The 71,565-nt window shown below is 43.9% G+C and overlaps 2 protein-coding genes across 5 annotated transcripts; both read left to right on the top strand.

Annotated features, from left to right (window-relative positions):
* Positions 1–29,405: 29,405 nt before the first annotated feature.
* Positions 29,406–50,853, top strand: BNIP2 (BCL2 interacting protein 2). Of its 4 annotated transcripts, none has more exons than XM_066635244.1 (11): positions 29,406–29,567; positions 34,545–34,675; positions 36,331–36,395; positions 37,250–37,414; positions 39,626–39,802; positions 39,892–39,994; positions 42,069–42,200; positions 43,887–43,973; positions 44,058–44,156; positions 45,501–45,536; positions 49,285–50,853. In XM_066635244.1, the coding sequence occupies exons 2-11, from the start codon at positions 34,626–34,628 to the stop codon at positions 49,331–49,333; spliced, it is 963 nt and encodes a 320-aa protein (XP_066491341.1). In that variant the 5' UTR covers positions 29,406–29,567; positions 34,545–34,625; the 3' UTR covers positions 49,334–50,853. The 4 variants fall into 4 exon arrangements, with proteins under 4 accessions (XP_066491341.1, XP_066491342.1, XP_066491343.1 ...); XM_066635245.1 differs by having other exon boundaries at positions 29,406–29,571; XM_066635246.1 differs by lacking the exon at positions 45,501–45,536 and having other exon boundaries at positions 49,282–50,853.
* Positions 50,854–56,716: 5,863 nt separating this feature from the next.
* GTF2A2 (general transcription factor IIA subunit 2) lies at positions 56,717–64,041 on the top strand. Its single transcript, XM_066636117.1, has 5 exons — positions 56,717–56,845; positions 59,708–59,862; positions 60,438–60,542; positions 62,006–62,132; positions 63,726–64,041. The coding sequence occupies exons 2-5, from the start codon at positions 59,791–59,793 to the stop codon at positions 63,749–63,751; spliced, it is 330 nt and encodes a 109-aa protein (XP_066492214.1). The 5' UTR covers positions 56,717–56,845; positions 59,708–59,790; the 3' UTR covers positions 63,752–64,041.
* The last annotated feature ends 7,524 nt before the right edge of the window (positions 64,042–71,565 follow it).

Genomic DNA, 71,565 nt, shown 5'->3' with positions numbered 1-71,565 from the left:
TATCACTGTCCTAATGAATGAATGGCCCTCCTTGAGGGCATCCATTGAGCTGTTTTTGGTTGCCTTCCTTGACTTGATTTGATGGCCTGCCTTGGGCACTATGGACTAGAAACATCACCACTGCCCAAGTGCAATTGTTGCTGAAGAACTCCATACCTTGAAACGGGGCTTTCCTACACGAGTTCCTTGAAGTGAACGGATGTATGCAGCAGCAGGATCACCTCATGCATTGTCCCCCAGATCACTATGGCAAAAATATAACAGACATACTTATTGCTTCAGCTTTGCATATTGAACTTTTCTATCACCATCAACACAATGGCCACAATCCAACACAGAGTAGGAATATTTAGAGCCCAGTCCTGATGAGTGTGCACTGGCTCACTACTGGCATGCACTGTTGCAAACACACCATAAGGCACGTCTGTGACTATTACCGCCAGCCCAGCACCAGAGGAGGTCCAGCATGAGTCCATGCTGGGGCAACACCAGTTGGAGGCCAGCAGACCACCGCCTTTTGCTCTATGTGAAGCACCGGGCAACAGAGAGGTGAGTGGGGGCAAGTGTGGCTGCCCAGCATGCTCAGGTTAGTTACCCAGCATGCTCAGGATGCCACAGTAGCCATTTTTGGCACTACTGTGGCCTTTCATGCCGGGCAGCTCAGGATTGGGCCCTTAAACTCATTGAAACCACTAGGTTTAAGCATGTCAAAAGGCTATAGTCTTATTTCCCTTACTTGGCAGTAAGTTCCATTCAACTTAGAGCCTGATCCTATCCTCCCCTCCCCTCCCTGCTGATGCAGCCATGCCGAAAAGCTAATAATTAAAAATAATAATTTCTCTTACCTCCCTGTAAACCTCCCAATTGCCAATAGGTCTTCTTGAACTTGTTCCAGCTCTTTAGCTGGTGCAAGTCTGAGGAGATGGGGGGGGCTGGTTGTTAAAAAACAGGATAAAATCTGGTATGCACCATTACGGAAGCACTTAGAAAATGGCTACTCCATCAGCAGTTGTTTTACAACAGCGGAGCTCTGCTCCACTGTCTTAAAAGCTTCCACACAACAGCCCAATCCTGAATAGGACTGGACTGTTTGTGAGACTTTTATTTTGCCCTTCCTTCAACAAGGTCTGAGTGGTATACATTCCTCCCTCCCCCATTTTACTCTCACAGAAACCCTTCAATGGAAGTTAGGGGAGAGAAAATCAGTGGTCTAAGGTCACACAATGAGCTTCATGGCTAAATGAGAATTTGAACCCAGGTTTAAGGTCAACACTCTACATTACATAGGGATGTGTGATAAATTTCTCTTGTAAAAAAAAAAAAGTCTCTTTGTTCAACCAAAAATATCAAAATTTGCCTTGACATGTCACTTGCGGCAACATTCAGTAGCAATAAAAAGAGCATTTTTCATCATTGGTGTCTGAGAACACCACTGCTGGACCTGTTAGCATCCTGGTTATGGCCACCAGATCAGGAAAGTGCAGGCAGGGGAGCCAAGTGAAGGCAGAGCCTCACCTGTCCTGTCGTACTCCAATGCAAATAGCCTTACATGCCTATTACTCTACAGGTGATATACAGGTATACAGTTTCTGAGTGGCTGCACAAGGATGAGCTATCACTGCTGCAAGCTCTATTCTCTCCCTGTATAGTAACAGACCCGTACTTGTTACTATACAGGGTGAGACCAGGACCTAAGCGCTGACAGCTCAGTCTCCAGTGGCGGTCCTGGCCCTGGTGCTGCCTAGGGCCATGACCACAATCTGCCACTGCTGCCCCCCCATGCATTTCCCCTGCTACCTTTCTTCTGGAGGCCTTCAGTGGGCCAAAGAGGCCACACACAGCCATCCCATCTCCGAAGACCTTGTCCGAAGCCATCCCATCTCCGAAGGCTATTGGAGGGCCGAGAAGCATCACTTCCAGTTTCTCACGAGAAACTGAAAGTGACCTTTTTTGCTCTTAGAAAGCCTTCTAAGGGCGAAAAAATACCACTTCCAGTTTCCCTGAGAAACCGCAAGTGTTTTTTGGCCTTCCAAGGCCTTTGGAAGGTTGGGGAGGCTGTGCGTGGCCTCTCCAGCATTGGAACACATGGCAGTGGGTGTAACCAATTGGGGGGCAGCATGGTTGGGGGGTGCCACTGCCCCCATATGTGCTGCCCTGAACCATGAGAGCCCCTGGATCCCCCACTAGGTCACGCCATTGTCAGTCTCCACTGTGATTGTGCAGGCACCATGGCTTCTGGAGAGCCCCCCAAATGCCTTGTGTCTCCCCAGTAATTCACTTTGCTGCTCTTCACTGCAGCAAACCCATTGCCAGACCTGCTGCCACATGTTTGTTGCCACCGAGAGTCTGGCCACCAAACCTGCCACTGGCTGGAAGGCAACCGTTGAACTTGCGGTCATGAGATCTGTCTTTAGGGTGGAAGCCCTAGCAAGTCCCACCTCGCAGAGGACCTCCTGTGCAGGAATGACAGGCACAAGATCTGGGTGGAAAGGAAGTCCTAAGAGAGTTTAAAACCCCAGTCATTACTGATGATGAGCAGGAAGGAGCAGGATGCAAGGCTGAGGGCTCTGAGGGGGTAATTAGGAAGTCAGAGGTCCAAGAGGCTGTCCTGTAGAGGAGGAGGAAAAAGCAGGTGTGGTGTGACTCCCCTCCCTCTGTCTTAGTGCTGAGGAATCTGGGTCTTGACAAATACCTGGAAAAGGGGGCAATCTGCTTTTGTCCAGGCATCACCGGATCCTACAGAGCCCCAGCAGATTAAGCCACCCATAATGATGCAGGTCAAGGAGGGCCCCATTATCTTGGTGGTACTGGCAAACCTCACAATCTGATGGATTCAAAATGAGTTGAGCTCCAATTTCATACAAAGTGGATCGGTTCTCTATATTCCCCATTATGCATTTAATTTAAATGGAATAAAATGTGTTTTCTTGTGATGGCTGATTGCTCTCTCTCTCTCTCTCTCTCTCTCTCTCTCTCTCAGTCACACACACACACACACACACACACACACACACACACACACACACACACACACTCTATTCAGAGCCCCATTGATTACTTTGTTTTATTGCAATTCAACAGCTTTCTTTTTACAGTTTTTTTTAATTGTTTTGTTGCAGATGGATGCATGCACTCGACAACATCTCCAAGAAATACATCTGTTCCATAGCTGTTAAATCTCAATAAACACACTGAAAGTAATCAATGGGAGTTTAATGTGCAATTACTGTCTTATTAAATCTAAACAGAATGCCTCTCATACCTCGGCAGCCCAAGACTGGAGCACTCCAGCCCCACAATAATCCTGCGTATGTTTAGCTGAATTAAACCTGGAAGACAACCCAGCACGTTCTGTTGGCTCCATTTATTTTTCACCTTTTCTCCATGGTATCCAAAAGGTTCCCAAGTGGCCTCCCATCCAGGAGCTGACCCACAGCCAGGATCTGCTTAGTTTCTACAAAACAGGTGCATCACGTACCTTCAGTTCATGTCCAAATTTAAAGACGGTCTTTAAAGATCTCTATATAGACATCACAGCAAGACCAGTGCAAAACCCCTTGCACACAGAACCAACAGATGGAAGTTGGGGGGGGGCAGGGCAGATCTCCATACATACCAGTGCAAAAACAGGGGAAAGGTAAGTCAGCCCCAGTAGAGTCAACGGGGCTCACTCCCAGGGATGTGTGGACAGGAGAGAAGCCTGCCAGTGGCTCCTCTCCAGGTCTACTCACGAGTCAGCCCCAGTAGAGTCAATGGGGCTCACTCCCAGGGATGCGTGGACAGGAGAGAAGCCTGCCAGCGGCTCTTCTCCAGGTCTACTCACGAGTCAGCCCCAGTAGAATCAACAGGGATCACTCCCAGGGATGCGTGGACGGGAGAGAAGCCTGCGATTGACTCATTTTGCCTCGCGATCGACTGGTAGATTGCGATCGACGTATTGAGCATCCCTGCGCTAAAGAATTAGCAGGGTATAATACAACTGTCATTTAAAGGCACTTTTGGATGTTAACACCCCAATCCTATCTAACACCCCTCCCCCCGTCGATGCAGCAACACCAAAATGGAAACTGCTGCATCCTATGGTGGGGGGAGGGCACAGTCCAGGAGGCCTCCTCTGGGTAAGGGAACAACCCATCCCTTACCTGGTGGGGGCGGGGCATAAGAACATAAGAAGAGCCTCGCTGGATCAGGTCAAAGACCTGGCTCAGGTCACTAGTCCAGCTTCCTGTATCTCACAGTGGCTCACCAGCTGCCTCAGAGAGCACACAAGACAACAGGAGACCTGCATCCCAGTACCCTCCTTCACATCTGGGTAAGCTTCCATGGTGGTTCCATTCGGACCGGGACAGCCAAATAGATGTCGCAAGTCTGTGAGCACCCATGCTGCAGGATTGGGTCCAGGGAGGGGGGTTAGGATACTGGTGGCATCAGCGCTCCCTCCCGGGAGCACCTCTTGAGCCCAATATGCCAATTCCCTACCCCCTCCCCACCCTCCCCTGCAACATTTCACCCCCTTCCCCCATTCCGTCCTCCCACTTCATCAGCAATGGTGGTAGAAGCTCTAACGTGGGCAGGAAAAGCAGGCCTTCCCACCAACACTCCCAGCAATCCACAGGACAGAGTGTCTTTTATCTGGCACTGACTACTTTATGGCAGTCAGCACCAATGGAAGATCCTCACTGTGCAGTAATTATAGGACTGGGCCCTTAGTTGCATGACAATAGAAAGAAGGAATCACATAGAGTTGAATTTTCAAACCAAGTTGAATGTTCTTGCACTTGAAATGTCCAGAAGGTCTTGAAGAACCATTCTGGATAGTATTTTACAACCTGGGATTTGGGGGTGGGGATTTTTGGTACATTTATCAAGGCTATCCAAGCTGCATTGATGTGCAGCATTTTATTCTCAGAGTCATCTGCTGATTTCCCAGGACTAAAAGCAGTTAAGTGCCATGTACACCACAGTTGTAGGAATTTTGATCATCCGGGGTTCCTGCTCACAGAGAGTACACAAGTACAGACCTTTCCTCAAGAAAGCTGAATACCCAGCTGCTGGGCATTAGAGGGAAGATACTGTGCAAGTTGAGAGGAGGCCACCCTCCTCTCCCCATGTTCAGTAAACACAGGGAAAATTACATGAGAAGCAGGTTCCCATGTTGACTTAAAATGAGTGCATGTACTGCCATCCTGACATAGACAAGTACACACATACAGACACCTGTACATGCATGCAATGTTCTGCATAAATATACCCTATGGCTAAGAGTTTATCTGAACAGGGAAATGTTAGAGATTCAATCATTTAAAAATTGACAGGTATTTTTATCCCATTGTGTCGAGAAGACTTCGTAACAAAAATAACTACACTACTTTATTTGAACTAAGCGCTCTCTCGCTCTCTCTCGCTCTCACACACACACACACCCCTACCTATTTCTTTGTTTTTATGTTTTCCTCTTTGCCTAGAGCACAAGCAGACTTTCTTTCCTTTGCGTTTTGCTTTATATTGTCAACCAGGCACAGACAAACAGAAGGGTGAAGAATGGATGACAACTCTCTCTCCTTCACCCCCCCCCCCCACCAGACTTTCTGAGAGAGCTCTAGGCCAGAGTTAAGAGCTCCTCTCCTCTGCTCATCCCAATTTGCATATCCAAGGCCTCCCGAGGCAGCAAAGGCATTTGTACTACCATCATCATCACGGGGGAGTGAAGTGAAACAGCACAGTTCCCATACCATGAAATTCAAGGGCCTACTAGTGAATCCTTTCTTGGGGGGGGGCAGTCCTTTCAATACACCTGAACTTGAAATGATTCCCCCTCCCAAACACTCTTGTTACATGAATTAAATAAACTCCATAGTAAGGCTGGCAGTAGAGCCATAGGATAAAGCAATCATAGGTGTTCCAGTCATTAAAAAAAAAATTCATTAAAAAAAAATCAGATGAGAAAATACAACCAAAATTATTTTTCACTCCCATTGTTCTGAATGACAGAGTTGGCAGCTTTCCCACTGGGGATGAAAAGTGATTTTTGGCTCAGTTATGCCTTAAGTCTCAAGTTCAGTCATTTTCAACCTTTTTCTTCTTTTGGCGCACTATGATCTTCTCTATGGTCTTTACCTTCTGTAATATCACTTCTGGCTTCTGGGAGACTCTTCCACATTCTGCAGCTCTGTTTCTAGGGTAACTGTCTGTAGTAACGAATTATCCGTCCTGATTCATTACTGTGGTCAGTTCCTGGACCATCAACCCTGTACATCAACTCTGTTCTCATGTTCCTTCACTGTGTACTCATGTCCTCTTCACTGGTTCATATGCTGCACCCCTAACCCTTATCTGTCTCTCCATTTATGCTTAATCCCAGAACCAATCCAAGACCTCCCAACTTCTGAGACAGCCTGCCAATGCTGCCCCTCTCTTTACCCAGAGCAGGACCATCTGTCACTTCTCTTTCCATTCCCAGGATTCAAAAAAGAAGAGGGGAATAGAATGGAAGACAGGTGTGGAAGACAGGAGAGGGATGGGCTAGAGTGTCAGAAACCACCACTCTCCACTCCTCTACCTCTTCCTGTTCCTTTTCAAGTTAAAGGAGCAGAAAAAGGAGGGGAGTGGAAGTAGACAAACAGAAGGGGTCCTCTGTGAATCTGTTACCTGAGAGGACTGCCTCAGCTGGCCTCATGGACAAGGTGACCAGATACAGTGGTGGACAGAGTGCCTATACCTTTAACCAGCGGTTTTCAAACTCTCAGGGAGAGTTTGAGCCGCTCTAAGTTCTTGAGGGGGTGGGGGGAGGCAGTGGGAGCGGGGCAAGGCAGCGGCACGATCCCCAGGATCACACCGCTCAGGGGGGCTGCGGGGGCTTGAGTCCACTTACCCGAGCCTCCTGCAGCTTCCCGGGGGTACGGGGAGCCCTGCGTGAACTTCTGCAGGGCTCCCCGCAGCTTCAGAAGTGAAAGTGGAGTGATCGCACTCCACTTCTGCTTTAGCGGAGGTGGGGCGCAAATCACTCCACTTTCGCTTTGCTATAACAATGAAATGAACACCAATGAAGTAACAGAACCAGAACGAATGAAGGGGTGGGGGAATGGGAATGAAACAAAACTCAAATGAAAATTCCTGGGCTTTATCGTAATTTTTTTTCTCTCCGCACACTAATGGTGGTACTGCTTTGCTGCCTGCAGCTACTTCTTCTCTTCCTCTTGCCCACAAGCATTCGGGAGTTTCTTGGCCGCTGTGATGGGAAGAAGGGCCCAGTGCAGTTGGAGAAGCAACAGCAGACAAAGATGGCAACCGTGAAACTTTGCCTGCAAGTCATGGCTTGCCCCAAGGAATGCTGGGAATGGTCATTTCGGGTGCAATCCTGAGGCACCCATGGGCTGGCACAAGTCCCTTGTGCAGGCCCGGGAGGGTGGCGAATGTGCAAAGGCACAAGCCTCCACGCTGACAAAAGCCTCCGCGCTGGCTTCCTTGGCGAAGCTTGCGTCAGCACAGCTGGGCCAACACAAGCCTCTGGGGTGGGCGTTGAGGAGGTGGGAGGGAGACGTTCCTGGGTGGCCCCAGGGGTGAGCAGGGGGGAGCAAGAGGCATGGCTGGGATCCACCATTTATGCTAGATCCCAACCCTCGTTTCCGGGGAGTTTGGAGCGCTCTCCTTGGACTTGTGCCACCTCAGGAGGTGGTGCAAGTTCAAGGAGACCCGTTGGGGCAAAGGCAAGGGAAAAGTTTCTCCTTGCCTCTGGCTGAGCCGCCTTGGACCCCTATCCTGTACTGGGTACAGGGCAAGCCTCTTGGCTTGCGTGTTCCAGCGCAGGGTCGGATTGCGCCCTTAGAGAGGGACCTGAGAATTCTCTGGTAGAGGTCTGTAGTTTATTTAATTTATTTATTTATTTATTAGATTTCTAACAGAACGATGCATCCCAGGATTCCCAAGGGGAAACGGAATGACAATGTCAGGTTGTGTCCTTTTTTTTTTACATTCTAGCGCTAGAGAGTTTTGTTTTTTAAGCTTCTAGCACATTAGGGGTATGTTTTCTTTTAAGCTTCTAGCACATTATCCACTCTAGATTTTCTAAAACCAAGCTTGGAGCTATGAAAGATGTTTTCCTCCATGCATAGGCCACTTCTGCCTATTTTCCTCTCTAAAAAGCACAGGATCATGTCAGGTACATGGTGGCTTCCATAGCGTATAGTAACAATATGGCAACCTCCATACAATTGATTTTAATGACGGGACACCATTTTGTTTGTTTTTTTAATGTACTGTATTAGCAGCATGTACCATATGTAATCTACCATATCTAGCAGCTTGCCAGAAATGTCACTTCCTATTTCCTAGCTAAAAAAAAAAAAAAAAGGCTATTTCCTAGTTAGCCTATTTCCTAACTAAAAGAAGAATGCTGCCTCAGTTTGTAGCATGTACCCTAAGAATGTCACCGCGTATTCTGGCCGTATCCCACTGGGAGACATCTTTCTCTTTCATAGGGGCTTTCATAGGAGACTCTCGATGCATAACGGCTTGTAGCGGAAACAAATAGAGTCGAATTGAACCAAGAGCAAGAGAGAACATTCAGTCTGCTGCTTGGCTTTTGCAGGAGTCAGAGATGGAATCGAGCAGAGTGCCAGATGGTAGAGCTCCACAAGTGCCACTCTTGTCTGTGTGCCTTGGAGGTACTGTCACTGAACAGATAATATTTAGAGGCAATTTGGCTCTGTGACAAGCAACCAAGCTCCTGGTAGAAATTAAAAAACAAACGGAACATTTGCAAATGCAGCGACGACATCTCACATATCCGGCCATTTCCTAAAAACAATTCTCTCTCTCTCTCTCTCTCTCTCTCTCTCTCTCTCTCTCTCTCTCTCTCTCTCTCTCCCACCCCTTTTCTCCCTTATGTTGCACATTCAGAGAGACAATTGCAGATAGAAAGCCTCCCAGGTTGCAAGAACTCAGAAGACTAGCCCATGAGCTGAGCATATGTCCAAAGAGCATACAGTGGAATCTTTGGTGCGCTGTTTACGTCTCATTCTGGCAGGTCTTCCAACCAATCCACAGAACAGCATCTGGTGCCTCTTCCAAAGGGATGAGAGCTACCCAACCCCCTTACACTGGCCACGGGCAAAAACCAGTGATTAAAGCAATTAAGAGACCCACCAAATACAGGAAACCTTACAGAAACAATTTTGCAAAGGAGCATGGCCCCGATACTCAAAGAAGGGTTTGGCAGAGCGACCTTGTATTCAACACTAAATTGCACGGCTTCTACAAAAGTCTATGCACTATGTCAGTGTTTCTCAAACTGTGGGTCGGGACCCACTAGGTGGGTCGAGAGCTGATTTCAGGTGGGTTTCAATATTTTATTTTTAATACATTAGACTTGATACTACCATGTGACTGCATCTGTTACAGCACTGTACTTTTAACAAGCTACTATGTATATGCTTTTACCAATGATAGTAAATGGGACTTACTCCTAGGTAGGTGTGGGTAGGATTGCAACCTAGGATTGTTAAAAATTTTCCTCCTTGTTGTTGTCACTTCCAGTTATGACATCACTTCCAGTGGGTCCTGACAGATTCTCATTCTAAAAAGTGGGTCCCGATGCTAAAAGTTTGAGAACCACTGCACTATGCCAAAACTCTTTTCCACCAATGGAAACCCAATCCCACAGACAGAACCAGTTTCACAAACGAAATATAACAGTGGGACCAGGACGGCAGAGTGAGCTAGGAATAATTAAGGAAAGAGAAAGCAAGCAGAGCTGCAGGTAAATATTTCCACTCCTTCAAAGGTCAACAAGGATCCACTTCAGCATTTGGACAGCACTGAGCTAATTCAAAATGGACACCAACCAAATTGAGTCCTTCAAGACGTCATTCCCTTTGCCATCTGTTCTGGTGTCTCTCCCTGAAGGAATGAAACCTGGTTTGGTATCGCCTGGTGCAGGGAGCTCGGCAACCTGGAAGTTTGGTGGTGATATGATGATGTCATCACATCAGCACCAAGCTTCCAGGTTGCCAAGCTTTCATATTTTTTAATGAGAAAAGCCACCATCTGAGAAGGAAAAGGGGGCTATGAAAGGAAAGGGAGATGCTGGGAGGGCCCTTTGCCACTTGGCCCTTCAGTCTACAACTTCCCTCCTTGCTACACCACCTCACTGCCACATATCCTGGGTGGCTGCTGGGCAAGCCAAACCCTACGTTGCCTCACCTCCCTTGCCTGGTGAGTGTAGTGGGCACTGGGCAGAGTGTATTGATCCCCAGTGGCAGCCACAACAGCAGGCACTGTGGCCGCTGCTGTGCTGGTGATGGGCTAGTGGGCTGGAGCTCCTCCCCACTCCGACTTCAGTGCCAGCTGCAATGAGAGTGCAGAGTCACTGCCATATGCTGTTCATTGGTCTCAGATAGCTCTTGGTGCTCTCCAACCCACCCTGGGGCTCTCGTGATCACTTCATGTTCTTGCGAGTTTCATTTGGAGGTGGAGTTATTGGATAGAAGGGTGTTGGATTGACGGACTAATTAGATGGTTAATCAGCAAAATAATTGTTAACAGTTTGACAGTCCCACTTTCAAGCGTTTCCCTCCCCCGTCAGATGGATAAGAACTTGACTAAAGAACCATGGCGATATTCTAATCAGTCTGCCGGAGACACTTTCTGCAGCAGTTTCATTCCTAGTAAAGTCTCATTTCATCTGACGCAGCTGCGTCCCCTGAGCCTACTGCAGCTGAGCATATTCCCCATAAACAAAAACCTAACACACCTGTAAATCTTTTAATTTCCAACTTAATGAATCCATGCGCCTCCCCTCCCTCCAGCGGCTTGCCCTAACAGCGGCCTTGATTTAGACAAGACAGTCTATCCGGAGCACAGTTGCCAAGCTGCATGTAATCAAACTCACCCACTTGTCGGGTTACTTCAAATATTAAAATGTTTAAACATAATAAACAGCCGCGGAAAATTGACTTCTTTTATCCGTGCCTTTGCTAAGCACAATGGGATTACCAGCAGATTGGAGGTAATTAATTATAAGCTTCGAGGGAGAAATGTGGCATAACAGGCTCATTAATAGATGTTTCATTTGGACAGGTTTTTTTTTTTAAAGTTGTGATTGTTGCAAACTTCAACGAGGAGGAAAGTTTGACACTGAATTCTGAAGACTTTATGGCAAATGGTTTCTTAACCCCAGACCGGCGAGGGTGGGAAGGTGTGTTCAGTAGATCTCATGAGTTAAAAATTGGACACTTGTGTTTTAAAAAGTGGCCCACGTTAAACCCAAGTGCAGTCTGATGTCTTCATTGGGTGGTGCGAGGGTAAACAGAATGCCAGATGCAGGGGAGTTGCAGCAAGATGCAAGAATCTTGTGTGCTCCCTGAGGCAACTGGTGGGTTGCTATGAGGTACAGGAAGCTGGACTAGATGGGCCCTGAGCCTGATCCCTGATATGTTCTTATCGAGGGTACCATTTGGGGTGCCAATTCTCCTATATGGCTCAGCAACACGGAGTCTGCTCAAATCAGGCATGAACAAGTTGGAGGTCTTCCAAATGGGATGCTTGAGACAGATCCTGGGTGTCTCTCTTTGTGATTGCCATCATAACAAGAAGGTGCAAACATCAACCATCAGTCGAAGAGCAAATCCGATAACACAGGCTGCAATGATTTGGCCATGTCTGCAGAATGAACACCAGTTAGCTGCTACACAAGCTCCTCTGGTAACCTCCCTACTTGAGTGACCTCCCTACTAGAGGGTTCAACAGGTATCAAACACAAGAAAACGTGAACCAAACACATTGAAGAAGACCTGAGGAACCAGACATTGACCATCAATGAGGTGAAAAGTACTGCCAATAATCATAGAGTGGAAGCATATTATAAATGGCACATGGATTCCAGCAGCACCTACAGAAGCAAATTGGCTGAGAGGACAACTTACTCTCCAAGCACCAGCTAAGGACTGAAGAAGAAAACAGTTCCTGCCAGGCTCTGACCCAGAGTACATCCAGTTTGGCACAGTGGCTTAAGTTAGTTGTTGCATTTCCATTTGATGTCTCATGAGCACAGACACAGACACCATAGACCAGTGATTTCCAACCTTTTTCGTCTCATGGCACACTGACAAGGTATTAAAATTGTCAAGGCACACCATCAGTTTTTGGACATTTGACAAGGCACACTTTGCTGTTGGTGTGGGGGTCTCATATCCTCAATGGTCCTATTAATAAATGACCCTCCACCAAACTCCCGCGGCACACCTAGAGACCATTCACGGCACACCAGTTGCCATAGACTGACTTTTTCCACCTTCCCATTTTGCATGTGGTCCACTCTATATGGCCTTATACCTCTCAGAAAAGGATAGAACAGTAGTACTGACAAGAGACCACACTTCAGTCATACCACTAGCATTCCGTTAGGAATTGATTTTCCCTGCGAACGAATGTGATGATTTGACCATTGGGAAAGCATGGGTGGATAAATCATGAATGACTGAAGTCATGTGAACCACCTGTAAAAACCACATGAACAATGCATGACAATCTCAGACTTAGCACTCCATCTGGAAATATCTGCAGTTAAATATCTGAGTGAGAAATGGATGTGTCTTGTCTCTTGTGCACATGCATGTCAAAAACTGCACATGAAACCACTGCAGCTGCTGAGCCTCACTTTGAACCGTTAGTGATATATTGTAGGACAGTCTAGTTTTTCTGGCACTGTAAATGCCAGACAAGGCACACCAAGGTGTGTAAATGTTGAAAGGCAAGACCAGCTCCTTGTTTTGTGCCCTAGCTACCTGATGGACAGTTCCCCTGCTCTTTCAGCAATCATTTCTTAGATCCTGAGTCCAGTGCTGGAGTCAGTGACTCCAGTGGAGATCTTAATGCCAGTGCTGGAGCTCCCTCCTAACTGGACATCTCAGTAGCAAGAAATCTAGAATACTATACTTAATAATATTTCATACTATTCATAAGTTCATCCTGAAGACCCAACAGCTCCTGATTTCATGGAGATGGGACACCCAGTATGTTGTCTTCCCAACTGTTGAAGCTTTGATTATAAGTTCCCTGGGGCAGAGACATATGTTTTCTCTATAATGCACACAGTTCATTGATGGCCAGTGGGTCAACTTGAAACCGACCCATGACCCTTGAAGTTTATGCCTGATGTAATTGACAGACTCTATCCATAAGCTGTGGCGAGTACTGCAACTGATTTTAAATAACACTCCAATTATGTTTCTAATTCAGCTTTCTCCGTGTTATGATACTCGGGACAAAAAAAAAATGCTTCTCAATTCATTATCAAGACACAAATGCTGTTGAACTTCTTATGAACCTAATACTTAGAGAGTGCTATTGTTGCCTTTAATACACTTAATCCGTGAAGCCATTAATTAAAACTCTCTAAAATACTCACATCCTACAATCTAAACAACCCTGAGAAACATCCAAAGTTGGTTGTTTTGCATAGAAAAGCGATTGCACTCCACTTTAGAAAGAGACTCAGCTCTATTAATTGTAAAGGGATCTAAATTAAGTCAAATTCAAGGTGCATTTGTTCTGAGAACGCAGCCAGGAAAGTGGGCAATTAAACTAACTACAAGGAGGAATGACTTAGCTAATGGCAGGTTTGAGGTTCAACAGAGAGGAATTACACACCTTTTTATCTCAGGTCCATAGTCAATGGTTCATACCCAGCAATGTTGAGAAAGAACAAATTCTTGGTCTCAGTGGGGATCCATCCACTTAGCACAAGTGATGTGGGAAGAGCATTAGTCTTCTGAATTTGGAATCATTTTCAAATGGAAGACTTGAAGCCAAAAATGTCGCAAGTTATTTCAGATCTTGGGGCATGATTTGAAGGTACAAAATGCAGCAACCATGCTGAAGCTCAGTAGGTCTGGGGTTGGTAAACACCTGGGTGCAGAGGAATATCCAGGAACAGCACTGCCTGGGGCGGTGACGCCACGACATCAGGCAACATTGTGATATCACATGATGCCATGATGTCACTTCTCAGTTCAGAGGAGGGTGGCGGTGACAGCTTTGCAATGTGGCTGCTTCCCCCCCATTCCTTCTCCAGCAGCTTCCTGCTGCAGGCCCTTGAGCACTGAGCTGTGCTTGGAGGTTTGCAGTGTCTTGGTGGAGAGCTGGCTGAGACGCTGCCCCTTCAAGTGGCACCCAGAGCATGTGCCCTACCTGCCATACACTTGACATGCCTCTATCTGGGTGGGAGACAAGTCACATGTGCACTGCATTAGTTCCATCTTGGAAGAAGGATGGGATACAAATGTTAAAAAATGGGAAAGCTGCTATATACTGAACCCAGCTCTCCATCCATCTGGGTGAGTATTACCTACAATTACTGGCAGCACCGCTCCAGGATTTCAGAGTATGGTCTTTCCTATCCTTACACAGAGATGCCAGCGATTGAATCAGGGATTGAATCTGGGACCTTCTGCATGCTGCATTAGCTTGGAGCTACAGCCCACTGCTAAAGATGGTAAATGCATAAGTGGAATTCTATGCACAGAAGGTGGTCAGAGTCGTGTTAGCACCAAGAGGGTAACAAAAGTGAAAACATGGAGGCCATGGGTAAGTTCATATGGAGGGAAGAGTGGCAGAGAGATAATGTGGGGAAAGACTATGGACAGCTTTAAAACTAGACTAACAGCACAGCCCTCTGGTTGAGTAACACCAGTTGGTTGGCAACCTTCAGTCTCGAAAGACTATGGTATAAGCCTACAGCACCCAGTATTCCCAGGCGGTCTCCCATCCAAGTACTAACCAGGCCTGACCCTGCTTAGCTTCCAAGATCAGACAAGATCAGGCATCTGCAGGGTAACAGTTGCTGCTATAACACCAGTACTGTAAAGCGCAAAGAGATAGCACAGGAGTGGGGAAGGATGGGGATGGATATAAAAGGGTAGAGGAGGGTGGAGATGGGACAGATCAGGCCAAGGAGGGCAGGACTGGCTGTGCTGGTGCAAGACAAATTCTATCCCCCTTCCTGGGACTGAAAACCTGACAAAGAACAATGTGGAATTGGCCCAGCTATTTAGCAGGTGCAAATCCAAGCTCCCCATTGAGCAGGCTGGGGTTTTGCTCGGGGTAAGGGGGCAAATAACCCCTTGCCTCAGTGAGACCTCCAGCCTGCTCCTTGCCAGCACAGGATATACCATGGACTGTGCAGCCCTGCTGCGCCAGCGCTGATTGGGATTAAGCTGCCCATCACATAGAAGTAAGATTCTCCAGCAAGCAGAGCCTCTCCAGCGCATCAAACGTTGCTTTGCTCCAGTTAAACAGCAATCATTTGCTTTGCTTTGATGGGGCCTCCAAATAACAGAGTCATCATTACACATCTGGTTCCCTTCTAGTAGGCTGGGCCTCCAATGAGGAAAGTGTGTTTATAATTCTAATTTGAAAACGCAGTACATTAATATGCTGATTTCCATCGTGTTTGCCTTAACCTGTTTGGAGAAATTACGACTACAAATATCTTGTACACGGCACCTCTAAACTACCAGCTTGAGCAAACAACATAAGAGTTGATACAGTCTCACACAGCTGATTAGAGCCACTTCAGAGGCGGTCGTGATTAGCGCTTTGGCTTGGAGCCATCTTTTTTTTTAACACATAAACAAAGCATCTGTTTTGGAGTTCTTGTCCCAAGCGAATAGACCCACCTACACTATTACTAATAAGCGCATTCAAGGAGGACAGATGGCCCCATGATAAAAGAGCCCCGGCTTTTCCTGTCCTAGACACGCTGGAGAAACAGATCTGAAAGTTGGCTCCAGATTGTATTTCCTTGGGCTCTGAGAGCCAGTAAGGCTCTCTCAAAAACTGGCTCCACAAAAGAGGAATGTAAATTGGGGAGGGGGGCATCCATTATTTACAATTGGAAGTGCCAAGTCTGCGGATAGCACAGCCAGATGATTCCAACCCCCCCCCTCCACCTCTGCCACGTAGAGGTATGTCAAAAAAAGATGAAAGCCAATAGTGATCATGCAAGACAGGGTATACAGCAAACAGACCACCTTGGTTTAAATTTCTTTTAAAAAATCCTGCCACCCCAGTCTCCCCAACTAGAGTTAGAGGACTGCTCAGATACATGTCCCCTTTGCTGCATCAGAAATGTAGGGAGTGGTTGGGATAGCAGATTTGATTAACAGAATCCTACTTTGCTACTAAATCTGGTGCCGCATTCCTGCAGCCCTCTGCAGTTAATGAATTGGATGCCTGCACCCAGGGCCCATGAGAGAGGGAGGAAGGGAGCCAGATATTTCCCAGGATTTCAGAAAATGTTTGCATATATTTTGTAAAGACTAGCATTCACATTTTGCTTAAGCCTATGTAGTTTTATATACAGGTTGTGCCTCATTATCCACTGCAGTTCTATTCCAAAATCCTCTGTGGATTTAAAAAAAAAAAATCAGTGGATACCAAATCAGTGGAAAAATAGCTTTAAACACTCACTTTCAGGTTTCTTGCACCTTCATTGTCAACCCAGAATGCATTGACGCAGATGCTATACCTTATTCTGCCACTAGATGGGGTGAATAATAGAAGCTAATGGAATGAAATTATAAAATTATTCCATCAGATTCTAGTGTTGACCGCATCTAGTGGCTGAAAGCAGTATAGTGTCTATACGATGCATTCTGGGGTGACAATGGAGGAGCAAGAAACCTGGAAGTGGATCTTTAAAGCTATTTTTAACCCCAAGAACCTTGTGACCAGTGCAGTTTAACAGTGCGAAGGTAGGAAATGGTATTTTGGTACTTTTTCATTGTTACAAGGCATTCAGAGGTGAACCCTGGTATCAGTAGTGAGTCAGATCAGTGGATGCCAAATCCGTGAATAACAAGGCACAACCTGTATTGTAATTCATATGAATTATGATCCAATGGAGAAGGAACCCCAGATAGAATTCCCCTTGACTTAAGAATGGCTCCCTCTCTTGAGACCTTTCGGCAAGGCCTGAAGACCCTTCTGTTTAAACAGGCCTTCTGAGTTCTTGGCCTTTTAACATCTTTTTAACATCTTTTAATATTTTTTACAGGCCTGATTCTTTTATGACTTGCTGCTGCTCTATGCTCTTTTTACCTATTTTGTTTTACTCTGACTGCTGTTTTTAGTATGTGTTAATATGTTTTTATTTGTTTTTAAATTGTTTTTAATATGTTGTAAGCCGCCTTGAGTCCCTTCGGGGAGAAAGGCGGGGTAGAAATAAAGTTGTTGTTGTTATTATTATTATTATTATTATTATTATTATTATTATTATTATTATTATTATTATTATTATTATTATAGGACTCTAACCTGGAAGGACCAGGAGTCTGGCTACAAGGGGATCTTCAGTGAGGCCAAGTGAGGTGGACCCTTCAAAAGCCTGAATTTTGGGTATTTCTATAGAAGGCAGTGTGTCAAACAATGTAAAGGTAAATTCATTTGCCGACAGCGGCATAGCTTAAGGGGGCGGTGCGGTAAGTACAGCAGGTGCCACAATGGACAGTGTAAGAGGCCCCTCTCACTCGCTGTCAGAGCCATTCCAGGCAACAGCAACAACACACATTGCCTTTTTCAGCTGGCACGGATCTCTTTATGGCTATCAGCACCAGCAGAACATGAGTTCCACTGCCACCCGGCCCCAATAGGATTAGGCCTCTAGGCTGTTTAATAATTGTCTGCTGATAACTTCTATTCCTTCCATTGACTTTATTACAGTGACAGTGCAATCCTTTACAGTTTTACTCAGAAGTAAGTCCCATTGTGTTCAGTGTGATTTAATACCAGGAAAGCATGTCCAGGATTTCAACCTTAATAATCTCTATTCCATTGTTCTTACTTTACATAGAACACCGTAACATTCTTCCAGAGAGTCCGAATACTTGGTTCAGTTTGGATTCAGATGAGATTTGTGTCTGCTGTAGTTCAAGCCCGAAAAATTTCAGCAACTAGTTCAGCTCACCCCTGGAACTGGTTTCATTCTGGTTCACAGGGTGGAATAAGCAAATAGGTTTTCTTCTGTTATATTAACTAAGAGTCAGCCATAACCTACAAGTAACTGTGAAGTATGCGTGAAATGAGAATAACTAGAACACTTAATAGCAAATGTACAACATGCTTCTAATTTGTACTATTTAATTAAAGTGGATTATTCCCTAACCTCTTAACACAGCTGATGCTGTCTGCAGCTTCAAAGTCCTTTAAGAGAACGGAAGCCTAGACACAGAGAAAATGCCTGGAAATCCTCCAGACACTAGTATGCTTAATGATTCATTATTGCTTTTATTGATGTATTTGCTGCTTTTATGTACCACCTTTCTGCTTTTCTATACCCCCAGCTTGACACCCTTCAATGCATGGTACATGGGGCTCTGTACCCCCCAGACCCGCCTTAACTATGCTACTGGCTGCGATGTTACATGGACGCAATGATGAACATTTATGGATGAACATGTGGTTGACTGTCACAGGAATACTTACTATTACTAACCACACCATTTTAAAAAATACTGCTATTTATTCTAGCGGGTTCTTGAGGCTTGAACTTCTGGTTTGAACAAATCAAGTTGATTGACTACAAGAGAGATATGCAATGTTTACACCTGCAATTTGTCTTGGCCACCCTTGACAGGATCATTTTGATCTTTTTTGGGAGAGTCTTGCTTGCTAAAGCCAGATTTGCACATCTCTCTCCCACCCTAGAGCACTATTACATCCATCTACCACAATTCCCTTCTCGGCTGATATAGCTGACAAACAAATGTTCTCAGGTGCATTGAAGGTAGTATGAGGAAGCCAGCACTGCCCATGATGAAAACTATCCTGTGCTTTTGTCTCACTTTTGCCAATGGTGAAAATCTGGTTTTTAAGGCTGCAAAAACCTGAAAATATGTCTACCTGAAATAACAGTGGGATGCACACCATGGGAGTGAAAGAAGGTATCATACAACCTTCAACATTCTGGAGGGAAAAAAATTAGACTATCTGGATTTGATCCATGATAGTACATACTCTCCTATCCTGCTAACTGAGCAAAGAGGCATTCTTTTCAGTGGTGCTCCTCTTATCTTTAGCAGCTGAGAGCAACTGTCCCTCTTCACCCCTGAGCAGTGTCATTTCTAGTGGCTATTTGCCGGTGGTGTTCTGCATCTGTTTAAATTGAGCCCTTTTGGGACAGGGAGCCATTTAGCTATTTGATTTTTTCTGTAAACTGCTTTATGAACTTTTTTGTTGAAAAATTGTATATTAGTAGTAGTAGTTTTAGTATCATTAGTGGTAGTATTAGAGTAGCATTATTAATGTGATTAGTAGTATAAAATTATTAATAATATTAATATTAATAATAATATTAATATTGATTATAATGGTGATAATGGATAGGGAAAGCTGGCCCTTCAGTCCACGTTCCCATTTTCCCCCCTAAACTATTACTTGGTTATTACGTTCTTTGCTGTCATTCTTGTACCTTGCATTTAAATCCTGCATCAATGTCATCTCTACAGCTTCAGAAGAATCTGCTTGTTTACATAAAGTGTCCATTTGTCTCACTCCTTAGCATCTGCTCTCACCCTTTCGAATCCTGCCACATGCCCCCACCCACTTACCCACCCACAAGAAAAGAATCTGATTTTAAAAGACTTTTTTTTAACCTAATGCATGCACTGTAATTCAACAATGCTTGTTAAAACACTGCCTGCTATAGAGGAACAGGAACAACAAGCAGGAGCAATCTTCCTCCTTTTGTTTAAAATATTTAAGTTTACATTTTGACTGATGTAAAAAAAAAAAAGCACAGTCTTAAATCATATTTAAGCAAACAGATGCAATTGTGCTAGATCAACCCTTGCAATACGTTTGTTCTCTCTTTTTTTAGAAGATATTAGAGCACCATTTCACTTACAGAATGTGTTTGCAAAAAAAAACCTAAACCAGTCAACAATGTTGTATAGTGAGACCTGCCACCTGACTGACTTTAATCAATGAAGAGTCATTCACTTGATTAGTTAAAAGATGAAACTAATATTCAGGTCCTACCAAAGCACTATTTAAAGTGGCTTTATAACAAAAAACGCTTTCTCACAAAATAGGATCTTAGCTGATTTCTTCACTTCACCTGTGTTCTGAATGGTATAGCTCTAGGGTTGATTTTAAATTTAAATTCACATATATAGTGATTGAAATCAGTCCAATTTAGCTACCTTCCTCTTTGATTCCATTAAAGTTGAATCCAAGAATACATATCCTCAAGAATACATATCCTCTTTCCCTTTCTGCAGTCAAATTCTTTCTGTTCCCTTCTTTGCACCTAACAAGCGTTCAAGTATGAGCAATGATGACACATATGAAATAAACTTGGATGAGATTTTTTTAAAATCTCAGATTCCAAATCTAGCCACTGAAAAGATCATCAGCTGTGAACACTTTAAAAAATGTATTTATTTATTCATTTATGGTCAAAGATTACATCTGTACAATATTTGTACTGATTGATATATACTGTAACTGAGTAATAGCTACAGCTGACACTCTCATTTAACTGCCTGTGAGCCCAATTCTATCCACACTTTCCCAGGAGTAAGCCCAATGACTGTAAGGGGACTTACTTCTGAGTAGACATGCCTAGGATTGGGCTCTGTACCAAGCTAAAAATGAATCATGCTTTTCAAAAGTAGATGGTACAAATGTGAAGTTAACCTAATGCATTACTACAGTTTTTCAAATGTTAGAAATGACACACGGAACACCATAAGGGCACGATTTTTTGGGAGGTTCTCCTGTCCAAGCCCAATTGAAGTGATGGAAAAGATGTGCATACAAGCTGTGTCCTTGGCATTTTTAACAATGTACTTTCGGCCCTACGATTTCACAAGGATACCTGTATAAAGTAAATATTTAAACTGTAGTTTTAGTTGCTTTTTCTATCTAATACTAAGCAACAGCCAAAGGCTATCCAGTTCTTAGCATTTTAATAGTTGAGATTTTTAAGTGCCCTTTTCTGAAATTCTGCATATAATTGCATGAAAATACTGTACATTGAAATTGACATGGATGGTTGAGGATCCCTCCTAAACAAAGTTGAAAATAAATTCCATTAAGAAAGATGCCAGTTAGAAATCAATGCGTTTTGGATGGATGGACCTGTTAGTCTGCTAAGTAAAAAAAAAAATTGTTCTTACCATGGCCCCTCTAAAATATTCAGGGTAGGACAGGCTGAAAATCTGAAACGTATTTTAATTTTTATATTAAAAACCTCTTCCTTGTTGGAAAGGACAACTAAACTATTAAAATAATCATCTGAAAAGTGTAATACACACATCATATATTCAAAATTTCTGAAGGATTTTCAGGGTGAGAGTGGGGGAAATGTAAATTGTATCTCCAATAGTTTTGAATTCACAAATGGAATTGTTTTTAAAAAAATAAAGAAAAGAAAAAACTTTTGGCACCTATATACCAGATTGTAGGCACTATCCTGGAAAAGGGAGCTGTGGCTTATGTCCTACTGAATTGGAGTTGGGCTCTGCATGACTTAAGGCTGCAGTCCTAAATATGCACTTGCTATGGAATAGATTCAGTTGATCTGAATAGGACTTATTTCTAAGCAAATCTGAATGGAACTGCACTGTGTGGCTCTGATCCAAAGCACACTTACCTAGGAATAAGCTTGATGGTAAATACATTGGGACTTACTTTTGAATAAGCATGTATGCGGTTCCCAAATTGTGGGTCGGGATCCACCAGTGGGTTGCAACCCAATTTTTGGTGGGTCACAAAACTGAAGTCAGATTAGACTATGTGCATATAGGGTTAAATACTACTTGGGGGGAGCACTGCTGCCCAATCACCATTATAGCCACACCACTTGGCATTCATCAAATCAGGCATCGGCCGCCTTTAGGGCTGCTTGTGAGTAGGCAAACATGCCTCAGATCTTATCAAAGGCCAGGTGAGGGGGAAAGCAAGGCCACCAGAATGGTCACAATCCAATGAATGTGGAGCTCAACAAATGCTCCTGAAGGCAGTTCACTCCCTCTCCCCACCATAATATAAAAAGAGAAGGGAGAGGCTTGAGCTTAAACTCTTTTTTTTTTTTTTAAGTCTCATAAAGCTAGGTGGGTCCCAATAGAGTGTCATTTTAAAAAGTGGGTACCGGTGCTAAAATGTTTGGGAACCACTGGGCTAGTGGGCCCAATTCTGGGTTCCATTGCATTTAATGGAACTTCACCTCTGTATTACACAGGACAACACACATTTTGCAGTCTTAGGGCCCAATCTGGAACAGTGAGCCCCGGCTCACCACTGGCATGCACTGTCACAAATTTGCCATAAGGTACACTTGCTGCAGTTTAGCATCGGCCCAGCACCAGAGCAGACTCAGCTTGAGCCCATATTGGACTAGCACCACTTGGAGGTCGGTGGACTACTACCCGGTGCTCCATATGAAGCACTGGGCAGTGGAGAGGTAAAGCGGGGTGTGGGGGGAGGTGTTCCGGGGTGAGGGAAGGCGTGGCAGAAGAGGGAGTGGGGCGGGAGGGGGCAGAGATGTCAGCAGGCTCTGCTGCCCATCCCAACCCCCCTCCAGGCTTGGGAGGCCCGACACGGGTCTCCTTGAATCTGCGCCCACTCAATAGTGGGTACAGATCCGAGGACAGCAATCAGGGCCACCTGGGGTTTACATGGGGTAAAGGAGCGTAAGCTTCCTTACTCCGAGTAGCCCTGATGGTGCTTCCCAGCCCCTTGGGATGCAATGGTAGCCATTTTGGTGCTACTGCAGCCCTGGGCGCTCGGAAGCTCAGGATTAGGTATATTTGCCATACCTCTGAAACTAGACATGATAGGGCAAAACTGATGGCATTTCTAGAACCAGCGCCTCAAATTAATATAAAACCACCATAAATGTTGGAGGGGGAAAAAAAACTGTTTTTCTGAACCTCACATTTGCAGGCCTGTGTTATTAATCCCAAGCCTGAAAGTCAAGCTTTAAAAGAATGAAAACGTGCTTTGAAGTCTTTGTGATGGGTTTCCAAGTTCAGACCTCATGCTAATTGCTCATTTTATCCTCGCTGGGTACAATCCAGAATCTACTGGGGAAGTTTGCCATTCACCTTAATGGGGTTTGCATTGCACCCAGTGCCTGTAATGAAACCATTTGGGGAGCATTACCTGAGCAGTGGCTCTCCACACAATTGGTCTTGTTCTCCCTTGACTTCTACCTGCTGGGCTCCTTCCTTCCCTTCAGCCTTCTTGCATGGTCAGAGATGAGTTTGTGTGCAAGCATTAAATGCAATTAAAGGCACAGCCAAAAGAGGCTGCGGCTTAGCTGGGGTGAGCTTTTCCTCCATTTCCCCCGACACTAAAACGCACAACCTGGACATAAACAAGTCACTTGACCTAATTAAAGGAATTCTTTCTCTCTATTAAAAATCGAAAAGTGCTCCCCGAGTGTAAACAAGTCATTTTGAAAGGGAAGAAAGGAAACCCTAATGCCCATGAATAATGGGAAATGTTTCATTTAGCCAGGCCACTTGAATAACACACGGGTCTATAAATTACTCTAATTCTAGTCCTATTGGTGAGGAAACATTGACAAAAAGCAGGGAGTATTTAACTGTTTGCAATTAACTCGTTGCTGTATTGAACTTAACATTTAATGGTAGTCATGCATTTTTTATTTGCCAAAGCTATATGGAATTCTGGAAACACTTGCTTTTTAAGGGGGGGAGTGAAGAAAATCTCTCTCTCTCTCTCTCTCTCTCTCTCTCACACACACACACACACACACACACACCCCAAATTATACTCTGGATCATTCTCAGACAGCAGATTGTAGTTACCACTAAGGGTGCCTGGGATAAGAATGAACATTGAACAGTGTGCGTGCAAACAGTGTGAATCAGTTGCAGTGGGTCTCTGGTGCAAGGTCCTGCACTGGGGTCCCCATTAAGCCCCACCATCTACTGCTCAGTGGTGCATTGGGTGCTACCAATAGCACAGGATTTGGCAGTCAGTCTGACCAGGTGGTACCTCTGATGGGTGTCAGCCCTCCATCAGTGCCCGGCCAATTGCTGGACACCACTCCCGTAGGACACATTCCATCAGGACATTCTTCTCTGCAAGCCCTACTGCAATACACAGGAGTGCTCTTGTGCAGCCTCCTTAATTTTGATGGGGTGCACTAAAGAGGCTGTCCCAATAAATTGTGCCCATGTTAAATAAGGGGCACCAAAATATCTTGGGACAGCTCTGCCCCTCTAATAGTGCTGCTGCTGCTGCTGCTGTGTGTGTGGTGAGGGAGAACCCTCCTTAATTGACATAATTTACCCAAAGGATCTTTCTTAAAGCAGTTTTTAAACAAGATTGAATGCAAACAGCAAACTTTTCTTCTGTATGCCCCCTCTGCTGGGGCTCAGATCTATGGGTAATCCAACATCAGTGGTGATATATTCCCCCTGAAACTTGGCTTGTGTTTTGGTGCAGTGAATGCACATGCAAAAACTGAAAAGATGAAGTAAAGGTTTTCTGGCATTATTCTTTCAAGGAGGTTAGTCCAAGTTGTAAAATGTACATGCTGAAGGTCCCAACCTCTTTCTTTGCTTGTTTTCTTCTTTACCTCTAACTAGACAAGGTCCAGAATGTCTCAATTTTCAGTTGTTTACTACCACCCTGTGGCAAAGGAAAAACACTGCATAGCATATCACAAATTGCACCCAGAGGGTTGTGTTACTCTGACGCAGTGAAACAATGTGTCTTGTAGCATCCTAACTAATTTATTTCAGCAGAAGGTTTTGTGGAGTAGAAAGTACCGGTTTTCCCCAGAACAGCATCATGGCCTTTTGTTGTTTATAAACAACAACAACAAGCAACTCCTTCAGAAGTCACAAAAGAATCATGATGAAATTATTCTGTTATAGATGAAGGGCTCTGCCCATTTGCAGATCAGAGTTTAGCAGGTGAACCAACACAAATTCTAGGAAGCCAAGTAAGAGCTTCAACTCATGAATGATGAGAAGGATGGGTGGTCCATTCTGCCATTTAGAGACAGCCCTACCAGGATGGAATGTAGTGTATCCGCATCAGGTAGGTCTGGTGTCAGATGTTGTCAGGTACATGTTGAGGGCCACACCTCAGCAGGAGCACTTTCTCCACATACTGCTTTTCCTTCCTGCCATTGTCCCTGTTCACCTGTTCTCTCCAGGAGAATGAGCAGAGACCAAAAAGAGACAAAAGTGGGAGCTAGGGTGTTATAATGGTGCAGGGTTGGACTTTGAGCGCAATCCAGAGAATCACTTTTGCCAGTGCAAGCGCCTTGTACCAGGCTAGGAGTGTTGCAAACATGCCATAAAGCATGTTCACGACTACTCAGGAGTCAGCTTAGTCAGAGCATGGATGTGTGCTGGCTCCCACAGTCCAAATCCAGTGCTGGAGGGGGTAGTTTACACCGACTGAAGTAGGCTGATGTGAGGGGAGGTTGGAGAGGGTAGCAGAAGGATGGAATGGTGGTGTTTTGGGGTGGGGGGACCAGTGGGTATACAGAGCCTGGGAGGGCAATGGGACCAGCTTCTGCAATGTAGGCCAGATTATAACCCCCTCCCAGCCAGCCCGGTGTTATACTGAGCTGCTCAGATTTGTACCAGCAATTTTGCTGTCGCAGATCTGAGTAGCCCCATACATGTACCCCTGTGACACGGGGTAAAGGGATAAATATCCCCTTACACCGAGTTGCACCACAGCCACCTTCTAACCTGTGTTGGATATAGCGCAGGCCAGTTGGCCTTTCTGTTCCAGCACAGGTTAGGATTGGGCTGTTAGACCTGGAAGATCAAGGTTCAAGTCCCCACTCCTGCTTCCTGGGTGACCTTGGCCTGTCACTGTCTCTTAGCCTAACTTACCTCACCAGGTTGTTGTGAGAAGGGGAGGAACTATGTACACCACCTGAGCTCCTTGGAGGAAGGTATAAAAATGTGAAAAATAAATAAAATAAATTTTATTCACCTCCCAGCAGTGGTGAAGACCGGGCTCAGAGGAAGAGGAAAAAAGAATGGGAGACAACAGTGAGGAGGCAGTGTCACTACAGGCCTTTTGCCCAAGGGTCCCTCAACACTTGGCTCTGACTTTTGGAGCAGGTTCTGGACATTACTACTACAGAGAAGTCCCAGGGATAGCGCTAACCAGACTTGAGGCGCAATCCTAACCAACTTTCCTTCAGCAAGGTAAGGGCAATGCAGCTCTGAGGTAAGGGAACAAATATTCCCTTAGCACAAGGAGGTCTCCATAACTGCCACCCAACAGCAGGATGCAGCACATGCCCCAACAGCACAGCTATGGCAATGCTGGAAAGTTGGTTAGGATTTGGGCCTTGGGCCCAAATTTTGAGGGGAGATCACAAAAGGCTTATGGTGTCTCTGTAGTCTTTGCTTTATTTACAGATGCACAGATTGGAGCATAGGATGGAGGTAGATAGCAAAGCATTCCTTACAAGCAAGATGTTGCATCAATTCCCCAGTGAAAGAATTTCTGCAGCCCAAAATGTGCTGCTACCTTCCCCCCCCCCCACCTTAGCTGCTGCTACAGGATTGCTTTCTAAATGTCTCCCAGATCAAATCAGTTGTCTCACAGCAGGATCCTAGCCATGTCTAGTCAGAAGTAAGTCCTCATGTGTTCAATAAGGCTCACTTACAGGAAAGCGTGTACAGGATTGCAGCTTAAGGATCCAATCTTGTACACACTTTCCTATGAGCAAGTCTCATTGAAAGCAATAGGGCTTACTTCTGAGTAGACACACATACAATTATACTCTTAGTCTGTTCCTGCTGAAGCTGCCAGGAAACTCGGCCTCCACAGCACAAAGGGGAGCACAAAGGGGAGGTGCCCCTCAGGCTCCCCCCAGTTACACCTCTGTCTGCAGGATTGCTTTCAGCAGCCCTCTGAAGATTGCTTCTGATTCCAGGAGACTCCAGGTCAATCCTGGAGGGTTGACAACTCTTATCTGTCCTGTTCCCTCTGCCCTCCCCCCCCAAAAAAAAAACAACCCTAGAAAAATGAGAGACTGCAATAAAACCAACCCTGCACAAATTCATATTCCCCCCCCCCCAAAGATGCTGCTAAAATTGCCAGGATTGGCCTGCAGTCTCCAGGATTCAGGCTGAAATCCTATCCACACTTACCTGGGAGTAAACTTCATTGACCATAATGACACAAACCTCAGGACTCAGGACACAATCCTAACCAGGTCTATTCAGAAGTATGTCCTATTTTGTTCAATGGGGCTTACTCTCAGGCTGAGGACTGCAGCCTCACTTCTGAGTATATACACGCATAAGACGCATGCATAGAGGCTCCTAGCCTCTAGCTCCAAGGAGGCCAGAATGCAAACCTTGGCGGTTTGACAGCACAATCCTGGGCAGTCTACTAAGAGGTACAGCCCCACTGTGTAAATCTAGGCATGCCACGCTGTGTCCCCTATACTGTTTTATGCCTTGAATCTGGTTTTATTAGGTTGAACTCACTGGCGTGGCTAAGATTTGCAAAATTCTGGCTTGGTGTTCTCTTTAATGTGGCTAATGATAGTCTGATGTACTAATTGGTATCAGACATGGTCCGCCATGTGGGATCACTGTACTGTTTGCCAAGTTGAAATCTATAGGTCTTGATATTGAGAGGCTGGGCATGATGGGTCAAACCGCAGCATTTAGAGCCATCAGGGAGAAAACTCTTGATATTAAATGCCAAGAGCTAATTAGTATTGCAAAAACCTTCTGTTCTCCATTGCACTTCCATATACCTGTTCAGCTTGGTAGGATGCCATCTTAACTAATTTACCTGCGTAACCCACAGCTAAGAAGAGCCTTTATGCTGGTGAATGCAAAGCGCTTCCTTTAGCCCTTTTATGGGGAAGGTATAAGGGAATACCTCTGTCAGCACTGCTCTGTCCCTGTGGCCTGAATCACATGGAGACACTCAAACATGTCTTCTTGATTTGCCCCTTACACAAGCCTCATCTCCAGAAATATCTTATGCCAATTTTGGCACATTTCCAGCAATGGGTGGAGGCAGATGTGCTGCGAGCCGTTTCGTCAACAGAAGAAGGAGAAACTCTTGATAATGTTGCTCTTTTTGTCTACACCAGTGGGTCACAAGTCAATTTCAGGTGGGTTCCCATTCATTTCAATATTTTATTTTTAATATATTAGGCTTGACCTAATATATTTGGTATGTGACTGCATTTGGGGAAATGTTACAAACCTGTACTTTTAATTAGCTGCTATGTATATTCTTTTAACCATGTTAGTAAATGCAACTTACTCCTGGGTTAGTGTGGGTAGGACTGCAGCCTAGGATTGTTAAAAATTTTCTTGCTTGATGATGTCACTTCCAGTCATGACATCACTTCCGGTGGGTCCTGACAGATTCTCATTATTATTATTATTATTATTATTATTATTATTATTATTATTATTATTATTAACAGTATTTATATACCGCTTTTCAACTAAAAGTTCACCAGGACCCATTCTAAAAAGTGGGTCCTGGTGCTAAATGTGTGAGAACTACTGGTCTACACAGTTGTGAGTTCTCAGGAAATGAAAGCAAAAACTTAGCTCTGTAAAAAACTAGCATATGGGGCATTTCTGCTATTAGGTTCCTCTTTTTGGGAGTGTATCATGTGATTATGGAACTGTTGTGTGATTTAACTTATATATTGTCACATGTATATGCCAATGAAGATCTCATCATCATCACTGTGTTAAATTGGGCTTACTCCCAGGAAAGTGCATGCATGGGATTGCAGCCTTCACAGAGCCACCACAAACTCTCCAACAGCATCACCACATCATGTCGAATTAAAAAAAAAATTAAAAAACCAACCCTAACCTCAGGGAACATCTTCAGTCAAAGTGAATTGATTGACAGCCCAAGCCTATGCAGGTCTACTCAGAAGTAAGTCCCATTAGAGTCAATAGGGCTGACTTCCAGGAAAGTGTGATAGGGTTGGGTTGTGACTCTGCTGCAAATAACCCCCAGCCCAACCCTATCCACCCCTTCCTGGGAGTCAGCCCCATTGACTCTAATGGGACTTACTTCTGAGTAGACCTGCATAGGCTTGGGCTGCCCATCCCTTGCTCAACAGCTGCAATCCCACTGTCCCAGTTTATTTCCTACGCGCATGCGCACTTTCACCCATCTCCCGGTCTGGAGGAGAGCTGGAGAAACAGCGCCAGCTGTGTCGCGCATGCGCACTTCCTACGCACCCACCCACTGCCTGCTTTCTCGCATAGGAGCGGTCAAGAGAAGTCTGTGCCGGAGCCAGTGCGCATGCGCGGCTAGCGGTCTTCTGCGGCGTCCTCCCCTCTATAAGGTGGGAGGGGGGAGTTATTGGGGTTTCTGGTCTCTTTGGTGTCGTCGCTTCCTGTTTGGTGGTGTTTGCTTCCGGGGGAAGGGTCGTGCCTCCTGGGAGGGGTCGTTTGGACCGGGAGGGAGAGAGGAGCAGCCAGGGAAGAAGAAGAAGGGGGCAGGAGCCAAGTTGAGGGCCCTCCCTTCCTCCCTCGCTTTGTGGCCTCCCTCACAAGGTTGGTGAGTGTTGCTTGGTGGGAGTATTATGGAATGGGCGCTGCTGGGCTCCCAGGGGAGGGGGGAGGAGGAGGAGGAGGAGGAGGGAAGGCACAGGCACAGGCACATGTGAGGGTGGGTGGCAGTTTGACCCCCTCCATTAGGGTGGTCTTTTCCTTTTTCATCCACTGAAATTGAGTGTTGGGAGAGTCAGGACCGACAAAAGAAAACACTGCTTTGCTCACTATGTAGTTAGCTTGTGGAACTCCTTGCCACTGGACTTGGGATGGCATCTGGACTAGGTGCCTTTAAAGGGATTGGGCAGGTTCATGGAGGAAAAAGCCCATCCCAGGTTGTGCAACCTCCTTGTTTTAGAAGTAAGGTGTCTCAGAATGCCTGATGCAAGGGATGGCACTGGGATGCAGGTCTCTTGTGAAGCATCTGGTGGGCCACTGTGAGATGCAGGAAGCTGGACTACATTTCTGGAGGAAAGATCCATCGCAGGTGACATGGCACCAAGGGCATGTGCAACCTCCTGGTTTCATAAGTAGGGTGTCTCAGAATGCCAGGTGCAAGGGACGGCACCAGGTTGCAGGTCTCTTGTTGCCTTGTGTGCTCCTTGAGGCATCCGGTGGGCTACTGTGAGATGCAGGATGCTGGACTAGATGGGTCTTTGACCTGATCTAGCAGGGCTCTTCCTATGTTCTGGCTGACTCCCCTTTCCCTCCTGAGCCAGAACAGCTGTATAACTCTGTATATCTATGGAGGGGGTGGGTAGAGGGATCTTCTTTTCCCTTTCACACAACACCATAGCCAGAGGACATCTACTCATATTGAGTGTTGGGAGAGCTAAAACAGACGAAAGAAAACACTTCTTACCCAGTGTGTCATTAGTCTGTGGAACTCCTTGCCACATGATGTGGTGATGGCTTGTGAGCTAGATGACTTTAAAAGGTGATTGCACATGCCCTTCATGGTTTGTCACCGGTGATGTTCTGCCAGAAATTTGTCCAGTCTCCTGGTTTTAAGCTACCTCAGATTGCCAGGTGCAGAGGAGGACACTAGGATGCAGGTCTCCTGTTGTTGTACATGCTCCCTGAGGTTTCTGGTGGGCTGCTGTGAGATACAGGAAGCTGAACTGGATGGGTCCCCTTTGGCCTGATCTAGTAGGACTCTTCTTATGTGCACTTTGGAGGGGTTAACAAAAGTAAACTTAGCTTTAGCAGAGGCGGGGCGCGATTGCTCCGCATCTACTTTCACTGCTGCAGGGAGTCCTGCTGCAGGTCATGCCAGGCTCCCCGCGCCCCCCCCCCCGGGAGTCTGCAGGGGCTTGGGTATGTGTATCCCTTCCCCCGCCCCTGCTGCCTCCTGCCCACGCAAGAACTTAGTGGCTCTCAAACTCTCCTAGAGAGTTTGAGAACCACTGCTATATGGGATTTGGAAATTAGAGCCTGAACAATATTAAACATCTATATAGCACTGATGAGTGTAACTTAGTGATGATTAGAGCCTTATTTCTGCTGTCTGTTTTTTGTTCATGGCTATTTTACTAATGTCTTGTGTTTTTTATAAGTAACTATGTGGTTATATTGGTTCTTATGTTTTATTGTGCTTGTAAGCTGCTTTGGTTCCTCTTCAGTAAGGAGAATGATGGGGTATAAAGATTAAATAACTCTTCCCAAGTCAGTTGGTGATGCAGATTGTGGGCAGGGGGGACAGAACATGCTTTACCTGTGGCCACTATTGAGCTCATAGTAAAGGCAAGATTTAAACCAGGGAGTGTTTGATTTGTTACACAGTGTGCTAGGTCACCTTCCTCTCTAGTGATCTTGATTCAGAATACGGCGTAACAAATGGAGACAGAGCAGAGTAACTGCTATGAGGCAAGGGTGGTTACTTTGGTGGCAGATCTGGGGTTCAGCATGGAGGAGGGCTATACCAGGAGGATGAAGTGAAGCTGAAACAAAGTGTGTATGGGGGGGGGGGGAGCACAGTATTTCCCATGAGCAGTAAATCCAAGTGCAACTTACTATAGAAATGGGGAGTGCTCTGGGGTCCATGGAATATTGAATAGCCTATCTGGAAGAAGAAACTGTGTGCTTGGAGTGTGCAGCAAAATTTGGGGAATTTAAATTGGGGGCTATTTACTTGTAAATAAAACTGGTCTTGTGCTCATGGCTAGACAAATAAAACTTTGTCTTAACGCATAGTGAGTACCTGTAAAGGTTGGAGACATCATGCATATGGCTGGTCCAGGAGGTTTCTGTCCACTAGGAAGTCGTCTTGCACGTGTCCCATTGAAATTAGTTTGTCGGTTGCACTTGTACAAGCTAAATATTTTGTTGGATTGTGCCTTATTGTCTCTGGCACTGAAACATTCTGAGGCATTTTTCTCTCTTGAGGGTCTCAGTATAAACCTCCCACAATTACGATATCAGCTGTGCCTCTTGTGTATAGTCCCCCAGTCAAGTCTTGTATGATGTGGGGGTGGTGGCGGCCTTCCTCTCCTGCAATGGCAGATGAGCATACTGGGTTGAAAGGGTGCCTCTTGGAATTTTGCTAGATCATGCTATTGAAATGCTCAAAGCTTTTGGAGGACTGCTGTGTGCTCTGCAGAGGAAGGAAGGGGCTGTTGAAGGGTGACTTGCAATAACGGATGCATGTAGGAAAACAAAGCTTGTATCCTGGAAAGATGCCATTTCTGTTTCTATGCTAAAGGGGAAGCATGTTAAGTTGAAGGTGGTGAATTTTTCTTATGGGGATATCTGGTTTCAAACCTAATTTTGTCCAAATTCATAACATAAAGATTATAATACTTCCCCTGTAGAATGTTATTTATCTATACTTGACTGGGATGTTTAGGATTGCATTTCAAGGAATATGTCCAGCTTAAACATATGCACACTTAGAAGTAAGTTTAACTTAGTTCAGAAGAACTTGCACTCAAGCAGATCTGCACAGATTACAGCCTTAACCCATTTCTGCCCAGCCCACAGGCGATCCCTGTTGCATACATGCAACATTGAGCAAAAATGGCTTAAATATGCTCTGCTGGGCTCTGAAAGGTTTGCATCAAGTTATTCATGTTGAGAGAGGAGGGATTATATCCTTCAGAAATGTGAGAATGGCTTCTTAAAAACAGGGAATAGAGGCCTTTGCAGGGGAGTAAGGAAAAAATAACAAAAGCTGGACTTGTGGGTTTTGCACAGTTGCCTGCTGAATTCATTCTGGTTCCCAGGGAATAGTACAAATTGACCTGTTGGACCACCTTTGGGCTGTATGTTGTACCACTATCTTGGTTTTTGGGCCGAATTTCAGTGTAGCTTTTGAAAGTCTGCAATGGTAATAAAAATAAAACCAAAATTAGTATTTTTCTCTTGTAAAATTCAGGGCAAGTTGCGTGTTTCTCAGTGAGGAAAATAGTCTTCTGAGTTGTATGTTGCTGACTGATGGTCGCTTGTCAGAGTAGCCTATGAAGTTTCTTCCCTGGAAGTTTGCAAGGTGGGAGCTAAGTATTGAACTCTGGAGAAATGCAGAGAATAAACCCCATAGCTGTTGTGATTAGAGAGCCACCGATTCTGTCTGTAGTGCTTTAATATGGCCCTTAAGGGAAACAATTCAACCTGGCAAGTAACATCAAGAACCTTAACAGCCTGATTTTCCTTGTCACTCTGCCATTGTTCTGTATTTTTATGTTCCCGGAGGCTGTTAAATGATTGCTTTATTGAGCAATAAGAACTGATATGCGGAGCATATTGAGATAATACAGTACCTCAGGTTATGTTGCAAGGCACAGAGCCAAGATAGTGTCCTGTGACAAGCGGTCTCTGCCTGTGGTGAGTTGGGATATGTAATTTTCTATAGCTGAAGAAGAGAAGCTTTTACAACACTGTCTCAAGGCTTTAACACCTTTTTTCAAGGCTTACACTAGGAAGTGGTACACAACTGACCTCCAGGGAAGGAGGGTTGCATGATTTAGGAAGAGCAGACAGTTGTTGAATTTGGGCACAGAAGATAGAGACTGGGTTCCCTATTGAACTATGTATACCCCTGAGTGGTCCTTGGGCCAGGGAGCTTTTTCTTGGAATAACCAGCTTTGCATCTTTGAGGATAAAACTAGAGGGTCATCTGTCCAGAGTCCTTGGAAATAGGGAAGATAGAAATAATAGAAGGCATGGATCACGACTGTGGACTTAAGAAGGACTATGGAAACACAATGAGAATAATTCTGGCACCATTTCTAGATCTGTTTTGCACTACTTGATTCATTTGTCTCCCTTTCCTCCTACATGGGATTCCCTGCTATGCAGAGTAGTGTGCTCCTGATGGAAGATGCTACCTCTGTCTTAGCCACAGAGGTAGCAAATTGGGAAGTCCCTGACTTGAACTCTTTCTGCCATGAATTCCGTAGGTGGCCTTGAGGCTGAGCATGGTGACTTTCCAAGGCTACCACTGTAGTCGGGAAATAACAATGCTGACTCCAGTAGGAGTTGTTTTAAACCCTGCGACAGGGTGAAATATGTGAAGCACTTTCTACATTATGATGTGCTATGACAATGCAAAGTAATGCTTTTTCAGCAGTGAATGGCAGCCCTGCAGGTGCTTCTTACCAGTTCTGTATTTGAAGTATTCATGTGTTTCTCTGCAGGATCAGAAGCAAATTTAGACATTTAGTTTTTTTTTCCTGGTTCCTTATTACTTTAAGGATAAGCAATCACAGATGGCCTACCTCAGGTGACGTCAAAGCAGTCAGTAGCACGTGAGAAGAGTCGCACTTATTTGCCAAACCTGATCTGTGGGGGAGAGGGGGGATTTCCATTTCATTATAGGTTTGGAAGTTGAAAAATAGAAGTAGAAACACTTCTAGTATTGGCTGTTTCCAGTAAGTGTCTTCATGTTGAGCATATGCTTAATATGTAACTTCTTTGGAAGGTATTTTAGTTCTTGAAAGCTGGAGGTTCAGAACTACTAAGCAAGTACTCTTAAATATTTTGCAGTCCTTCATTAACAGTCTAACATAACAAGGAAGAATTCTGGATCACTCAGACTCTACATCAGCCATTGAGGCAAAGCTGAGGATGGAAGGAGTCGAGCTTAAAGAAGAGTGGCAAGATGAAGACTTTCCGAGGTAACGGTTATCCAAAAGCAAACCTTTTTTCCTTTGATGTCTTGGTTGTGGTTTCTGTAGCTTGACAACCTGGCCAAGAAGGATGCTCCAGGTGTTTAAAAAAAAAATCAAGATGCATTTGTTCATGTCCATTATTTGGGTCATTGCCATGCCTGTGCCCAGGGGAAGGTACTTTCTGGCAAGTAAAAATTTATCCTGCTCATGCTGGAAGGAAGCGGCAAGAAGCAGAACGAAATTGGGGAAGAACAAGTGTGTGTGCGTGCGTGCACGCTCCTTCAAAATTCTAATTGGGAGGTCAGAGAAACCACCTCTCATTTTCTTCAGACAACTTGGGGGAAGGAAATGAGACTTATTTTCCTCAGCAGGACTGAGTATTTTTGCTCCATTGTGAGTGTGCACCCAAGCTATTGTCTTCACATCAGTCCTGAGTGCTTTGAGCACCAAACCTGATACAGTTATTTTCTCCCCTGTTTTTGCTGCTGTCCTGCTGTCCTGCTGTCCTATCACGGCACCTGGACAGCAAATCGGTAGGAAGGTTTAATGTTGAGTCTCCTTCCTTGCTTTTGCTCTGTTGCCTGCCAATACTAATCTTGCCTGGCCTCTTTCCAGTCCCATTCTAAATGTACACACCAGAAATGTGCAAAAGCAAAGTGAGTAAGTAAAATGCCTTCAGAGAAAGTTAGGCTTAAGTGAGTGGCAAGATTTTTCTTGTGGATGGGATCATGTGAACCTCTCTGTTGGGGTATGAGAATTGGGCTATATGCAGCAGTGTCCCACACAGTTTTTCCTCTTGTCTGATTTGCAAAGTCCCCCTCTGTCTTTCCATGGCTGGTTAAAGAAAGGGGAGCAGGGGACTTCAGAGCCAAGAGAATATTTGTGGACCTTTGTATATGCTGCTATCAAATTACATCTTCATTGGAGGCCTTCCATTACCCAAGGTTTAGTGGGTGATAACTAGGAAAAGGTTCTGGATGTTGGTGCTGCCCGTATATGAGATCTTTTCCAGAGACATTTTCCTGGCACCAACTTTAAGAACTAGTCACCTTCAGGACTAGGTAAAGACTTCATTTGCTTAGGCCAGTGATATAGATCAATCAAACATAACAATAGACTGCTAGTGTTGACATCAGCAACTATAGACAAATGTTCAAAGCTTTGAGTAATACAGCACAAGATGGCGATGCTGAAGTTGGAAGCTCTTCTGTGTTTCTTTGATTGCTGTAATATTATTTCTAACCCTCATCATTTGATTTAATAGGCTCGTACGTGAGAACTGCAACACGCTGTTTATAATCGGATGGTCCAGCACTGCTCAGACTGATGTTAAGACCACACTGATATAAACTATCCCGACTTTTTGTAGTTCAGTCTTAAGATTCACATGCCAATGTGTAAAAACTCTGCCTTCTGGAAAGGCCGTCCTGGTATAGCGTCAATGCTGTGTTTACTGGAGTCCTAACTCTCATCAGGCTGCACTGTCTACAATGCCCTGAGTTTTGCTGCTATTCACCTTGTGTGTCTACCAATTTCCATGTTGACTTCTGAACTCTGGGTGCTTGTTTCAATGTGCTATTCAAATTTCATGGTCAGTGTTTTGGCTATTATATAAGAAGGTATCACTGGACATTAATTATTGCACTTATTCTCTATCATAGACCTCTCCCAGAAGATGACCATATTGAAGATATGTCAGATACAGCTGACAGAGGGGATCAACCTGGTCAGTATGCTTAGTCTAAACTCTTCTCAGCTAAGAGTGATTTTGAAATAAATGAACACTCTGAGACTGGGAACCAAGGAGCCACTGAGAAGGACGCTATATTGTAATTATTGTAACAAGTAGACAGTTGATTCCCACCTGCTAAGTATAAAAGAAGCACTAGCACTTTATACGGGGCCTCTGCTAAATTAAGAAGGAAGCATTGCCCTTTCAGGCTCTAATGCAGTGGTTCCCAAACTTTTTCAACTGGTGGCTCCCTTGGACTACTGGGGCCATTGGCCACGCCTTCCCATTAGGGATACAATCCTATGCATTATACAGGGTGACAGGTTTTTTGTAAGGATTCTGTGGCTCCCCTGGCTAGTTTCTGTAGCTCCCCATAGAGCCACAGCTTGCAGTTTGGGAAGCACTTGCTTTCATGGCTCATTTTCTTGAAGGGGATCATGCATATGAAACTAGGAAATAAAATGTTCTAAACATCTGCATTTCAACCTCATTTTAAAATATTCTTTCATTCCTCTGCCTTGAGAGATGCCTATTCTGATTTATGCTTAGAAGTGTTTGGGGATGTTTGTATTGGAAGTTTCAATAACCTCTAATGAACTTGGTTCTTTGACGAACTATGTACTATGTGCTCTTTAGCTTTACAGAAAAGTAACTGAAGACCATACTGACACAGTAGCATAGCATGAGAATTTTACTCTAAAAGTTTACTTAGCAGCATTCCAGTGTAGGCTTGGACAGTAACTTTGTTTTCATTATAATCTGGGGGATATGTGTGTACTTGTCTTTGCCTTTTAAAACTCTTCTCTTCTGGAACATTCAGAATAAAATCCCTTTTCCTTACCCATTAGAAGTGAATGGCAAAAAGGTTAAGAAGAAACTGATTGCCCCAGATTTAAATTTAACTCTGGATCACAGCGAAGCGTCCACTCTGTCTGACTTGGATGAAAGTGCAGATATTGATCTGAATGATACAGACACGCCATTTGAAAACAGTAACGAGTTTGAATGGGAAGGTAAGTCTTGTAACTGTAACAAAGTCTTGTTCACGTATTTCTTTATGTTCATTGGCAGTGCTGGCCGTTAGAGGTGTTCTGTGGTAACTTGCACATGGAGTCCTTGTTGCTTCCATCCAGAGATGGAGTCCTACTCTGACTTGTTAGCGAGAGGTAAAATGCCTCTAAATCAGATTGTCCATAAGACCGCAGGTGGGAAAGAATATTCTGAGGCCTGAGGTTGAAAAAATTCAATGAATTGGCCTAGATCAGGGGTGCCCAACCTAGGGGCCATTTGCGGCCCTTGGGGACCCCAATCCAGCCTGTGGATAGCCGCCAGTCTCCAATGAGCTTCTGGCCCTCTGGAGAATTGCTGGAATCTGCACTGGCCCGACATGACTACTCTCATTGTGAGTGCCGACTCTTGCGTGAGCTGCAGGTCAAGGGTTTCCTCCACTGCTTTGTTTCACATCTGAAGCTGTGGCGATGGCAAAGAAAAGGCTGGCCTTGCTTTGCGCAGGGTCTCTTATAGGCCTTGAGCTGTCGTGAAACATTCATTCATATAAGTTCCATCTCTAATATATTCACTTATATAAATTCAAATTTTAAATGTAAATTCTTTTTTCCCCTGACCCCCAAAACAGTGTCAGATGATGTGACCTTCCTGCCAAAAAGATTGGACACCCCTGCCTAGATCAAAGATTAGACCGTTGGGAGTGTAGGGACCTCTCTCTTTTGTGAGGCCCTTGTGCTTGCTAGAATTGGCTAAGAGGACCCTGCCCCAGGCCGTGTTATAGGTGGAATCCATGTCTATGAAGTAATTTTTTGGCAGGAAATACTAAGTATTAGATAAAAGCTTTCTTTTTTGAACACTTTGTCCCATTGGCATGGATTTTATTGGTTGTGTTCTTGGGCTACACTGATGGATAGGGAACTCCACTTGCCTGTGAGTTGTTCCACAGGAACACTGAACATTGAAGTGATTTTCATCAATACAGTGTACACAACAGGAGTACCAAAATCACATGGCAGTTGATCAGCTGCTCTGCAATGGCAGGTATTTTTGTTAAAAACTGATGTAGCCAACACCCAGCTTCAAGACTGCTGCATGTGTCTTGGTTTGTTCACTTATTAATGAGCAGAATTGCCACTCATATAGATGGGAGGAGTTGTTTTGCCCAAGATGGACTTTTCAGATGGTACAAAATTGATTTAGGTACCTTTTCCAGGGAATCTGTTTTTATGCCATCTGAATCGCAGTATTGAGATTTAAGCAAATCATCTCTCGTTTCAATTTACTAGCTTGCTTTGGGCATTTGAATAAACTAACTACTTTGGTGTGTAGAACAGATGACAAATTTTATGGCATTTTGCTCAGTTTCTAATGTATTGGAGCTGGGGTGAGAGATATACAGCTCTGAGGGTATTGGAACTTTGCAATATGCTGGTTGAGAGGTTGAAGGGAGCTGTATATCATTGGAATAAGGTTTCTGTCTCTTCTCTTCTCTTTAATGCGGCTGTCTGCATTTTCCTGGAAGGATTGTTTCCATTAACAGCTCTGTCTTGGAAACAAACTACTAACACATAGTAGTTATTTCATACGTCTGTGGTAAGGTTTGTGCTGCTGAAATTCCTTTAACAAAGCTGTGGTAATGCATTCTCCATAAATACCAAGATTTTGATTGGTTTGATTGAAATACCTATTTGCATGTCTGCTATCCATCTGTGTGCTGAAATTCACTGCTAAATGTATAATCAATAGGGACCTAGTTATTGAAGGGAACACGAACAGAGCTATCAACTGATGGAAGGAGTTTTAGTGTTTCTAGTCATTTCAAAAATTGAATTGTTTGGTAACATCAGAACAGTTAATATCAAGTAATTTATCAACCTAAAAAACAAATGCATTACCTGAAACCAGGTCCACTTTGATCCAACACTGAAACTCCTTTTCAGGAAACTCCTTTTGGCTTACAAAATCTGATTTTACTCTGATCAGAGGACAAATCATTTCCCAAGAACTTGAATATATTGAATCAGTGCTTTAAAATTTAACATATTTGTGCCATTCTGCACATTCACCACTCAATCACTTATTCAAAATGAAACATCGAAGAATGGTTTCTAGATACGAGTGTTGACACTTCATAATAATATAGCTTTAAAGATTTTTGAAGAGATAGTGAAGCGTTGGGTCTAACCTGCAGTACCTTAATTTTTTTAAATGGATAGATGATCTTCCAAAGCCTCAAACTACTGATGTTATAAGAAAAGGATCACTTCCAGAATATGCAGCAACTGAGGACAAAAAAGAAGAGCGAAGATGGCGTATGTTCCGGATTGGAGAACAAGATCACAGGGTAGATATGAAGGCTATTGAGCCTTACAAGAAAGTTATTCGCCTTGGAGGTAAGAATTGAGAGGATGTGCCATGTTCACACTTAAATCTGCAAAGTGCCTTCAGAAAAAAAATGCAATGATCTTTCCTTTCTTCCTAGGTTATTACGGTGATGGATTAAACGCAGTTGTTGTATTTGCGGTTTGCTTCATGCCAGAAAGCAGTCAGCCAAACTACCGATACTTAATGGATAATCTGTTTAAGTAAGTGGTACTTGTTAAACACGTGAACCTGCCTCTTACAGAGTCAATGGATTCATGTGATCTAATATTGTTTACTCCAGTTGCCTGAGACTTTGGAGCTGCTCTTGGAGGGCTTCCAGCTCCTTTCAATCTGCAAACCTTTTTTTAACTGGAGTTAGTTGTATGATTTGAACCGGAGACCTTATGCATGCAAATAACTGAGTGATGATCACTCCCTTCTGATGTGTTGATGAGACCAGGCCAGAACATGTTTGGAATTATTACTGATTCAATTTTATGTCTATCTTAAATGACAACGTATGCCTTAATACTAATCTCCACTACTGAGACGATAATCCTGTAGAATTCAGCTTTAGTGGATTATCACTTTATAGCTTTCAAATGATTCTAAAACTCAATTTGCAACTTTGGCAAACATTTACCAAGCCTAATATTAGTCCATGTCACCCTCATCTGTTCTCCTGCATCTACAAAATAACACTGTTGGCTACCACATATAAATCCCTCTGCCTTTTAATGAACCATTTTCTGTTGGCTTGACCTTTACTGATTCTTAGTGCCCCGTTTATCTGACATCCATTTATTCCTGGGAGGGTGGGGTGGCAGTATCAGCAGTATAAGGAAAGTCTTTGGTCAGATATTTAACTGTACACATTGTCTGAGAATATTGATCTTATATCTGCTGCCTTTATGCTACCAAGAACATAAGAGCTCTACTTGATGAGACCAAGGTACCATCTAATTCAGGGATGTTAAACAAAAGACCTGTGGAAACTCTTTAACTGGCCTGCACCTTGGGGGACATGCCGTGACACAGAGAAAGAGAGCATGCCAGGTTAGGCTCAGGCCATTAATTTGGTAGATGCTACAACTCATTAGAAGTAGTGGACAAGTAGGGTGAGATATGAGAGAGTACAGTTTTTAATATTGTAATGGGCATCAACTGCAACTTGGTATTACGTAGGACAAAGAGTATTTCAAAATTGACAAGTGATGGACGAAGTTATCTAAACGAAGTCGTGCCTTCCAATCTCTAGCTGCTGGTCCAGCCTTCCTTCTCAGTGATGTAGGTTAGTTGGGATGGTTCAGGTATAACGAACAAATCACAAATGCATGTACGCTACAATATTACGTGTAATTTGTTACTGTGGACCAGACATTCAGGAATTCTTTCTCTAAGAGAGCTAATAGCCACTCTTGTCATAACTTTAAAAAAATAATAGTGTGGTCACAATATATAATAGTCCTGATTTAAGGCACTGAATTCGCAGAACTTCAAGGACCATTGACAGACACATGCCTTGTAACAGTGTAATAATACGCACTTCCAATATACAGTATTTCCCTAACCATACTGGAATTTGTTGCATTCAATACATCAGAGTAGCATTTGCCTTCTTTGAGGAATAAAGTTTATTGGCACATTTTTTCTTCTGTCATTTACAGCTAATGAGTTCCCAGGTGAGACTAAAGTGCTTATTTCTGGTCATCACCTGCTTAATGACGTTGCTTCCTGCTTAATGACACCACTTCTGGCCCACAGCAGGTGCCATAAATGTTATTTGATCCCCTGTATGAGATGAGTTTGACACTCCTGATCTAGTTTGTCATTTGGCTTTCCACAGTAACCAACTAGATTTTGAGAATATCACAGGCAAATCTTGTAGGCTATTGCTTCCAGTATCTGATATTCAATGGCATTCTTCTAAACTTGGAGGCTCCATTAAGCTATAATGACAAAGCCCTTGGTAGATGGATTCTCCTCCATGAATTTGCCTAGTTTCCTTAACTAAGAAGTCGTCTTCATTTAAATACTTGAGCCTCGTAGCCTATGTGCCCAAAGTCTTACTTCTTTCTCCTTTCTCCTCCCTCTTCTAATGCTGGATTGGTGAACTTTCCTTTTAATAGTCTAATGAAAATCTGGTTATTCTCAACTCTCAATGATAGTTGCTGATTTGACCTAGGTGCTTGACCTAGGTGGTCAAGGTGCCTGTAGTGAATAACCCTGGGATATAGTGGTGAAAGTCAATGGAAATATAGATCTTAAGGCACTCTCTTTGCTCTACACTCACAGGTATGTTATTGGCATGCTAGAGTTATTAGTAGCAGAGGACTACATGATCATTTACTTAAATGGTGCTACAACACGGAGAAAGATGCCCAGTCTTGGCTGGCTCAGAAAGTGTTACCAACAGATCGATAGACGGTAAGAATGATGTTGATATGTTCAGCTGTAAAATATCTGAGAATGCAGGCAAGTGTTGCAATAAGTACGAAGCTTTTGCATTGTTGAGTTTTGCATTTGTTTTCAGCATTGGCTAAAAACGTTAGCCACATGGCCCTTTGTAAAAGTGTGGCAAATCTGTTTTTATATATATTCTTTGTCAAACAGATTTCCTAAAGACCCTTCGGATACATGAATGCTGTTAACAGATTTCATCTCTGGGCAGTTGAGTTCTCTCTGGAAAGAGAAACTACTTAATATAACAGATATCTAGCTTAAATATCTTTCTAGACAACTACCCAGCATGTTGGCAGATCATGGTTTTAATATTACAATTTTTTTTTTGGGGGGGGGGGGTTCATAGTTCATAATAAGAGTTTAAAAATATGCTATTTCTGCTCCCTGTTGATGCATTTCTTGATCTGGGCAGCATGGCTGCAGGCATTTCTCGAACGTGTTCATGTTGTGTTGAACAAAATGTTACCTGGAGATGTGCCATTCTGTTCTAGCAAGCTTATCCAGGGTTATCTCTTGATTGTAGAATGCACTTGAGATCACTGGCAAAGTGGCATCTACTCTGGAATCAGCTACTGCTTATGCTCTGCCCCCCAGGATGGGGGTTCTTGTTTTTCAGCAGTTTTTGTAGCTTAGACATGGCTCTCCCTATGCATTTAGCACCAAGATCTCTTGTGAGTATCGGTGGGGTGGCCTATAGTCTTCAGTTAAGGCAGCGGCCCCCAAGCTCCTGGGACCTGTGACTCGCCGTTCCCGCACTGCGAACACAGCGCACAGCTCCCAGAAGTGACTGGTAATGGTATCATTGCCAGTTAGTTCCTGGTTCAGAGATCTGAAAGCATCACTGCCAAGGTGGGCGGGTGCTGGAGCTCTTCACACAATACAGAGTCTCGAACTACTGTTTGGAGCGCATGGTGCTCACTGGCAGGAATCCCACAATGCCTTGGCAACTGTCTCACAACATCCCCAGGCATCACAACAGTTTGATAATCATTGAATTATTATTATTATTTAACAGTATTTATATACTGCTTTTCAACAAAAAAGTTCACAAATCGGTTTACAGAGAAAAACAAATAACTAATGGCTCCCTGTCCCAAAAGGGCTCACAGTCTTAAAAAAAAAAAAAATTAAGACATGAATTAAGATATAACCTTGTTTGGCATATGGTAGACAGATGTTTCAACCTTTCATTGTGTCCCCTCCCTTTTGGGTTTAAATTCTAAACCTTCAGCCCAGTTTCCAGTTCTGCCAACAGTCTTGTGAATATAGCCTCTCAGTGAGACCATCTCCTTTGTCCTGGCAACTAGGTTGAGGATGCAGGTGCCTCTGCCCTTCTCCCAGAGTGGCTTTCCCTTCCGTTTCTGCTTCCTGCCCAGGAAACATGACCAGAACCTGTCTCTGCAGGTAGGGGGACATGTTCCCCTTCGTTGTCTCTTAAAATCATCTTGGCGCAATTGTGATCTTGCTTTTTTTAGTCCAGCTGTAATAATTGCTGATACCAGGCTTTTAGCTCCTTAGGAGTTCCTTCTAGCTTATGGTAGAACAGTGGTGAATGTTTTCAGAACTTTAGTATCTGCTGTATAAAAGCTAGTGTTAATACTTTTACTGCATTGCTGTTGCTGATCATTTTTAATATTTGATTAACTTTAGGTTAAGGAAAAACCTGAAATCATTAATCATAGTTCACCCTTCGTGGTTCATTAGGACACTTCTGGCAATCACAAAACCTTTTATTAGGTAAAATTTTAGTGTTTACCTCATTTATTTTAAGAGCGGGTATGGTAGTACTTAGTGGTAACTGTGTTCATCTTATTATTTTAGCTCAAAATTCAGCCAAAAAATCAGATACGTCTTTAGCCTGGCAGAGCTGGCCGAACTCGTCCCCCTGGAATATGTTGGCATTCCTGAATGCATAAAACAGTAAGTTTCTCATTATACCCAAAATGCCATGTTACCTGTTGCAGAAGCTTAAATGTTTGCCCGCCCCATGTGAGTTTTGATATGCATGGTTTTTATACCACCCCCTTTCAACCAAGGTTGACTTCCTAAGCAACTTAAAATTAGCGTCTGCATAGCAATCTTAGGGTTTGAGACTGCATGGTCTCAAAGGTGGCCAGCCTTTCTAGTTTCTGGCAGTTACTGACATAGTCAGGTCCTTCCATCCTGAGAAGGGGAAGAAGGAGCTGCACACAGTGGTGAGGGGAGGTAGGCTGATGGTAAAGTTGGCAACCAGATTTGGCCCAAACCTGAAATGGCTTGCCATATGTCCCCTCTGTTCCCTGCCATCACTCTTCAACTCACTGCATTTTGAAGAGGAAAAAAGGGGAGTAGTGCTAGTGTGGAGGAAAGAAGTGTGATGGTCAGATGCTCTAGTCCCTTCTCTTCCAAACTGATGTTAAACTTGTTGACTGAATGCCTTGAGAGCATCTAGTGGCATTTAGCATGTCAACCTTCTCATAAGGGAGGTCGTAACGTTAAGGGCACACTTGGATGTGACCAAAAAACAGAATGCAGAATGCTGTCCCCCCTAGACAGATGGGACCATGCATATTGGCACATGCTTGAGTTATCAGTAGGTGGATAAAGCCAGGTTTTATCCCTTCCGGTGTTATCCTTGCATGCACCCCTTTGCCCTAACAGTGAATGACTGTCACTAGTGATACTGGAGCAAGTGCAGTGCTGCTTTGGGGAAATACTGTTGGTAGTAAGGGCAGCATCTGTGCTCCACCCTGATGCAACATGTTCCCTCCACTGAGCATTGCCATTGTTGAGGGGGATCGCTGTGCAGACATCACAACGTCTATCAAAATGTGCTCCACTTCACCCTTTCCGTTTCTGATATATGTTCTCATACATTCCCTTCTCCCCACACAACAGATGCATTATCATAAATAGTAGGCATTTTGCTGGAGTAGTGAATCAGGACCTGCATTCAAATTCCCATTGGTCCTAAAGTTCACTGGGTGGTCAATTGTACTCTTATCCTAACCTTATCTCATAGAGTTGTTGGATCAAAATAAGGACATGGGGGGGGGGAGAATATGTATACTACCCTGAATTCCTAAGAGAAAGATGCAGATCTTTTGCAACAGCCTAATCGAGCTTTACTATAGAGGAGCTAAGTCTTGTCACTTTGGTTCTTCATTTGAATGTTAACAAGAAAAGCCTACATTAATAGATGCTGTTGCCTTCAGAGTTCTTTAGGGGTTGCTGGTATACAAAACTGCATCTTATTTACTAAAATCAAATTTTCCCCATCCTAAGGTATGAAGAAGAAAAATTTAAAAAGAAACCCACAAGGTATATGCACATCTTGATCAGGGCTCTATCTAACCTAGTCAAGCTTGCACTGTCCTGACTGAAACGGGTTCAGCTTTCTGCAGTGCATACAGCATGTGTGAATAAACATGCCTGTATGCAAAATCTTGTGCACCTGTCCGGGTTGCTTGTACTGTGTAGCCTGTTGCATGTGTCCTACAAACACTTTCTTGCTTCAGTAGTAAGCTAGACAGCAAATACTTCAGCCTTTTGGCTGCTTAATTATAGCACTAATTCTAACCTGAAACTGCAAATTTCTCCCCTTTAAGCTCTGATGCAGCAATTGCTGCAAATCCTTAATTCTAGAACGGCAGTGACTCACTGAAGGTTAGCAGTCACAAATAAAATTCCTCTTGAACTTGTGCGTTCTAAACTGGCTGAACAGCTGCTTGCTTTGTGCTGTCAGCATTTGCTGTATCTTTTTCATGATGCATGTGGGATTTTTCTGGTGCTTACAACTGCACGGCCTGTTAACATACGTCAGCAGCTTCACTTCAGAAGTGCCACCCAGTTCAGGTCAATAATTGCTATTGCCACTAACATCTTCACTTGATCAAAATTTGCCCATTTGTGCATAATGTATTTGGAATGCTTTGTTGCGAATATCCATCACTCTTCTCTTGAGGGAGGGACCAAAATGCTACCTAACAAGATAAAACTGGTTTCTTTGGAGCAATAACACAAATGAAAGGAAACTTGGAAAGACACTACAGATGGGTACTAGGTGCCTTGAAGCTTTTACAGAGGGTAATTTGCCATGTTTAACGTGATCCCTCCTGCAATGTGAGGATTGTAGCATTGGGGGTAAATTGGTCTATGGATGATGCAAAGTATGAATTTTCATATCTAACATTCTGCCTTTTTGAGGGAAGTTCTGCTTTTGACCTCTGAATTACCAGCAAAATGCACAACCTCCTATTTTAAAGGGAAGTAAGTCTAATCTGGGTCTCATTTTGAGTGTCAGCGTGATCCTATTGTGCTGGAACAGGCAGACCAGGAGACCTGCTCTATCAGTGCAAGATACGGCTCCAAAGTGGCTTAGCTGGAGGTAAGGGGAAACTCTTCCCTTACGCCCGGGTAAGCCACTGTAGCCCCAATGGATCTTCTTGCACTTTTACCACCTCCAGAGTGGCATGAGTTCAAGGAGAGTGGAGTGGCTTGACGCCGCTCTGCGCTGCTCAAAGAATGGGGTTAGGATCTGGCATAACTGCTGGATCCCCTCCCTGCCCACCTCTGGGACCGCCTGCCACCCGCCTCTCCTCCCTTCCCTTCCCAGTCCTGTGTCATCAGAGCTCAATCAATGCAACCTATCTTCCACAAGTCACCACGGAGGCTGATTGCAGCCTCTGTGCTCCAGTGCACCTCTGTGTGCTGGTGCGGCTTGCTCCCGAGGAGGTGCAAACTTTCTTTACAGCACACAAGGTTAGGATTGTGCCCTGTGTTAAATTCACTGTTAACATCAGTCTTTACATCCACAATTACTGTTCTGTGTATCTGAAAACCTAATCAACAAAAGTAACTGTGGATGTAATCTATTTAACCACTAACAGGTAAGAAATTTGATCCCATTTACATCTAGAGCAAAGAAGGGCACCACACACTGAAACTTGAAAGACTGGTAGATTCTCTAGCATTAACCTTAAAATCTGATGTGATTCGAACATTCTACTTGGTCTTAGAGCTAATGGTTCAGCACCAGTTTCTTTCTATTACTACTTGATAGCTCAGCAGCAGGATCACCCCCCATAGTTTAGCTTGGTACAGATAACATGTTGCCAAAATGAAAAGTTCCATATTTGTTATGGTTAGAAGATTAGGAGTGAGTTCATGCTCCCTCCTTGTTTCAGCAGAAACCCTTTAAGGGTTGTTATAGTGCAGTGTCTTCAGTGGTGCTAACCAGGATAGCTCATAATTAGAGTTGGAAGTGAATTTGGAAGGTCTAGCTAGCATTCATGGTAGTTGGCACAGATTAAGGTATACTATCACACTATTATTAAAGCAGGCTATTGAAGGGAATGGGAAACTTGCGCTCTAAAGGAAGAAGTAAGCAAATGCTGCCAGTTCATGACTAGCTAGAAGCAGGGGTCTCCAAACCCCGGGCCGGGGACCAAATGTGGCCCGCAGCAAGCCTCTATCCAGCTCACGGCCAGCCTCTTGTTCCCTGAAAGCCCCTGGCCCACTCAACTGAACATGACCAGAGTTGTGCTCTGATTGTATCTGGAGGGTGTTCTGAGGGCCAGAGAGGCTGAGTGAATGAGCCCACTCATTCATTTATTCATCTAAGTTCCATCTCTTATTTATTTAAATTGTATATTTAAAATTTTTTCCTTCACTCAGCACTGTGCCAGATATTTCATGCGGCCCTCTGACCAAAACGTTTGGAGACGTCTGGGCTAGAGGGTTGGTGCAAGTCCCATATTCCCAAATGCTATATGTCTCATTGACTTCCTTCCTTCAGTAAATTTAAGCAAGGAGGCTTTTTCAAGACTGAAATGTTCTTTATGAAATTAGTTCTGATCTAAAACACTTAGATATAATGACCTCAAGGATGGTTTTGCACATTACATGGCAGCAAGCCTAGGGCTGTGTACTGGGAGCTGTAGCTAGCCTTGAACCTATGAGATAGCTGCCTACTGAGGCCATTGGTCATTCAATTCAGTCAGTCTTGCCTACAACAGGGATAGGCAAACATTTTGGCAGGAGGGCCGCATCTCTCTGACACTGTCGGAGGCCGGAAAGAGGAATTTACATTTCAAATTTGATTAAATTCCATAAATGAAAACATTAGAGATGGAACTACTGAGTGAATTTTACTGAACTTATTTATAATACATGTGAGAATACAGGTATGTAGAACCACATGAGAACTATGAACTGTTTGCCACACATGTCTCACACAGTGAAAACATACAGAACAAGTCAGAAACACATGGAGACATAAGTTGCTCTGAGGCATGGAGGAGGTGTTAAATAATGCCAAGGGAAAATCGGAAAACACATGGAGACTATAAAAGGCCCTGCTCTAACTCAGCTCACAGCTCATGTCTGGCGGTCGCAACTGGCAGTTGTGGGCAAGTGTGGTTTCCAACAGTCTCCAACAGGCCAGAGGCTTGTTAGACACTGGGGGCTCCCTGTGGGTCAGATTGGGGGTTCCTGAGGGCTGTAAATGGCCCACAGGCTAGGGTTTGCCCACCCTAGGCCTACAACAACTGATGGCAGATTCTAGGGTCACCCAGCCCTACCTCCAGTCACTGCTAGGAATTGAATGTGGAACCTTCTGCATGCTGTGTATGTGCTCTACCACTAAGCTCCAGCCCCACCCCAAGCACTGTCTTGGCTACCTGATAAGTCACCATAAGAAACTTGTTGCATTTGCGCTTTATGTTTTTAGGCATATGGAAATGACATACAATGATTTCATTACACAAAGGGGCTAGAAATATGTGCTTTAGCTTCCATTCTTCTAAGCACCTGTACTCTAGGCCTTGCTCTAAATAACTCATTCTTACAGAAAATGCAGCACAAAGGCTCTGTTCTCATTTTCCTGTTAATGTTGTTGTAAAATGTCAACCATTCATGACTTGGGGGTGGGGATCTCGTTGCTGCTTGTGTGTTTACCATTTCATTGCAATCACTAAAACAATTTCCTCTTTCCTGGAAGGAACATAATCTTACCTGAATGCAAAAACTTAGATGTTGACTAGTTTTCCTCTTTCTTGTTAATAAGCAGAATTGATCAAGAGCTTAATGGAAAACAGGAGCAGAAGATCGAACAGTAAAGTGTACATATTGTGTTTTCCTTGAGTCGAACCAAGACTGAAGAAGGTGCCGCTGGAATGACGTCTTGCATGATGAAAACCTGCTATAAGCAGTTTGCCTCTGGACTTGTGCCCAATGGACTATGTGCTGCTGAAATGGGTTTGCAAGTCTGGCATAACTGTTGACACTTACAGCTGCCTTTATTATAACTGTTTTATACTGCAGTGTCACAGCGCGTCATAGGAGGCACCTCTGTTTTTATCCAAATGATGCTTATTCAGTAAATATTTATATGCTTAAATGTTCAGGAAAGAGATAATATATATTTTTATGACCTCTTGAAACAATATTTTATAATGTCCATCTGCAAACACCTAGCAGATAGAGAAGGCCATAAATGACTTGCTATCATTAACTTTGTAATAAAGTGCATGACGACAACTTGCAAATGGTCAAACACTTCTTGGTTAACAGAAGAAACCCTCCCCCGTAATGGTTCTGCTAGCAAGATGTAACCTGCTCTCTTGTATGAGAGTGAAGATTCTTTGCTATTTTCCATGTGTGATGTACCCTATACTCGTGTGTCACATGTGGGTAACCCTCTTGGCAAACAGTCTGTTCTGCTGGCATTCCAGGCTATTATTCAGAGGGTTTTAATTTTTGATCTGAAATGGCTATCCTTGTGAACAGACAGAGTCTCAAGTAATAAAGCTGCTGCTTTGGTCTCAAGTAACAAAGCTGCTGCTTTGGTCTCTAGGCAGTGAAGGCTGATTACCTATCAAATGTCTAGTGTGCATTGGCTTAGGTCCGCTGATCAATATATGCCAACACAAGCCAAAGGTCTGGGGCAGAACTCTGCATTACAACAAACATGGCAATAGTGGTACCTATGTATTGAATATTGATCTTTGATAACTCATAGTGTGCGTTACTGCACATCCTTGTGCTATCACTTCATGGTTTTCCTGGTCAGTAATCTGGGACAGAGAAATAGACATGTGATCACATTTGGATGTGGGGTAAGGTATACTATGGAAATTTGACACATGTGTGCCATTCTTGGCCACAGCCCTATGTTTCTTGTAAGATCTAGCTTTCCCCAAGATGGAGGAAAAAGATTGCACTGCCATTCTGTAGCCAGAGATGGCTCTGCTCCACGCGTTTAATCCAGCACCTTTCACAGGCACTGAACTCACTTTATCCATTTGTTTTCTTAAAAGTCTGTGTTTGAAATATCTGCATGCCCACAACTTTTTCACTTCTATGCAGAAATTGATGGCACTTGTGTGGCCTGAACATTGTATGTCTTGGGTTGAATATGTAAAGTACAGGCTTGTATGCACTAATTCCTATGAGTCTGTCGTTAAAGCAGTTGATGGCAGCAGATGCCTTTAAAACATCTGTGTTCAAAACGTATCTCGCTTGTTGGCAACAGTGAAGGAGCCCTTCCCACCTCCAAATGGTGTCTCCTTGGGAAATGCTAGCTGTATCAATTCACAAATTTTAGTCAATAAACAGTGTTTTTACAGAAAGATACAAACCTGGTTTCAATTGGATGTTTATCTTGCTCTGAGCTTCAGTACAACCCCAAGTGGTTTGGACATGGACATGAAGTGAAATGGTAAGAGATGCTGTCCAGTAAAACTGATCTAACACCCCTCCAGTCTTCCTGAATGTGAATTCACAAAGTGAATGTTTTGTTGCTTTTCAGTTTGACCTCTGGAGTGTATACCAGGGAACTCTTAGAATGGCTTCCTGCAGTGGGACTGATTGCTATTGGCATTTCTTATCAGGCATACATGTGTAAAATTGAAGCTACAGATTAGACATTGTATGCATGGCTATTAACTATGCTAGTACTTTGGAGATCTGGAACATTTAAGGTATACAGGTGGCCCTCATTCCCCACAGGTTCCAAACCTATGGGGAAGGGCCACCTGAACCTTCCAAATGTGACCGGAGCCGAGCTATTTAGCTGGTGCACACTTAAGAAGCCCTTGTCAGGCTTTAAAGCCCGGAGAAGGGGATAGGATTTGGTGACCTCCACTAGTCCCACCCCCACCCAGGCCAGTCCTACTTCCCATTCCACTCTCCCCACAGCCAGGAATGCCTTCATTCCACCTACCACACACCTGTATGCAGGGGACAGAGCTTACCTTGTCTCTGTCAGCAGCCAGGGGGTCCGACTGCAGTGTCAATGGGGCAGTGCCAGCCTCCCTGCCGGTGCAGCTTACTCCCTGGGTGCCATGAACATGCTTTACAGCAGCACTGATGGCGCAGCACTGGTGCTCAGGCAGCATTGGATCAGGCTGCAAATGGAATTGTTTTACCAAATAGTCAGCTCACTTGTGTATTACTGTGCTTTATAAAGGAATTCAAGGCTAAAGTAACTTGCTATCTGCTTTAAAATGGAAAATAGAAAACTGCAGTACATGCATAACTAATCCATTTTTATATTAACTGTTACTATGCTCTACACTTAAGCAGAAGTATTATCATGGTTGAGAAGGTTTAAGGGGACAACGGGATATTGTTCCCTTAGCTATTTTTAGAAGCTTTGGGGTGGGGAGGAGTTGAAGGACATGGCTTGTAGATTTCAAGGACCACCCTACCTTCCCCTCCAATAACTCAAGCACACAGTTGAGACAGTTCAGAATCAGAGGCCAGACCTATGGAATATACCTTCCTCCCATACTTTTACTATGCCTCACCTTATGGAAAGCAGGATACCTTTTTGGTTTCATGTTCTGTGAAATAGACAAAAGTCCCATCAGCCTCAGGTAGGTAAACTTTACGCTGCTTGGCATAACAGTTCATGCATTTAAGTTTGGCTTAAGCTATCTAGACTTGAGTATCTCCTTAACCCTAAAAAACTGTACTGTTTTTCTGACTTGGGGCTGCATCATATCTATAGAATGCAATTATACCAAGAACTAAATATATTGACTCCCTAAAGTGATTGTTGCATTATGGTATCAATTCCCTGGCAGCGGAAGATCATGCTTAACCATTTGGCTGGCATACAAATGACCATTTGGCTGGCATACAAATGACCTGGCTACATAAGTGCTACTTATGGACTACATAAGTGCTACATAAGTGCACATAGACAACTCCTTATGCCTCCTGAAGGGTTACTCCTGGAGATCTTCTCAGTTTCTATGCTGTAGCAAAAAGCTAATTTTCGGAGGGTCGCAAAGTTTTTGAAACACTGAAAAAACTTCGCTAGCACCCTTGCCCACAAAAGAAAATTGTTAGCTGTTATGAGAGAGTCTTCACCACCCCCAAATTAAATGTCACATTTTCTCTAGTAATTGGCATGCCATAGATCATGTGTGAACCCTGTTTCAGCTGTTTTTCTGGCCTGCAAGTCCCTAATTGCACATCTTGCTCTGTAGTTCAGTCTTCTGGGTACCTTAGAATGACTGTAAAGGTTTGGGAAACAGTCCTTGAACTAGATTTATAGGGAAAGTCAAGCAATTACCCACACACATACTATATGTAAGGTCTCTAGCAGCCTTGGTAGCATGGGATTGATCATTAATAATAAAAACTCTTTCTACATTATTGTCTAGTGGGTCCTGATTGTCACTTTTAAAAGTGGGTCCCAGTGCTAAAAAGTTTGGTTTAAAGCAGTGCTTCCCAAACTAGGGGATGCATTCTCTGGGTTGCGACAAATCGATGTCAAGCCTTTTTTTCCTCCAGAAGACTTAGGTTGACTCAACATACAGTGGGTGGAAATGAGAGTTTTCACATGACTGTAAATGTGAATTGCTTTAAGATGGCTATTCTCAAACTGTGGGTTGTGACCCAATTTTTAGTGGTTCGTGAAACTTACAGGGCACATTAGGCTATGCATGTCCAGGGTTAAACAAGCTGCTACTGGAGAACTTTAGATCTTTTATGGAGCATATTCCAAAATGTTGGTATAATATGTAAGTGCTGTTAGTATGAGTGGAAGGGAGCTAAGTATGTTATGTGGGAGTATTATGTCAAGTATTCATAACAATCTCCATATATGACAGAATAGAACTTAAGTTACCATTTAGGCTGTGGTGGCTTAGTGCTGTGTGAGAAGATGCTAGCTTTCATCTAACTGTGTTCCAATGTATGCTAGAGATGGCTGTCTACAAAGCCTGCTCCAGCCATTTCTTGAACGTGTACAAGGTCCTGTGTAACTGATTATATCTCTTCAAACTGTATAATACAGCGGTTCTCACACATTTAGCATCAGGACCCACTTTTTAGAATGAGAATCTGTCAGGACGCACTGGAAGTGACATCATCAAGCAGGACAATTTTTAACAATCCTAGGCTGCAGTCCTACCCAGGAGTAAGCCCCATTTACTATCATTGTTGAAAGCATATACATAGTAGCTTGTTCACAGTACAGGTCTGTAACATTTCCCCAAAAGCAGTCACAGACCATGTGAGCATCAAGTCTAATATATTAAAAATAAAATATTGAAATGAATGGGGACCCACCTGAAATTGGCTCTTGGCCCACCCAGTGGGTGCCGACCCACAGTTTGAGAAACACTGGTATAATAAGAGCCATCTTAGAGGTATTTTCTCCTGCATAAGAGGAGGGAAAATGCCTTCTTGGAGAGGGGGTGTTTGCTACAATGTGCATACTAAAGGGAGAATACTACTTCAGTCTTGGATTTCTGCTACTATTCGAATCTTGCTTTGCTTATGACTAACAATGCAACCCTTTGCATATTGACTTGTTCGTATGGGCTACAGTTTGTGTTGCACCCTAAGATTTCTTCATTTAGTGACAGTCCAAAAACTAACCTCATGCAGCTTCTTTTCCCAAAAAGTATAGTTCTCTATATAGCAGTTGTTTGAAACTGTTGGGGTATGGGGTAATCTAATAAATATATCTTGGAAAAAAGAATATTGTTGTGTATGTCTTAGATTCAGCTATTTGAAAAGATCCCTCTATTCCGAAGGCACTTGCTTTAGCTTGTACTCTGTATGTGCTCTCTCCCACCCACCCCAAAATACAGATTTTTTTAAACAAGCATCTTCATACCCATTTCCAGTTGCTAATCAAGAATCATAGGTACACTGTATGTTCTGTTCCTAAATCAGTCACGATAGCTTCTTAAATCAAGGAGTTGCCTTAAGTTAAAAGTGCAGCCAAGGTTTGCCTTCAGTTCCAGTGGTGTTCAGGACCTTGGTTATGAAAATGAAGCAGCACCATAAAGTATTTTGTAGACATACAACCCTCCCCCCCCTTTGCAAAGCAGGCACTGAAGCAGTTAAGCTGCAATCCTAAACATCCTTGCAAGGGAGGTGGGCTCCCTTAAGAGTAATTAGGCAACCAGCTACATCACAAAGGCTACAAGGCCCTATGCATTCAAGCACTGGAAAGAAGTTCTAGTACAGGGGTATCAAACTTGTTTTATACCAAGGGTCGAACAGCATTCATGATGCCTGCTGAGGGCTAGAAGATGCCTTGATCACACACAGAATGTCCCTTTCATGCTCAAAGGGAATATGCATTATGATCTGCAGAGGAGGAGGCTTCCTGCTTGTAGGCTACCCAGAGGCACTATGAAAGCCAAACAGGAGCCTGGATTAGCCTTACCTTTGAACCAGCACAGTTGCTTTTATGTTTTTCTACTTTTCCCTCCCTGGAGCAATAATGTAGTACAGTGTTCTTCAACCTGTGAGTTGTGACCCCAATTGAGTCATGAAGACTTGGAGGGGGGGGGGGGAATACAGCATGAGAACATAAGAAGGGTCCTGTTGGATCAGGCCCAGGGCCCATCTAATCCAGCTTCCTCTATTCTCACAGTGCCCCCCCCCCCAGATGCCCACTCAGGGAGCACACAAGACTTTAAAATACTTCCATCTCACTGCCACTCCCCTACATATGGCATTCTATTTACCCTCTTACCCCCCAACCAAGACACCAGACTGCGCTTGAGTTTAACTTGGGCCACTTTATTAAACACAAGCAACCTAACAAAGCCTGTGCAAGAGTGGGCTTGGATCCAATTCAATCATGGTACTGCTTTATCAAGCCCAAGTTCTTGATATACTCCTGCACAGCCTCTTCTCGCTGTCAGGTCCCTCAGTGTCTAAAGCCAGCCTTGCTACCTCCTAGGGTTCTTGTGAAAACACAGGAGGTGGGGGGAATGGGGTTTCTGGGGGTGAGAGGTGGGCAGATTGGGTCCTGGGAGAGGCAATCAGTTGTCGGTCCCCAGTCTCATACTTTATTTATTTGGGCTTGTGGCACAAAAAAGGTTGAAGACGACTGAGGTAGTATAAAAGGCAATCCCACCGATGCTAGCAGGTGCTCTGGGCAGCTTTCCCAATTCTATACACACTCATGCAGACCTGAGTTCCACAGATTTCCATAGGACTTTCAAGACCCTAAGAACAGCCCCGCTGGATCAGGCCCAAGGCCCATCTAGTTTCCTGCATCTCACAGGGGCCAACCAGATGCCTCGGGGAGCCTTCAAGACAACTATAGACCTGCATCTTGGTGCCCTCCCTTGCATCTGGCATTCTGTGGTAGTCTACTTCTAAAACCAGCAGATTGCACATGCCCATCATGGCTTGTAGTCTGTGATGGACTTGTCCTCCAGAAATCTGTCCAATCCCCTTTTAAAGGCATCCAAACCAAATGCAATGACCATATCATGTGGCAAGGAGTTCCACAGACTAATTACATGCACAGACTCATCATGGCTTGTAACCTGTGATGGAGTTTTCCTCCAGAAATCTGTCCGATTCCCTTTCAAAGGAATCCAAACCAAATGCAATGACCATATCATGTGGCAAGGAGTTCCACAGACTAATGACACTAGATCCACAGACTTTTGCAACACACAGGCTTGTAGCTCTGTGGCAACCGGCAAAAGGCATGTCCTCAGCTACTGGGCTTGCGCTCCTGTGTACATTTACAGTGGAGCAAGTCCCTCTTAACTCCATGGGGCTGACTTTCTGACAAGGCACTTTACAGGGACCACAACAGGATACTTTGCCGACTCGTGGTTACCCTGGTCAGAGTACGGATGCGCACACGCTCTTGCAGACGAACCGCTTCAACAGAGCTTCGCGCATGCGCAGACGCTTGCAGACGACTCGCTTCACCAGAAAGCTCTGCGCATGCGCAGACGTTTGTAGAGGACCAGCTTCCCCTGAGAGCGCCGCGCATGCGGAGAGACTGGCACACGGCCAACTTCGCCAGAGAGCGCCGCGCATGCGCAGACGCTTGTACACAACAGGCCTCACCGGAGAGCACCGCGCATGCGCTCTTTTCTCTAGCATCTCTCGGCCCCGGCTCCACCGCACATGCGCCCTGAGGGCAACCGTAAGCCCGCAAAGGGTCGCTCTAGGAAGCCGCGCCCCTGTAGTGACACTTCTGTTTCCGGTGTTGTCGAGAAGGACTTTTACTTCCGGGTGACGCCGCCTGTGGGGAAGGGGAAGAAGCAGTGACGGGGACGCTCCTGTTGCTCTCTCTGCTCTGGAGGCGGCTGGGAAGAGCCTGGCGAGGCCTCGACTGCCTCTTGCAGGTCTGCCCGGCTGGGGCTGCGTCAGGGCGCAGGAGGGAGGCCTGGAGCAGCCCGCTGGGCAGCCAGGCTTGGCTGGTGGTCTCTGCAGCCGTGGCGGGATCCTGGGCCTACAGGCTGGCCTCCTCCTCAGCGCTGGGGGGCTGCACAGGCTGTTCGTGTACATGGCACACTGTGGAGAGCTCGCGTTCCTCTCCCTCCGTGCAGGCTGCACGGCCTCGGTTTGTGTGTTACACACAAATGTGTGTGTGTCTGTGCGCGTTGTGTCTGTGTGTAAGTGCAGGAAATACTCCTCATAGTGTGTGTTTGCATTGTGTACCGTGTGCGTACAGCTCATATTCCTCCTCCCTCCATGCATGTGTGTGCAGTTTTTTAATTTATATATATATGTACACACACACACACTATACATATATATTTATTTGTGTGTGTACATACAGTTCATATTCCTCCTGATGGGGTGTGTGTACATTTCATATTCCTCCTTCTTCCATACATGTGTGTGCAATTTTTCAATTTATATATTACACTATTATTATTACTATTATTATTACTATAATAATAATAATATTACACTGTGTGTGTGTGTATACACACATATATGCATGCTGGGCTGGGGCTGCCTCAGATGCCCCAGCTTACACACACACACACACGTGTATATATAAATAACACACACGTGTATATATATGTGTGTGTGTGTATACATAAATACACACATAGTATACATATAAATATACATACATATGAAGTGTGTTTGTGAGTGTATATACAATTCATATTCCTCCTGATGGGGGTGTGTGTGTGTGTGTACATTTCATATTCCTCCTCCTTCCATGCATGTGTGATCCCTGGAGAAGGGGAAAAATGCAACCCTTTAAAATCACAGTTTTAAAAACTGCTATTTTCTTACTGCTGTAGAGAGACAGTCAGGCAAAGGATTATAGGTATAACCTAATTATCCATGGATTTTTCTGTCTTAGTGTGATAAGAAGGACCCTTTAGATTAAAGGAAAAAACTTGTTTCACAATAGCCTCATTAATGTCAGAGAGGGCAGCCGGCTGACAATCCATCAATCATTCTCTCTCCAGGAACTTAGAACCCTCCCTTCCCCTTGAGCACATGAAGAAAGATAATCACTTTGCTCTGGAAGAAGGAAGGGGGTGAAGCTTGGCTGGAGTGAAGCCTTTCTAAGCGCCCTGGAGAGAGACTGATTGATGGATTGTCTGCTCAATGACTCCATTTTACATCACAAATTTGCTTTGGTGCCATCCATGTGAGTTCTGGGAACAGAACCCTCATGAATAATGGAACTCAACCTGTACTGAGAACTATTGACTTGTGCAGAATATACTACCACCTCCCAACAACTTTTGGGGGGCATGCATAGCAGTCTGTTTTATCCCAGCTGCATTTGTTACCAGGTTGCTTCCAGCCCAATTCAAGGTGCTGGTTTCACTTTTTAAAGCTTGGTATACTTTGAGATGCCTATACTTTAAAGACACTGTGTGCATGTGTGTCTCTGTCTATATGAGCCCACTTTCCAGCTGATGCCCAGTCGGTGGACCCAACTATCCATTCCTTCCATTGGCTAGATTTGAGGGTCAAGTTTTTTCAGCACTAGTTCTCCAAACTTTGGAATTTTCTCCCAAAAATAGGTTGGGGGGGGGAGTTTTTTGGGGGAAGGCTGTAAAACCTTCCTGTTTCAATAGTTATTAATATGAGATCGCATTGTGTAATATCGAAGACTCCAGCATCATATCAGTTTTGTCAATAATTTTCATGTGCTCATTTTCTCAGGCACGAAGTGTTGCTCTCAGTGGGCATGTACACATGGAATTGCTACAGTGTGCACCTCTTCCTCTTCATGGCCACTTGGCTTGTTTACTGAAGTGTGTGTGTGTGAGAGAGAGAGAGAGAGTGTGAGTGTGTGTTACATGGTGTTTTGCTAGGTAGCCTGAATAGAGAAGAACAACCTTGAAATTTTGCTAGACTGTGACTGTAATTGTAGATATGTCTGTCTTAGGAGCTTTTATTGAGCCCTGTAGGACTTGCTTCTGAGTAAACATACATAGGACTGTGCTTGCCAGTCCTTTCTGAATGTAAATCTTGTTTTTATCATTCTTTTGTATTCAAGATTAGCTGTGACTGAATGATACACAGATTAGAAAGGATCTAGTTTCTTCACAGATATTTCATTTCATTCTTCTTTTGTGACTGGCCAATAATTGACTTGCATTTTGGAACCAAAGGCTCCAATGGCTGTGGCTTCTGTAATTGCTGTTTGTTCCTAGCTTAGGGTAATGGAAGCAACAGGGGTGGTAAGAGACATGATTGATTCTTATAAAATTGTACATGGTATGAATAAAATGAATAGAGAGTCTTTTTCTCTCCCTCACAGCCCTAGAACCAAGGATCTTCCAACAAACCGACTAGCGGAAGATTCATTGTGGTCAAATGAATGATTCCTTCACACTGTGAATGATAAATCTTTGGAGTTCACTACCACAAGATGTGGTGATGACTGCAAGTTTAGATGACTGTAAAAGGAGATTACGCAGCTTGATGCAGGACAAGTCCATCAGTGGCTGCTAGTCATGATGGCTTTGAGCTATCTCAGATTTGGAGGCAGTATGACTCTGAATTCTAGTAAGGAGATTCAGTGGAGGAGAAGTAGGCCTTCATGCCCTCTTCTGGACTTTCCAGAGGCATCTGGCTTGCCACTAGGAAACTGGTTGCTGGACTAGATGGACCTTGACTTGATCCTGCTGGGCAGCACTTTATGTTCTTATCACAGTTTGTGGGTGTGTTCTTCTCACCTTTCCCCCCATCTAACTTGGTAACTTGTGCTTTGAATTTTCTAGGCCTTCAGAGAAAGAGAGCGACTATTGGGGCAGTGTCAGGTCTGTGGATGATCAACAACAGTTCTGTGTCATCCTTATAAACCATGGCTTATCAGCTATATAGAAACACCACGCTGGGGAACAGTCTTCAGGAGAGCCTGGATGAGCTTATACAGGTACAATGTAAACTTCGTGAGGCACAGTAATACATATAAAGATTTCTATGGAGCATCACTGCATTTATTAAGTACAAACCAGAAGAGGTACTAAAGATATGGTTCCAATTATTCAGAGAGGAAAATGGGATATGAATCACATAAATGTCTTGTTCACTCTTACCTCAGTCCTCTCACCATATGTGGAGATAGACGCAAATATTAAAACTTCACTGTGATTGTAAAGGAAGTTCATAAAGGAAGACAATCCCAGTAACTTATATTTTCAGTGTAACCCTGATATCTAGAACCTTAACTTTCAGTGGAAAGTTGCAGTTTGTATGCTGACATTCTTGATTCTAGCTAGCAAATATGGGACATAAACCTGGTGAGATTCTTGTGGGCAGAAATTGCATGAAGCTTGGTTGAATAGATCTGAAGGGAATAATGGACTTGGTCGCCACTCTACAAAATCTAGCATAAGATCTGCTGGAATTATGATGGTTCAAGTTTGACAAGAATATTTTGTATTTATATGTATAATGAAAGTTGGAAAAGCATTATTAATGCTGAAAGTATCTCTTTTCCCTCTTCAGTCTCAACAAATCACCCCCCAGCTTGCCCTCCAGGTGCTGCTTCAGTTTGACAAAGCTATCAATTCAGCACTGGCACAGCGAGTCAGAAACAGAGTGAATTTCAGGGTAAGAAGACACATGCACATGTTTCAGGTAGAAAATGGCTTGTCCCAGTCACCCCATCACTTTTGCATGCTTAAATGCACCTGAACCATCTTTGACCCTGACTTATAGCCTGGAAAGTCAGTGCAAGGAACTTTTTTTGTTGCTGTGGAAGAAAAAAGTAGCTACATGTGCATCAAGAAGCCAATGTGAGCTAATGGATAAGAAGGCTCTCTACTCACGCACTCACAAATTTATATCCCTGGAGGGCATTCAAAGAGGTTTACAGAAACTAAATAAAAATGTTATAAAATATAATATTAAAAATATAAACATTTAAGATTCCCTAAGAGACAGTATTCTCTAAAAATGTAGGAATCTCCATTAGTTGTTTGATTTTTCTCTGTAAACCGCTTTGTGAACTTTTAGTTGAAAAGCGGTATATAAATACTGTTAATAATAATAATAATAATAATAACCAAAGAGCAGAAAATTAACTGCAAACACTAAAAACAGAAGTTCATAAAACTAGTGCAGAGAATGTTTATCCTTATTTTTTTTTTAAAAAAAAATAACAGATTCAGAAGGCAAGAGTAAAAAATGTTTTTAAGCCTTGCAGGAAAGCCTGTTAAGGAGGTAGCAGCTCGTAAAAGAAAAGGGAGGGAATTCCATAGAGGAAGTGCCACTGCAGAGAAGGTCCTACTCCTTGCTGTTGCCAAAGGCCCTACTCTTCCTGCCTCCATAGGCAGCGGCTCCTATAAAAGGGCTCCCATAAAAGGACCGGAGAGAACGAGCCAGGTTATATGGAAGAAGACAGTCTCTTGGGTATCCTGGTCCCAAGCTGTATTGGGCTTTATAGGTCATAACAAGCACTTTGAATTGGGCCCAGAAACAAACGAGCAGCCATTGGAGCAGTGGCCCGACACAGTCAAACCGTTGACCTGCAGCAAGTAAACGGGCTGCCACTAGTTGCAGTTTCCAAACCATCTTCAAAGGCAACCTCACATAGAGCATGTTACAGTAGTCTAATCTTGATGTGACTGTGACATGGACCACCATGGCCAAGTCTACACAGTCAAAGTACGGCTGCAGTTGGTGCACCAGCCAAAGCTGGACACAGTGCAAAATATCCTTGAGAGTTTATAATAGCATAGCAATCTTCACAAGTCTCGCATTCAATGACACATGCGATCCTGCTTCCTTCTCCATGTATTCAGTGACCATGTGAGACTTGAGAAAGAGGACAAAGAGAAGACATAAGAGAACTGGAAAACACATAGGAGGTCCTGGTGGTGGGGTATTCTGTTCCTCTCCTGGCACTGCTGAATCCAGTATTTTATTCCTCTTTCCCAGTTAACTTGGTGTTAATGTTCTCTTTCTTCTGCTGCCACCAGGGGGCACTCAAAGTTTTAGCAACTCAATCCTGGAGCACGTTCTTAGCAGGTTTGCATGTTTTTTGCTCAGACCTATTTCTTTCTCTTTTAAAGGGCTCTTTGAACACATACAGATTTTGTGACAATGTCTGGACATTTGTACTCAACGACGTCGAGTTCAGAGAGGTCACTGAACTTGTGAAAGTGGATAAAGTGAAAATAGTAGCCTGTGATGGAAAAAGTAAGTCCTGGTTCTCGGGGTGGGCATGAAGATGCTGATGACGAGGGGTAGAGTAGCAATGTTGCCTTTATTGCAAGAAAAATTAAGACTTTGAATTGCAGCTATGGGCAGAGGTGAGTCCATGAAACAATCATGTTTCTTCCTGCCCTGAAGTATCTAAGCAATGTTTCCTAAAGATGACTGCACAGTTCCCTGAAATTGAAGTAAGTTTTTCTGAATGACGGAGGTCCTGCATATCTTTCTTGAGATTAGTGCAGGGGGAAAAGTGTTCTGTACAAAAGGATGGGATTTTATGACGGGTGTGTTCACATGTTCTCCTTAACATGCAACAAGAACTGTGTACATACCGTGGTCTTTGGTGATGCCTTGCCTTCCAGAGCAGCTTACAATTAAAGTCCACATACAAGCTCACTATACTAGGTGTACATGTGTAAGTGGGGGAGAGAGAGCTTCATCTACTCCTGGCAGCTGTAGTGATCTGCTCCAGGGAGAGGGCAGAAGAACCATCATTTAATCTTGAGAGTAGTCTGATGAAAAAGATGCCACCCTACACAAGTAGCACCTAATTGCTTGATTAATAAGAGATGCAGTAGCTAAAACATTGTCTGCATTGTATATGCACTGTACAATAAATTGTATAGCTAGGGCACCACTTATGACAATTTTAGATTTGGTTTCTTATAAGGAAGCTTCTTGATCTCATGGCTGGCAAGGTAAGGTTGAAAATATGTGGCTCTCTATGAAGCCTTGGAAGGCAGCTGATGTGGCCATAAATTATTGGACTGATGGTTGGGGCAGAATTCCAGTGTACTGTTCCCAAGCTTCTCACTCCTTTCTCTGTGCAGTGTTTTGCATAAAGCTTTCAGAACAGATCAATACAACTAAACTAAATAAACTAAACGCAAAGCTTCCTCTGTGAAAGGCACAAAGCACTTAATGGAATGTTTGCTTAAAAGTTGAAATGCCACCCTAAGAACGCACCCTTTGTCCTTGGACACATGAATACTGTTCATGTAATATACAGTGAACTGTCTGGTGCCAAGGTTGTGGCAATGAAAATGCAGCCACTCTGATTTTGTGGAAAGACGGGGAGTGTACATTCTGAGTTTGGTTTTGTCAAAATCAGCCCCACTTGTAACAGTGTTAACTAGCGACCACAAAAACTCTTTCTGGACAAACTGCCTCTCAGTTTGCTCCATCCATTTATTTTTCCTAAATAATCTCACAAACATACTAAGGAAAGTTTCATGCTTGAATAATTTTACTTCATACAGCACTTGCAAGATGCGCCCCGCCATCATGAAACAGAGGAGTAGAATAACAGAACGGGGTAACAACATTCAGGTGTCATTGGAGAGGGGTGGCATGCATTGTAGGTCTCTCTTCTCTCTGTTCCTAAGAGGAGCCTCTTAGTGGAGCTAAGACCTTTGTTGATGCAGGAGAATGGGGTGGTAGAAAGGACTGTACCATGTCAAGCTGCAGGAGATTATTTTTGAATGTTCCTCCGCAGGTTGAACTCCCTGCAAACACCTATTTTATACTATCATCCTCTTTTATATATAAGTTCTAACAGTCATTCTGCTTGCTTCCTAGATACTGGGTCCAATGCTGCAGAGTGAAGGTAGCCTTGCTCCTGGGCCATCATCTGATCAACCTGCGCTTCCTGGAGAGAAGTACAGCTATGGACTGTGTCAGTGACTATTTTAATGATGCAGACATGACCCCTCCATGCTGGAGTGTCTCATGGAACTGTGGTGGCAAGATCTCTGTAGAGCATCTTTTGAGTTAGCCTCCTAAGGCATGAAGACAAAGAATCTTGCTTTTAAAACAAAACAAAATGATGAAAATAAACATTGTTGCTTTTTTGGTTTATCAAGGTAACTTTCTCCAATAAACATTTTATTTAAAACTTTTAGAGTGGTAATTAGACCTGTGTCCCCTTTCCTTGGTGCAGATGTCCTAGGCAGTGTACTCAAGAGCTGAGCCATTAGCAGTTAGCTCTGAGTATGCTGTGTAAGTATAGCCCACCTTGTCACTACTTAAAGGCTGGAGGAGTCTAGAAGCAGGATTTCTCTTGAAATCCTGATTTCACAGAAAATAGTCTAGTACTGTGATGTGGATTTTCTAAAGTGATACAATTTCTGTATTTCACCTAGGGCGTGCGTTCCAAGGGCTTGTGCTTTACCAGGGTAAAAAAAAATGAATCCACTAAAGACTAGAAAGCAACACCAATACAAAGAAAATTAAAATATATATTTTTGCTCTGATCCTTGGAGCAGGGGCTCCTTGGCAGCAACAGATGAGCCTACCAAAAGGTGGCTTGCCAGTTATTACTGATCTTCCCCACAAGATGCAGCTACTGGGAGTTGAAGACTTCTAGGTTGCACTTCTGAGTCTTAGGGCAATGACTAGTACTGAGAGGGCTGACCAGTTTCCTGCATGATCTTGGAATGAGCTGTAAGAGATCCCAAAATTTTTTGCAGTATGTTGGAGTTCTTTAGTAGACCAATATGGAAGGATAGGTTTAGTGCGAGCTGTTTCAATGTTATCTACAAGGACCTTCCATGTGCAGAGGTAGTTTACCTCTGAATACCAGATGGCAGGAACAAACAATGCACGCTGCCTTCATGTTCTTCTTGTGAGTTTGCTAGAACCATCAGACTAGCCACTGTGGAAATAGTATGCTGAACTGGACAAACGTTTTTGGTCTGAGCCATTCTTTTGGAAAAGTTCCTTGAAGGAAAGAAGCTTGAGAAACATTATACTGTGCCCACAGACCTATACAGTCTATGATTTTGTCTGCATGTTTTATTATTGTCTATTAAGAATACTTAATACTGTATCCATAACTGTATAAACAGTTTCTTCTGTAGTAGTAATTGCGTATGCCAAACATTTTTCAAGGTGGAACCCTCTTTATGGGAAAAAGACTAATGGTGAGTCAGAGATAGTTCAGAGAGATTCCTGCCTTCTGCTCGTCCCCTGATAAGAGTCGGCTCTTCCTTTAAATACATTGGGCATGTGCAATTGTTACTAGGGCTGTGAATGTCCATTAGATTAAATAAGAAGCCTGCAGATAGCAAACACCTTCTTTGAAGAGGCATTCCGCCCCTTCACTTTTTCTCAAGGGAAATACCTCTTCTAGAATGAATCTTCCATGAAGCACACGCACACAGCCCCCCATCTAAAACAAGGAAAGTATCTTTTTTCTTCACAACTATTTATCATGCGAAGGTATACAGATTAGAAAAATCATTTGATCAGTTGTAGCTTCTTTAACTGGGTTACAGCCTTTTGTCATAAAAGAGCCTGTTCTTGATCTTTTGCAAGGGGTTGGATTTTGAATAGGCAAAGGTGTCAGCAAGATGCTTTGCTTAGTACCTGTTCTGTATCTGTTGACATAGTATTGGCAACCTTCAGTCTCGAAAGACTATGGTATCGCGCTCTGAAAGGTGGTTCTGGCACAGCGTCTAGTGTGGCTGAAAAGGCCAATCCGGGAGTGACAATCCCTTCCACACCGGGAGCAAGTGCAGTCTGTCCCTGGTCTGTCTCCCTGGCTATGGGCCTTCCTTCTTTGCCTCTTAGCCTCAGACTGTTGGCAAAGTGTCTCTTCAAACTGGGAAAGGCCATGCTGCACAGCCTGCCTCCAAGCAGGCCGCTCAGAGGCCAGGGTTTCCCACTTGTTGAGGTCCATCCCTAAGGCCTTCAGATCCCTCTTGCAGATGTCCTTGTATCGCAGCTGTGGTCTACCTGTAGGGCGCTTTCCTTGCACGAGTTCTCCATAGAGGACATAGCACTTTGCATTTTCATCTATAAAATGACCAGATGGGATGAGAACACAGTAGTGACATCAAGAATTTCCCCGTTGATTAGTTTTTTCTTCCAGGCTCTTGCACTTTAGTTTGAAGGCTTCTTCTGTAGCTTTTGAAGACTGATCCAAATTGAAATCATATGAGCAAAGGGTAGTGTTTCTTTCAAGCAGTACAAACTAAGCAGCAGCTTGTGGAATTTTTAATGTCCAAATTTGTGTCTTATCAACTTCAGCTATCTTGGCAGTTACCTGCTATGTAAATGGAACATACTTATTTTTCCGGTATATAGATCCAATTCGTGTCTACTTCAGGGCTTTTCATTCTTAGTTAGTGCTATAATTGTTCAGTACCATAGGTTTTATTTTAAACTCAGATATGCTAACGTATAAAATTGCCGTTAATTAATGGAAAGGAAAATGGAGTCCAAGCTCCCAATCCAGGTCTAGTTGTGGCAAAAACCAGTGATCACGGATGGCCATGTGCTTCCCCATTTGCTCTGGAAAATTCACTCACACTAGTCCAGTGCTCAAGTGATACTGCAGAGTGAATTGGGCTATATTGTACAGCTGCATTAGCAGCTCACACAGAAACTGGCTTCTATACTTGGATAATCTCCCTGGGGTGCAAGCATACAGCCCAACTCAGTTTAAAATCAATGAGTATGTGCCTGGTGAATTTTGCAGCCTTACCACTGCAAAAGTCAGGAGCCAATGTGTTTGTCATGTTGATTGTTTTCCTGACCTTCCTGAGCAAATGGACCAACGAGCAGCCTGAGAGGTAGGTAAGGCTGAGAGACATCTCTTGTAATCAAAGAGGTCAATAGGATTTGGATCCAAGTTGCCTGTAGTTTGTCATTGGTATGACACTGAGTATAAATACAGGTGGACCCTTGTTATCTGCAAGGGTTCCATTCCTGGACCCCTCACAGATACTGAATTTGATTTCATGCAAAATCACGTGGATTTTGGGGTCCACTTAGCACGGAATGCAACCAGAGCCTTGTTCCGCGTTTGGGGCTGATCTAAGGCCCATGGAGGCCATGCACAGCCTCCATGGGCTTTAGAAAGACCTCCAGAGGTCCTAGAAGGGCATTTCTGGATTTTGGCTGAAAACCAGTAGTGCTCTTCTAGGATCTCCAGAGGCCATTCTGAGGCCCGTGGAGGCTTCGTGCAGCCTCTGTGGGCCTCAGAAGAGCTCCGGAGGCAACCAGAGCACAGCTCCAGTCTCCTCTGGAGGCTTCTGTTTGTGCCAAATCTGGCTCAACAGGGGTCTGGGGAACCTACATTGAGCCAAGTCTGTGAATCCAAAATCCACATGTAAGTGGGCTCAACCTGTACTGTTACTTCAGTGTACTTTCACTTAACACCCCAGGAACTTGTTCTATTGTTAGAACTGGTTTCAGCTTTTGATTTTTGTCTCTTAGGAAGGCAGGCAGACTGCATTCCACCTTTTGCACATTCAGACTGGTTTTTTGTTAAGGCTTTTGTTCAAGGTGCTTGTGTAACTTTCCACCCGAGTGCTTCAGGAGAGTGAGTTTTGATTGGAACCATCAATTTAGAACTGGTTTGACTATCATGGTAGCTTCTTTCCACCACACCCTGAAAATGATGGGATCTCTTGTTCTGTGATGGGGGACTGGAAAGGGGTGGTGGCCAATTTCCCTCTGACCACAGCCTGACTCAGAATTTGGTGATGCCGTAACTGACCTCCCACCCCATACTGGAATGTAAAAAATTTTTCAGTTATGCTGTTTCATACTCATAGCAGTGATTTTCAACCTTTTTTCTTCTTACAGTGCACTGACAAGGAACTAAAATTGTCAAGGCACACCATCAGTTTTTGGATAAATTCTGACATTCCATGCTGCCAGAGAGGGTCTCGCATCCCCCAATGGCTCTACTAATAAATAATCCTCCCCCCAACTCCCATGGCACACCTGCAGACCATGCACAGCGAATCAATTGAAAATCACGGTCTTGATTTTCAATTAAAGGGATTGATCATTGGAGTTTCACTCCCTCTCCCCTTCATGTGCATGATAAAAATTAGAATGATAACTGTATTTTAGTTGGTTATAAATACATTGGATTCAAAATGTAGGTAACTTAGTGAAGAAAAAGTATAATCCTCACAAAAACTATACCAAAAACTTTGTTTACTTTTTCAGTTTTTCCAGGTCATTCATTAAACCTTCAATAGTTTATTACTTGATTGAACTTACCGTGTATACTCAGGTATAGTACCTGAAATTTTGCCAAGTAATCAAGCTCCAATTCTCACTTCGCCTTATCTCCGGGTCAATCAGAGCTCAGAGCCTTTCCACTCTGAACAGTTTTGTTTCTCTGCTCAGCTCAGCAAAGCTCAGGCAGGCACCTCATTAGTTGCTGCAGTTACTTTCCAGGGATGTTCCAGCCAAAGTTAACCTTTTATTCTCCTTCCTTCTGCTGCAGCCTGGTTCGGGTTCTGCTCGGCAAATGCTTGCAAAGCAGGTCTGTTTTTGGAAACACCAGGATGGGACCCCAGGCTACAATTCAGTGCACCATTACTTCAGAATAACACCCATGGAAAGCAGTGGGTCTACTTCTGAGTAAAAAGGGTTGCAAATATCTCATCTCTCTGCTGTGAATTGAATTACACAATCTCAGTTATGTGTTATGGGTTGTATGTAGAGCTTCTGGCTTAACACACTAGACACCTTAAAGGTGTCTTTGATTCATGGTTCTCCTCATGTCCACCTTAAAGGTGGATTTGATTCATGGATCTCCTGCAGTGGTTCCCAACCTTTTTCACTTGCATATCCCTTGGCAATAATTAACTGTACCCTTCATATTAGCAAAATGTTTGTAATAATACAAGCCCTCATCTCTCTAAAAACCCAGACTTCAAGTATTCATCACAGTGTTTTCTCTTTTTATCTGTTTGAAGAACAGAAGACTCTACCTTTGCACTGTTTTGCACCAGAAGTGTGCGGAGAAATTCTGGGTGATTGATCACATTCCATATTATGTTTCAGCTTTTTTTACTGTGCTGGTTTTCAATCACAGTAAAACCACAGTAAAAATTTATGTATGAATTTTGGTTCATACATAAATTGATGACCAAAAACTAGCTATTGGTGGGGCTTTCACAGCCAACTAGCTACCTCCCTTCCTGCCTTGCTGGTCCTTGCAAGGCATTCTGGAGCATGACCTGCCTTTTTCTGCTGTTCTGCCATTCTTTTTCAAGTACCCCTAAAGGTCCTGTTGAGTGTCCTTGGGAGTACGTGAATACCAGGTTGGGAACCACTGTTTTACTTGTATGTAGTTTACAGTGCACTTACTCTGGTTGTGCTTACAAAAAGGTGATGAAGACCAGAATTTTAAAAAGAATAAAAATGCATCTTATCTTTTACTATGTTTTTAATAAATTAGAGACTACAGTTCTTAGGTAACAATTAGTGGTAGGTTATTTTTCAGGATCTGGTCTCAGGTAAAATCAGACAAAACTATAGTCAGACACTCCCCTAAGTTTTAAAAAAACACCCCCCGAACCTCCCCGACTTATCTGAGGGTCATATAAAATTCCATGATTACTGGCTCAAAACCTGCCCTCGACTTATCTGTGGGGTCGACTTATAGACGAGTAACTTTGGTGGTTTTGTTGGGGGTGCAATTGGTGATATTCATTCCTTTGTAACTGATGATTTGCATACTTCTATTAGTGTTTTTCATCTGTAAACATTTACCATAGGCAGTGGAGACCCTAAGACCCTACTTACTGTGAAGGGAAATGAAAATGCTTCATGAGTAAGCTAGTGAGAGTCTAAACTACTCCCTGGGGTAAGTGAACTTCAGCAGCATGAAACTGCTCTGTGGAAGCTACAGTGAAGGAGTGCTGTCCTTTCTAGGACACTTTCTGCACTCTGGGTGCATCTGGAGGGTGTTCTGAACACTGAAAACCAGAAGTGACCATTTTGACCCTTAGAAGGTCTTTGAAGGCTGGGGATGCAGCAAGCCTCCCTGGCCCTCAGAACACCCTCCAGACTCTGGTAGTGTTTCAGTGTGGTATGCGGGCGAGCGAAGGGTGGCAAGACCCCAACGGCTGTAGTGGGCATGACATTGCTGCCCCCCGCCCCGGAAGAAAAAACCATTCTTTTATTCAATTGATTTCAAGTGGTTTAGAGTTGAAAGTGTGTGAATTAGGAATGGGGGGGGGCTTGCAAAGCTCCAATGAGAATTAATACTGGAGGTTATTACAAAACACAATACCATTCTGTATCTTGTACTGCGTAAACAATACAACGTGCCTTTTTTTACATTAAATTGGAGTCATTGTCAAATACATCTCAGTGAGTAGTTTGTTCAGTTTCTTCTAGCTTTAAATTGGTGTACGTTTACTCTACAAAAAGCTTTTTACTTCCTCTAATGACCATCCTAGCAATTTCCGTCACTGCCAGTTGTTCTTGGAACTTATGCTGTAAAATAAATATTGACTTGTTGTCAATGGCAGATAATACAAGTACTTTATATACCAGTGTGTTCTTCCTACTTGGCTAACTGTATGCTTGCATTTGAGAAGGCCAATCTTACAATGTCTTGACCGGCAGTTTGAGCCGAGTCTGGTTTGATGAGACAGAATGAATGGATTTGCCTGTATACACCTTTCCCCTGGTTACAAGAGCAAAGCATAACTGCTGCCCTTGACTCTAGAGCAGTGTTCCTCAAACTGTGGGTCAGGACCCACTAGGTGGGTCGTGAGCCAATGTCAGGTGGGTCCCCATTCATTTCAATATTTTATTTTTAATTTATTAGACTTGATGCTCCTATGGTATGTGACTGCATTTGGGGAAATGTTACAGGCCTGTACTTTTAACAAGCTACTATTTATATTCTTTTAGCAATGATAGTCAATGGGACTTACTTCTGGGTACGTGGATAGGTTTGCAGCCTAGGATTGTTAAAAATTTTCCTGCTTGATGATGTCATTTCTGGTCATGACATCACTTCTGGTGGGTCCTGACAGATTCTCATTTCTAAAAAGTGGGTCCCGGTGCTAAATGTGTGAGAACCACTGCTCTAGAGCATGCAGTCAAATTTATTCTTGATCTGCAAACCAAACCCTACCCCCCCCCCCCCAACAAATTGGAATAGAGTCTGTTAAATCAGGAATCAGAACCCTAAAATAAAATTCAAGTTACCACCTTGAAGGGGTGGTTTGACTAAGGGTACAATCTTATTGTCTGGAACAGACAAGCCAGGAGGCTGGCGCTGTTCACAGAACAAGATAGGGGCCATAAGCGGCTTAGCCAGAGGCAAGGGGAAACTTTTCCCCTTACCCCTGGGTAAGGGCTGCTGGCCCCAATGGGTCTCCTCTGACTTGCGCCACCTCTGAAAGTGGCACAAGTCAGAGGAGAGCAGAGCAGAGCAGCTTGAACACACTCCATTCTCCCTGGAATGGGGGTTGGGATCCGGCATAATTGCTAGATCCCAGCCCCACCTCCTGCTGCCCGCCCAGCCGCCCGCCCTCCCCCCATCCAGGAATGCCTCCCTCCCTCCTTCTCCATGCCTATTGAGGCACATGTGAGACAAGCAGGAGATTTGCGGGACACCCAAGGAAACTAGGACACCCACAGAGATACATGG

The sequence above is a fragment of the Tiliqua scincoides genome, chromosome 8 (genome assembly GCF_035046505.1).
Source record: "Tiliqua scincoides isolate rTilSci1 chromosome 8, rTilSci1.hap2, whole genome shotgun sequence".
NCBI classification, from domain to species: Eukaryota; Metazoa; Chordata; class Lepidosauria; order Squamata; family Scincidae; genus Tiliqua; species Tiliqua scincoides.
Note: the sequence above shows the minus strand (reverse complement) of the source record. Positions and strands in the feature narration are given on the sequence as shown.

What these genes read in the sequence shown, in the direction of transcription:
- BNIP2 (XM_066635244.1), top strand. Translation starts at nt 34,626, where the DNA reads ATGGAAGGAGTCGAGCTTAAAGAAGAGTGGCAAGATGAAGACTTTCCG. An exon ending in ATCACAAAACCTTTTATTAG is followed by an intron (nt 43,974 to 44,057) that starts GTAAAATTTTAG and finishes TTATTATTTTAG; the next exon opens with CTCAAAATTCAGCCAAAAAA. An exon ending in ATTCCTGAATGCATAAAACA is followed by an intron (nt 44,157 to 45,500) that starts GTAAGTTTCTCA and finishes CCCCATCCTAAG; the next exon opens with GTATGAAGAAGAAAAATTTA.
- GTF2A2 (XM_066636117.1), top strand. Translation starts at nt 59,791, where the DNA reads ATGGCTTATCAGCTATATAGAAACACCACGCTGGGGAACAGTCTTCAG. An exon ending in GCCTGGATGAGCTTATACAG is followed by an intron (nt 59,863 to 60,437) that starts GTACAATGTAAA and finishes TTCCCTCTTCAG; the next exon opens with TCTCAACAAATCACCCCCCA. An exon ending in AGTAGCCTGTGATGGAAAAA is followed by an intron (nt 62,133 to 63,725) that starts GTAAGTCCTGGT and finishes CTTGCTTCCTAG; the next exon opens with ATACTGGGTCCAATGCTGCA.